The 60948-nt window shown below is 34.1% G+C and overlaps 1 protein-coding gene across 1 annotated transcript; it reads right to left on the bottom strand.

The window, feature by feature from the left end:
- Positions 1-3076: 3076 nt before the first annotated feature.
- On the bottom strand, positions 3077-59240 carry LOC145680243 (prolyl 4-hydroxylase subunit alpha-1-like). The gene is made up of 9 exons (XM_081750572.1): positions 59228-59240; positions 58500-58664; positions 55516-55674; positions 52469-52620; positions 50248-50499; positions 42391-42615; positions 14331-14384; positions 9228-9393; positions 3077-3378 (listed from the first exon to the last, which is right to left on the bottom strand). The coding sequence occupies exons 1-9, from the start codon at positions 59238-59240 to the stop codon at positions 3302-3304; spliced, it is 1263 nt and encodes a 420-aa protein (XP_081606698.1). The 3' UTR covers positions 3077-3301.
- Positions 59241-60948: the final 1708 nt, after the last annotated feature.

The raw sequence follows: 60948 nt of genomic DNA, 5'->3' as shown, positions 1-60948 counted from the left end.
TGATCTCTATGTTCTCCCGCATGCCACAATGACAGCTCAGAGCAATATTGATGATGTTCTGGGTCATCACGTTATACCTTTCGCACGTGCTATAGGTAAGAGATTCATTCCACATGACGATAATGCTAGTTCCCAATAGAGCGGAACTGGTCGATACGTACTTGGAGCAACACCATATTCAACGAATAGAGTAGTCATAGAGGTCTACAAACCTTAACCCGATCGAACACTTGTGGGATGTTCTAGGTCGGAATATTGCAAGCTTTGTATCCCCTCCATGAACTCTCCAACTTGCTCTTCGTCAACAATGAATTCAAATGAACTGGTACGATACAAACAATTATTACCAGCATGAAAAGCCGTTGTGAATCCTGCATTGATATCCGCGGTGTTCATATCCTTATTAGTGTCAGGAAACCATACTTTTGCGTCTTCAGTGTTTCCCAGTTTCAGTGCCACCTACGTCCACCATATTTTTTCCCACGAGTGTACTTCCATTTGGTAGATTTCCTTGCTGTGTGGTGTAAGATGTTTCTTTAATTTCAATAACAGTTTGTTCACCAGCATGCGTTTACTTTCCTTATACATCTGAGTATCCATTTGTTGCTTAATTTATGACGGCCAGTATATGAAATTGCTGAAACGTATTATTCAAATAGTATCATTGTACCTTTACAAATTTAAAAATGGATGGTGAATGATAAATTTTAGAGTGGATAACACTGCATTAACGAAAATCTCTGTAATTTAACTATTCGTGCAAACACACCCACAAATACACGAGGTATGACACACACACAAACTGTACTGAAGTCATAATTTCTGGTACTTACTTCATTACTACTTGTTGAGGTAGCCTCCGTCTGTATTTACAGAGAGACATTTCTGCATTCCTTACTGAAAGTGAGTTTTCTCGTAATTATAAGGTTAGCGTACGTGCCTTTGGCACTGGAGACTCCGGTTCCATTCTCGTCCAGTGCTTATGGAACGGATTCCATTAAGCTGTACGTCTCGTATAACCTCGCTGATAAAAGGTGCGTTAAACTTGAATCCTCAATCATCTTACTGAAAATGTTGATAACTATACTGGAAGTAAGTAAGTTCACGTAGGTCTGCGGTTTGAACTTGACTTCTTACACTAAGACAAGGCATGTTCCCTTGAGGCCATACTTAAGTCTCAAAAAGAGATTTTTAATAAAAAGCCATTGTGCCAGATTCTGTAAAAAATTGAGTTGAGTTGATTTGTCGTTAACGTCCCGTCCAGCAGCAAGTCTACATGAGACGTAGATCTACTGATTAATGTGGAATCCGAAACACATGAGGTCCACCGGGAATCGAACCCGGAATATCCTGTGAAGAGGGGGATGGTAAACGAATATAATGTTATTTTTCTAAAAAAAAAAATGTATCATATACAGAGCTTTATAAACAAGTGCGTTGTACTGGTGTAGAATATATCCATTTTTTCACAATTGAGGCAGCTTTTTTCTCACTTGGTTGGTCAAAACCTCAATGTAATTATGATAATTCACTGCCCCCCTTCTAGTAGAAATCCTCTTAAACATTAAAATTATTTCAATGCCAAGGAACACAATCAGTGTGCTTGTTTTCGGTCTGGGGAAACTGTTGAACATCATTGTGTGGTTTGGGGACTGATCTCTGGGTTGTAGGTAAAGATCATTTCACTGAAGGTGAATCCAGATTTCAAGTCAGGGTTGTTTTAGATGTGTTGTAACATGTTCACATACAATTCTTGACGCCACTCTTTTTATTCCTAATGAGGATGGCGCAACCTTGATAGAGACATCTTTCATGCTTTTAATTCTTCTTTGACATTCCGTTGAACAAATTCCTTGTCCAAGTTGAATAGTTCACATTCCTTATTAATATACAGCCATTCATATGAAATAAATTTTCAGCGGCAATAATATATTTCAGCAGGATAAGGTTTTTTGCCACAATATCAATGTTATGCTTCAGTGGTTCAAGGAGTACACTGATCAATTTTAATTGCTGCTGTAGCCCCCAAAATCACCCGATCTTAACGCAATTATAAACCTTTGGAATTCAATGAATGTCCGATCAGAGACCATCGATTCTCCCTGAGGAATTTACAGAAATTAAGTGATTTGTGTGTACAAATGTGGTGCACCCTGCCTCGAGCGACCTACAAAGATCTTATTGCTTCCATGCAAAACCGTATTTCTTCTGTCCTGCAAGCCAAAAAATGGACATACCTGATGATAGAAACATGGTCATAATGTTTCGGCTGGTCAGTGTATACATTATGAGTATTTGAAGATTTGTTTGAAACTTACTGCATTTGAAAACTTTAAGCGATGACCACCCTGTGTAACATTTCAATGAGGTAGAATTATAGGATGTGGTGGACTACACTATGTTGTTCATGAGCTGTTTAGTATGAGTTTCACTCACAAGTCAATGTATTTATAGGGGTCTAAAATGTTTTTCTACGAAATTGATGGATACTTTCTTTGTTACGTCTTGAATTGATGAACAAGAATGTTTTCTATTGTTATGCCTAAAAATATAACCACTGAGTAGTAAATAAAATAATTTTATGTAGATTCACATATTAACATGGTTACCTAATAATAGTAATTTACAGAGAGTATGACATGAATTTAGATTGTGTCAGAGTAAATTTTTATTAAAGAACCTACTATATCTTACATCTTTTTAGGAAGATGATATGTCATTTTCATCTTATTTAAGTAAATGTTAGATTCTTAAGTTGAATGGAGTTTCAGGATTAATTTAAAGTAATCTCCGATTACTATTCAAAATTGTGATAAAAATTCGATTTGATGATTTCACAAATCTTATAGATCAATATATGTCTATAGAATTAAAATGAATGTTTTTATTTCAAATCATATCGTTTTATCTTAAACTAAAACATCTTGTAAATTTAGCATAGTACCACACAAAATAAATTAAACTGTATATTTATATATTTCTTATAAATATTATAGTACTATTAACTTTATTCAGTTTAAAGTTACAAATAGTAATTCCAATTATAGTTAATAACAAGTATACAAATAGTCGAAAAAAACATATGATTCTAATTTAGTAGAGAATCAAAATCCTATCACTAATGGGTTGTTTGTTTCACTGTATATTTCAAATGTGTAGACTTTATCTAGTATTCACACAGATGGGAAGAAGTACAGAAGTGCCAAATTGAGAGTATCAAATTTAGTCTTATTAGCTGAGTCGTTTGATTTTCTTTTTCGATCATGTCCTTTTCCATATCTGGTCACTTGTCTTCTTATCTTTAATCCTGATTCTCATACATGACTTCGCAAGGTCTTCTGAATTCTTGTCCTCGTTCACGAATCCATTTATTACAAACTGAAACATATATTATTATTGACGTAAATTTTATAAGCAAAATTAATTGGCAATTAAATTCAAAACAATAATCACAAATGTTCATATTAAAAACTTCTTTATTTTAAGACAATTGTCGTGAATGGGGAGATGGTAACTTATTTTTTTTAACTGAAATCTGTCAACTATGATAATTTAGCCAAATATGAAGAAAATAAATGAATTTCAGAATGAATTTTTCATATGTGTGTTTTAGGATTAACTAATTCATATCGGACTCCCGAACAGAAACATCAAAGCAATTTAGTGACCATGTCTGTAGCGAAAACTCCCAGTCACGAACACTCTTCAGTTTTATTAGAAAGAAGAAAAGAAGGGGTCAGAAAGAAGAGAAGGAGGTAGGAGAAAGGAGGAAAAGAGGAAGAGGAAAGGGAGAAAGGAAGAAGGAACTAGAGATAAAGGATTACTGGATAATTATAGAAATGTGGTAAAGAAACTTGATTAGTTATTAAAAAGGTGATTCATATTCCACGGTTATTACTAGAAGGTTCAATTCTGAAGTGATCCCGAAGACACATGGTCCCTCATACTATCCCGACCTGGATCCAGGCAACTGCACAAGTGGGAGTTGCCCTAACCCAGCCCTGGTGAGAGAAGTTTTGATTTAATTGTTTGTCTATTATTTCGAAATGCTAAATGACCTTTATCCAGTATTCGAAATTTTGTAATGAAGATCGAACACACATTTGAATCAGATAAGAAAAAAATAGTTAAAGAAACGTATATATTCGTCGCCAATAGAACTTTCGAGAAGACTGCCGTTATTCAGGCTCATCCTGTTATTTTGGCTTTTCTTCCAGAGCCGATTTCGACTACTTTAAAATTGGTTATCTTTCATGACCTCCATCATACACTAATACATATAACATGTTATTCCACACATATTATAAACACTATCTTAGTAAGTCAATATTAAATGCTACCACTTAAAACTAAATTTATCATTCATTCACACACACTCACATACATACACGACAGCGTAACGACATGGGTGAAACTACTTTAAAGAAATCATCTAACTACAATTTGGTGAAGATTTATTACATCTATTAGGAAATTAAACACAGAATGTATGAACATGCAATACACATACATTTAAACATATCAATCCACACACGAGTTTAAACAATAGTAATGCAACGATATATATATATATATATATATACACAGACAGATTAAAAGGAAAGAAAAATATATTTTATTTAACTTTTGGTAAATATGATAGAAGTTCGTGAATAAGCACAGTTTACAATATGATGAGAAAAAACTTGAAAATGAGTGTTAGAAATTACTATTTATCTCATTTATGAACATTTTGAAAGTAATTAAACGAATCCTCTGTCCTACTTTCAGACGAGCTATAATATCATACGTATTGTGGAAGCAGCCTTTCTGGTGTCCATGCATTTCACTTTATTGCATTTCTTATACACACATAAGATTACGTTCATTAATCGTAACTAACACATATCCTGTTCGTCGAAGTATCTATCAAATACATTTCTCCCATTTCTGGGATTAAGAGATCCAAGTCTTTTCACTGATATCACGATGACTAATTTTACTTATTCTGTCATTCGCTTACTATCACATTCACTAACTATATTACACTTTGTACTACTAAGTACACACATTTATGGTTAGATTCACAGACTATATATATATATATATATATATATATATATATATATATATATATATATATATATATATATATATATGAACGAGAATTTTTGAAGTTCAGAAGGACTTTCGTTGGTATTGCGAGCACAACTACTGAGGTGGAAACAATGGTCAAGTTTGAGGATCCGTATGAGGGGGATGGAAGTCGAAATGTAGTTCATAGTTTACTGACTTGAGGGTTGATTTAAGGATACATTAGGGTTACGATGACCTGCCTAAATCCCATGCTACATGCAGTTGGTGTATCACAGACGATGTTAGTCGTTACATATACTACTTAATAATATTACGAAGTTTGAAGAAAATATTTATAACATGCGGCGGTATCTACTAACATTGACATTTTATATTTGTTGGATATTTCGAAACTATAGCAACCAAGGACCGTTCGGGGTAGGTACTAAGACCCTTTGAACATATTTATCTATTCAATTCTCCATTATACATTTTACTTCAATATCATATTTATATTCCATACATATTTATATCTTAATACACATATACTCAATAATCATTTAAACTTTCAAAACAATAACCCCGACAAATTAAATTTTTAGGTTGAAACACTTCACATAAAGAATCCGAAATATATCGGAAATTTAATTAACTGACCACACATAATGATAAAATTAGTATTCTCAAGTATTTTGTCAATATTAGTAGATATTTAATTCGCATGGCCGGCACATAAACACAGAATATGTATAAATATATGGTTCTAAAAGGTTTCGGACACTACTTTTGGGCCCAAATTACCATGATAACATTCACATTTATGGTAACCAATGGTGACCAAAGTAGAAATGACTGTTGGTCCAACGGAGAATTTTGAAGGGATAATGATAAAGAAGCGAAATTAAAATTAAATTGTGTACTGAACCATCGTTCGCTATTGCAGTAGATCAAAAATATGATAGAAAACGTTTCCTTAATATTCAACATCAACGAATACCTCCACGAATCGTGTCTCGCGACATCTCAGTTGGTAATTCCTTTAAATGATATATGTTAAATTGATATATGTTAAATTGTATATATATATCCTTGGTTCAAATGATATATGTTAAATTGTTGATACATGTCAAGTTCAAAACTTGGGGGAGGTTGAAAATTTTTTAAATCTTGAAGGAGAGAATAGAGGGATAGATAGAGATAAGAAACAAAAAGCAAAAGAGGCGCCAAAGGAATAAGCTAGGACACTAAAACTACAAAGATAAGTGGTCGAATTTAGACATATGACAATCTACAGCCAAATATACTTTCATATGCCGAAAAAGAGGTGGCCTACTAAATAGGTAGCCTAAGATAAATACCTCCAAGTTCGTGACCAGTCCGTATCCTCAATGAGATTTTCATAAAGACAAAGGCTTTAGGGAAAGCCCACTCCTCACTTTATCTGGCCAACCGCCATTGGAGACCCCGGCCCTACCGGAAGTGTCAGTATGGTTTCTTAATTTAGAATTTTTAAATAAAAAAAAATATCAGACCCCTCAGAAACTGAGAAGATTTTCGAGTAAAGTATGGAAACTAGAACAAAGTCAATAACTAGAAAAATCTACAGGGATTTGCCAAAATTTTAAAAAAGAAATAAACTAAATTTTGCACTAGTAAGTTGTCTGCCAAATATTACTAGTAGCTCCCAAATCCTCAAGGGTGCCAACCTTGAGGCGTCAGGTAATTTCAAAACACTATATATACTAGAAGTAGAAGAAATGAAAATTCATGGACATTGGGGATTTTAAACGGCATGGTACGGTAATAACGAGATTTTACTATAATAAATTTTCTATATTATTCGATCCTATGCATTTCTTCCCCTCTGAGGGCAGTAGTGAATTTAGCTTAATGAGGTGACGTGAAAAATATTCAAAGTTTCAGAGTAGTATCGCAAAAGTAAACTGAACGAGTATTTTAAATTGTATCAATTCTGTAAACGGTTATTCTGTTCTATGATTAACTGGAAAATATCCGGGATTCTATACTATGTGACTATTATTCGTATCATGAGGCGGTTGATCTGTTAGTATGTATGTTTACTATCAAATGTCAAGCCACAAAGTGAGAATACAATCCATCACTTTTGCACATCACACTATCCTCACACAAATATTCTGACGCGACGTAATGATTAACGCCCTACTGTATTTATCATTATATAAATACAATCAATACCTCGTAATAAACTTCACAACTGGGCACATATATATACACGGGTGTCCTATTATTTGTTTATACTCTCTACCATACGCACACACGCACACGCACACACACACACACACACACACACATATATATATATATATATATATATATATATATATATATATATATATGCTCCACAACGTCTGATAGGTGAACAGTTATTATATGAGTTCGAACTCGGGCATAACGCTGCAGCAGCAACCCAAAATATTTGTCATGTAAGAAGAGAAAATGCAGTGAACAACAGCACAGCAACTCATTGGTGTCAGAAATTTGGTGCAGGTTGTAAAAATATCACAGATCAGCCAAACTCCAGCCGCCCCAGGATAACAGACTTTTAAATCATACGACGCGCTACTGAGGAAAATTCATCCACCAACACTTGACGATTGTCAAACCAACTCATAATCAAACCAACCCCAGTCCAGTTTAGTGCGTCGTCTTTACAAACTCGGGAAAACCACTAGGAACTGTCGCGTTGTGCCACATGAATTGACCCCAGCTTAAGCCCAAAAAATCCATTGCAAAATCCATTTGATGTGTGTTTTCTGAAAACGACTGTCAAATGAGACAAAAACTGGATATTTTTCTGAAATCCAAATGAGCAAAAACAGTAATTGATCAAGGGGCAGCTTCCAAAACTGATCATCAACCAGAGTCATTTCAAGCATAAATTCATTCTCTATGTGTGGTGAAACTATAGCGGAGCAATTCAGTTTGAGTTAGTTCCTAACGGTCGTGCCATCAGTGCCAATTTTTATTTCGAACAGTTGAAGCGTATGTATGTTGCACTATTCCAAAATATCCTGCATTGGCGAACCGAAAGGCACTCTGCTGCAACAGAATAATGCAAAACTACGCTTGGTTCGAGAAAGGGAACAAAACGTTCAGGAACTTGATGACATCGAACTCATGCCACACTCGGCATATAGTCCTGCCCTTGTCCCTTCGGAATAATACCTGTTTCGGTTCATAGCGCATTTCATGCAATCATAGTACTTTACCAACCAGGAGGTGGAAGTAATAGTGCTAATTTCTTTGTCTCTAAGGACGAGTCAAGTGTCGATGTGAAATTGAGGAACTGGCAGGAAGTTGGCTATAGACAATCCAACAAAGTGGCTGTACTATAAATGTTAACTTACTTTCATTATACTGTATCAGAATATTGCAAGACTTTCCCTTGCACTATATTGACTGGTAATGTATTTATATATTTCATGTAATATTATTCTACATATGATTGGATGTAGTAATTGTTTTTAAATCATGTGTTGATTGGCGAGCGCAACAGATTTTGCTACTGGCACGGTGGCTCAGTGGTGCACGAATTACCTCTGGTCCGTGGGATACCTAGTTCGATCCCTGACCAAGTAAATTTGTGGTGGACAATGTCGTGTCCCTAGGTTTTCTCGGGTATCCCGTTTCCTTCCACATTCTTATTTAACCAATTCTATCATTAGCATTTAATTGTATTAAACATTCGCCTTCCTTAGCCTGAAAAACATAACCGTGGGACGTTAAACTGAAAGAAAGGCAGATTGTGGTAGGCATTGGAAACTCAAGTTTTATATGATGTCATGTAATTAACTAGACACTATGTAACTGACATCATGTAGTACGTCCCTCATGATCCAATTTCTTCTCTGCCAATGTTCCAACCTGTTTATCTTCGTCTTTTCAATTACATCCATAATTGCCATTTTGTCCCCCATTATTTCCAAAACCTTGTTATGTGTTTTCCGTTCAACCTAACTAATTCCCTCAATACTTCTCCACACCGATATTTCAAAGGCTTCTAGTCTTTTTAAATCGCTTTTGCATAGTGTCCATGTTTCTGGCCCATATAGTATATAGTATTAAAGTTTAATAGAGATTCAAAAGTAAATAAGTAAAGCAAAAAAGAAAAATTGAACTTTACAACTTACTCCACTTGTGCCCCATAAGTACAGGACATGCAGCGTGAAGACTTAATGGTTCGAATTTACCATTTGTCTTGAGGTTGTACCAGAACAGGGCAGATCCCTTCTTTGGTTGTACAGCTACTTTAATTAGTGGGAACACAGTAGCACCACCTTGTTCCACATCAGACATCTGAAATTTTAAAACAAAATCAAAAATTTTTCGTATAATTCCAGCAAGGATACACGTTTCTGTAAGCCTGAATTTGCTTTAACATGAAATGGACTTGTATATAATATTTTTCAAGTGTAAGCCTCAATTACAAATGAGACACGGAGAAAGTCTCTAATCTGAAACTTCGCGGTCCAAATCCCGAGGGTCAAACTCCTCTGTGTCCAAAACATCTGAGGCCAAAAAGTCGTCTGTACAAATCCTCACCATAACAATTTATTCAGTGCAGAATGACAGAATGTTCAATATAATGTAATGTGTTATACCATTTTTAAAGCTCGATTCTAAAGAGAGCCTTACAATATACAGGGTAGGCCGTTTATTATGAAACCCACTTGTAACTTTGAAATTAATACCTAAAGGAAATGAAATTTTGTACAATGAAAAATAAAAAGGGGGACATTGTTTGATATACTCTGCACTACAAAGGGATAAATAGTATTAACATCCTAACCTAAAGTTGTACGAGGGGCTACTATAATGATCTACTTTCTTTCCTTGTTTCAGATGTAGTGGACCACTGAAGTTGGAAAGGCAACCACAGACACCTAGGACCTTCATCTACCAATTGGGAGCATCACTGGTAATGCAGACGACAACACCACTTTGTACATCGTGGTCCGGAAGTGGGCGTACCCTTAATTGTTTTTTTCTGACGGTTTTAGGTTTTATCCACATCTCTTTGGTAACATTGCTTGGCATTGTCTGGTAATATTGCTTGGCATTGTCTGTCAACAATGCTATCCATGTTCATTTGTCTTCTGCTGTTTTCTGCTTGGTAACAGTTATTTGCAGTGAAGTTGGAGTAATCAACAATGTGTGATCAAAATCCATAAAACATTGAACAAAGATTAGTTGTTGCGGTTTGGCTTCACGAAAGGCGTTACACAGGTGACACCATGAAAAGTGTTAAAGCGAAATTTACAGACCGCTTTGCTACGGGCAGTGTGAAAGACCTTCCCAGACGCAGTCGACCGTTAAACTGGAGGGAAACATGTGAAGTGGAAGCATCAGTGCAGCAGTTGCCTTCAAAATGAACACATAAAAGGTCTTTGGAGCTTGGTATTCCTCGGACCGCCATGATGAGGCACATGAAAGAAGATCTAAAATTGAGGGTTTACAGTCCAATGCATGTGAATGAACTGAGTGACGCCGACGCCGGAAAGAGGCATGCAGAACTTTCCTTAAGGCGTTAACTTCCAAAGGATCCCGTGCAGCAGTCCTCTTCACAGACAAGTGTGCTATCTACCAGAGTATGCATTCTCGGAACGTTGTAATGTGGTGTTAAGAAAACCGTCGGTTTTACAAAGAGATAAAAAAAAACACCACACGTGATGGTGTGGGCTGGAATACAACACATATTTCTGGGCATTACTTCTTCGATGCAATGTTAATGGACATTCTTACCTGGAGATGTTTAATGAGTGGTTGGTGCTTCAACTGAAAGAAAATAGTATCAAAGACACGGTTGTGATACAGCAGGATGGAGCATCAGCGCACTTCGCGATTCACGTGCACAATTACCTGAATCAGATGTTTCCTGTCCGTTGGTTTGGAAGAGGTTTTGAATCTTTACCAGCTCCCTTTGCTTGGCCTCCAAGATGTCCCGATCTGACGACACCAGACAATGCTCTCTGGAATTCATAAAGCAACAAATAAGAAACACTAAATATCACACAACGCAGGAGTTACGAACAGCTGTGAAACACGCTTTCATCCTCGTGACTCCGAAGTACCTCCGGAAAACATCTGCGAGAACTTGGCACAGAATTCAGCTGTGTTACGATATGGATGGTGACCATACCGATGTTTATGACTCTAAAGACTCATTAAGACTTCTACCATAACTAACACTATACTCTTGAGACTAAAGGGGGTACGTCCACTTCCGGACCACCCTGTATATCCCATTTCTTGAACCCCTGTCAATGTTACAAATGGACAACATGGAAAGTGACTATGATGCACAGAGCTAAACATCGTGGTTCCTGTGCTAAGAGAGCTTGGCTGCTGCTGAAATCCATTGGCAATGTATGGAAAACATGTGTAGTCGAGGAAATGAGTATACAACTGGGTAGAAGGTTGGAAACTGAGTAGCACATCGACGGTAAAGAGGAACAGTTCTAGAAGGAAAGTGATAGTAACAACTCCAGCTATCATCGCCGTGGCAGAGAAGATCATTCAAGAGAACGAATACATCATCTTCTCTGAAATGGGGACTGCTACAGTACTAACCACAAACACCTTGTAGCGCATCCTACACAACCATTTACAGTTGGGGAAGGTCAGTGTAAGGTGGGTTCCAAAACTCTTATCTGCAGATCAGAAACAATGCCATGTGGCGTGTACCGGGAACTTTTGCAACACCATAATCATGATCCCGAAGATTTCGTGTCTAGGCTCGTGACTGGTGATGAAACCTGGCTTCACCATGATCCGACAATGAAGTAGCAACCAATGCAGTGGAAACACAATGACAGACCCGCCAAAGCAATTTCGATCAACACCTTCAGTTGGGAAGCGTATGGTTATAGTGTTCTGAAACAGAAAAGGCATTATCCTGATCGACTGACTGGAACGTAGAGCCACGATTAGCAACGCAGCGTATGTGGAGACCCTCAGACGCTTACATCGTGTCATTCAAAGAAAGCGGACAGGAAAATGGATGCAATTAGCCTTCTACAACATGATAATGAACGCCTCACCTCAGTCGGGAAATCACTGGTACAATTGACCAACTAGGCTTTACAGCGCTGCCATACACTCTCTATTCTCTGAACTTAGATCCCGGCAATTACCATCTACCATCTGTTCGGGACAATGAAAAAACCTCTGGTGGTCGTCGATTTGCAAATGCTCATGAACTTGAACAAACTGACCAATAAGTGGAACTCCAAACTATTGGTTCCAGAAGAGTCTTCTGAAGATGACACACCTCTGGTAAAATGCTTAAAGATAAAGAAAGATTGTATTGAGAAGATTGACACATCAGTAGCTGTATAACCTGCGTGGATATGTGTACTATAAGTGTAAATTCTTCATTCTCGGATTTTTAATATTATTTTATGTATACCTACATAGAAAATCATAGGAACTCAAATGGTCAAATTGAGTACACAGGAATGCTTCAAGTAATGTGGTTTATTGGTTCACTAAATGTCAGTACACACAAGTGTTAATCTCAGTTTCCTTTTGTTCCAATGACAGGATCCTTGGCAGCAATTTTAAACACATGTTGAAACTTGCATGTAAATTTGATAAACAACCTCTTTGTGATTTCAGCAACAGCTCGAATACTCAAGCGACAATCTTTTCGAATCAATGCACAAACTTTGAATGTTTGAGTCCATTTTCGACGTAGAAGTTTGCCTATTGCGCCAATCTGCTTTGATCACATCTCACCCTACTTTAACCCGTTTAAACAACTTCAAAATCTTTGTGCGTGATAAACAGTCCCTTCTATAGGCTACCTTTAACAAATCACAAATACTGTCGCGGATATTCATAGTTTAAAATGAAACTTGACACGCTGTTCCATTATAACACTAACCATCTTTTCAACGGAGCACAGACGTCCGGTCCGTTACGTTTGAAGACCATAGCTGATCTGAGCAGCTTGCACCCTGGACAAACACTCATTCGATGTGCAGCAAATCGCTCTATACACTCCTGCATGGATTGACCTTCACATGTTCGCTGTACGTCAATAGCAAAATCAATCCGTTTTTTGTTACACCTTATATATATATATATATATATATATATATATATATATATATATATATATATATATATATATATATATATATATATATATATATATATATGCTGTGATATCCTGAACAATATGCACTAAAGAAATGCTTTGGTCTGGTGAGGTTCTGTGCTACGTGAGATTTTGTCCAGTGAGGTTTTGGCCAGGCGATAATGTAGCCCTAGAGATTTTGACTGCAAAATTTGTACCCATACCTTCCCTTGACTTCACAACCTCAGCTGTAGTCACTAGATATTTTTGATTTACAAGCAAAGAAACATCCTTTCGTATAAGAATTGAACTATGAACTCATTTATTACTACTCCTAGTCGCATTCTGCTTTACGTGGTCATCCTAGCTTACATTATTTACAAGTATTAGATCAAAGTTACAATACAGAGAGAAATAATACTACAGTAGGTATGAGAGTTCCTCCCGTAGAGACTCGATTCCTGGCGTAAGCTCATATAGTTCACGCAATAAGTTATAGGTTTGCGTCACATAGAGTCTCGGTGCTGAAAAGCGACGTTAAACTAAATTAACCAACGAAATTAACCAACTAAATACAACAAAGGGATTGAGGTCTAGAGCAGTCGAAAGCAGGTCTGTACCACTGGAAAATTTGCTCAATTTTATGTAACGTTGTTATGAACATGGAATTGACTTTGGATAAATAATCACATAATACTCTCGATAATGTTTTGAGTTAGTTAGAAATTAAATGGCTTAATATGGAAAAAGAGGAAAGCGAGTATTTGTGCTCGAAGTTGATTGCAATCTCATGCACATTAAAAATAGAACGTGATTATTGCCTGAACATAAAAATGAATTTTAATAGTAAGACTTAAATACCATTTTATCTAGTGTAATATTGAAATTAGCGTAGCAAATTCTGATCCCCGATCATCCTCTCCGAATAGGTCTACAGCGTTGTTAAGAGTATTTATCTGAATTTCCCACTGCTGATTGTAAACCAATTCTTGATTTCAGCAGAAAAGAAAGGCACTAATTAATTTGTTAACAGTTCAGTAATATTTTATCTTGTTTTAGTGTTTATAGCACGCTACACTAATTAACATTAAACCATTAAAATGATAAATAATGCAATAGTTTAGAAAAGTTAAAAATACTGGAAATAACTTACGTAAAACAACACGGTTGCTATTCTGTTTCCATCGTCACCAATATTTCTTGAATGCTGTCAAAATAATATTAGACACAGCTATAATTATTATTACATAACTTTCTATTGTGTTTAAAGTTAATACAATTCCTTGTATGAAAGCAAGCAGTAAAAATATTTGAGTGTTAGATGAAATTATCAAAAGAACAAGGAATAGACAAACAATAAGAATATTGCTTATCATTTTTTAAAAAAACAACTTCTCTTCAATCGTGCTGTTTAAAATCTCACTTTTTATGACGAGAATATAGTATTAGTCAGAGCTAGAATTATAACAAGAAAATTAACGCAATGGTTGTTCAGTCAAAGATCTTGCAAGCTTGTTTCTAGTCAGTATTACCTGTAAAACAAACATTGCAATTCTACAAGCACTTACTACTGCCTTCCCCATTATTAATGTTTTCGTATTATTTTTATACATTTTATTTCTGTTTCGTTACAATTCTTTTGCATTGTTGTGTCAGATTGAGGGTGTAAAATTAACATTTCTTGGTTAAACTGGGGCTTTGCGTACCCCCAGCGGCACGGCTGTATCATAGCGTTGCTCCACATGAGTTCCTACGGTGAATTGAACCTGGGTCTCCCGCGTTAAAAACGCGTAGTACGTTAACGATATAGCCATGAGGGAGCTCCTTAACATTTTTTTGAATACGATTAAATCTTTCATGTAATGTGCAATGGTTATTCAGCTGAAGAAGACAACTGATAAACTCACAGCTGATAAACTCATGTGAATTATTCTGCCGCCCAAAGGCAAGACTGCAACTTCAGATTTGACCGAAAATGTGTTATTAACACTCGAACTATTGTTAGTAATTCAAATTATACAAAAATCAAACTCTGAAGAATATTCAACACACACTTGAATTCTTCTATATCTTTATTCTTAATCTGTGCCCTTTTGAAACACAGCTATCTATATCAATCGTACTCCACAAGTACACTAATTCTGTTGCACATCAATCTATATCTTCATCATCGTTACCATTGTATTTTATCTTTCATGATAATGTGACTAGCTTCCATTATATTCTAACTTTATTTGCACATACTTCTATCTTAATTACATAACGGTCTACATCATATTTGTAAGTACTTAGTGCCCTGTTCCCACATCCTACACTTCTTCCTCCTTTACAAAATGGGAACCTTAAAAAAATGAAATATTGCCAAGAATACAATATCCTTCATAAAAATCAATTTTTACCTAATTCCAATTACAAAATCAATAGTACCGGTGATAAATTCAGCATAATAAAACTAATGAGTCAACTTCTATTCCATAAGTAGTATTTTCATCTAACATTCTCCCTAGTCTATATAACACTCATCGAGACTCTTATGAAATGGAAGCCTCTTTTAGTATATTGGCTAAATGCATGTATTGGATGGCTTATTTTCCAGATTCTTGATCTTCAATGCATCTACCTCCAGCTTTTTCTTTTTTTTTTTCATATCAACTCTCAGTTGCTCTAATACCTCCTCACGTTTATTTCGATTCACAAATAATAAACTGCTCAAATATTGCAAATATTTTAACTTGTTCTAAATCATCATCGCTATTATTTTCCTAATTTCTCTACTAAACATTGAAACAATTCGAATGTACATTTACAATTATTCTGTACAATTTCTTCTTGTCCTTTCTCTTCTTCCATATTATCCTCTTCAAACTTCAACTATTTCGTTTGTTTCTTTCACAACCTCTTCTGCAGTATTTTGGTTGTTAATAACCTCTTTTCAGCACTATTAGATGGGTTTTGGTTTTCCAGAACTTTCTTATTTTCTTTCATTCCTTTTTAATCTTCTTCCCATCCTTGTCTTGGATTTCAGCCTCTTCTTTAGACTCACAGTCACCTATTACTTTTGGATTACAATTTATTTATTGATTTTCTTCTTTGTAACTTATTACTGTAATGTCCTCTTCAAAACTTTTAACCTCTTTCTGTACTTGTGTTTGCATTACACTCAAACGATTTGTACACTGTTATATGGTCGGTTGTAAAACTGCACCAGTCTTCTTTGAAAGCAAAAAGCTGTTACAATTGATGTTCCCATTGGGCAATAGGCTGGTAGAATTGATAACCATAATTCTTGCTTTATCAGTACTATGGTTACTACCTTGCACTACTTTTGTTTGAAATTGTTGTATCGGAAGTACACTAATTTAAAAACGTTTTGTGTCTACAGATTTACGTGAAATTCTGTGACATGAAAAACATTATTTTCCATACGCAGGGCAGTTCCGAAACTCATAAAATTTGTTCTACTGCATGGATACTGCAATTTTTGATATTTAGTTACTTGTGAACACCGTTGACAAACAGCTGTTAGTGGCTGCTGACTATTTTGTATTTGGTTAAAAGAAACTTGAGTAGTATTGATTTAGTCTGGTATCCATCAAAGAGATAAGAGAGCCTTGATAAGAGAGCACATATCTACTGTTTAACTATGGATAAAGGCAGATAGTGAGTATAGAAGGAGGTGATGAAATTGGGTCAGTTTTTTTTCCTGGAGATAGATGACGAAATAATGTTAGGAAATGAGAAAGGGTGAATGACCACTACGAAGGTCACAGTGGATGCTCCCTACTACATGGTTCCTGGTTCCCAGGACCACACCGCATGGCCCCTGGAAATGACCCCCAGGACCCAAGATTGACCCCTGTGCAGGACCCATACGAACAGCATGTGAGCATATATAATTTATTAGAAGCTATTTGTTAAAAAGATGTAAGCAGATAAAAGGAAATGGTCCATGGTTCCCAGGACCACAGTGGATGACCCCTGGAAATGACCCCCAGGACCCATGGCCCCATGCAGGACCCGCACGAACAGTATGTGCGAACAATAGAGGCTATCTGTTAAAAAGATGTAAGCAGATAAAAGAAAATGGTCCCTGGTTCCCAGGACCACAGTGGATGACCCATGGAAATGACCCCCAGGGCCCATGGCCCCATGCAGGACCCACACGAACAGTATGTGAGAACAATAGAAGCTACCTGTTAAAAAGGTGTGAGCAAATAAAAGGAAATGGTCCCTTGCAGGACCCATACGAACAGTATGTGAGAAACTTAAAATAAGCCCCTCCCCCTCCTACCCCCTACAACAAGTATAGTATGAAAAGGGTAATATTTATTAAAAACATTTTTCTTACTTCTGAGCTGAAGAGTAACATGCACAGACATCCTTCCTTGAGAGCCGATGAAATTGAAATGAACGAGAGAAAAGCCGTTTGGCTTGGCTTTAGTGACGTCAAGATTAACTTTGTACCGTATCAGAATGATGAAACTGATTAACCTAGACTTTACTTGTTTACAAGAAACACAGATTACTTGCAATCATCTACAAACATTTGTATGATTTGAACTTAATGAGAACTTTGAATAACAATCACGTGCAAGGTTAAAAACCTTTATTATTGACAAGCATGAGTGATATCTAACAGAGTTAATCACAGATGGATCACGAGTTTATGTGTCTAAGTTTAATTGATACTGATGATAGAGAAAAAATAAACCGATAAACACGGGTATTTAGAAAAAAATAGATTAATCAAAATCACGAGAACTGATTGAACGCTAGCCCTATTACAACTGACGTATATAGTTTGAATTATGAGAAACTCATTGATTACATGCAGCTTAATTGGGAAACGAAGAAAGAAAAAACCAATATGTAGCTGAAATATATATATATGCACTTTTCCGCCATTTTTACCCTGAGGTGAACGAAATTTTGTACTTTATATGTAGATTGATTGCTTGACCGTTAGCAGCGAGTCTATTTGAGACGTGATCCTACATGGAATTAAACCCGAACCTTTTACGCCAAAAGGTCTGTACGCTATTCACTTAACCACAGAGGAACTTTTATATGTAAAACGATGAGAAATTATGCGCTTAACAGAATATTTCCTATGCACTTTAACTGTAATAAACTAATTAAAGATAAAATTTGATTATTTTATACATGTTTATATAAATCCATGTACAATAAACGATTTATTATTTTAGTACCATTATACTGTTTTGCATGAGTTGCCACTTGAAAAAAACGATAGTTATCTAACTAAATGCCTGGCATATTCGTTAATTTTAAATTGAATTGTTTTTATTGTATATGTTTCTAATACATTAGTCGGAGCAACTTATTTTATGGATTGATTGCTAAGCAAGCACAGAACACTTACTGTGTGAACCTACAAATATTTAAAAATTGCAATATTGTTTTAAAAAATGTTCCAATTTTGTTAAAATTGCATAGACTTGTTGAAGAATTGCAATAATAAAACAGGACCCCCTGTGGTATAGTTTTTATGCAAGATCCCAATATTACCTATGGTATAGTTCGAATGCAGGAGCCACATTATTTATTCCTACGCTTCATTAGAAGCTATATGTTAAAAAGATGTGAGCATATATAAATTGTTAGAAGCTACCTGTTAAAAAGATGTGAGCATATATAATTTATTAGAAGCTACCTGTTAAAAAGATGTAAGCAGATAAAAGAAAATGGTTCCCTTCCCTGATTGCATGGACAGTGAATGACCCCAGGCCCCATGGCCCCTGGAAATGGTTCCCTGTGCAGGACCACAGTGGATGAGCCCCTATGCAGGACCCACACGAACAGTATGTGAGAAGTGAAAAATATAGCAAGCTATACTCATACACTATGTGTGTGAGCAGATAAAAGGAAATGGACCCCTTCCCTGCTTTGCAGCTTATGTAATGGTTTCTAACTTTTATTTCTTTGTATGGCAAGCCATACTTCTTGTTAAAAAGCTTGTTGGTAAAAACAGGACCCATACGAACAGTATGTAAACATATTTTTATTGTTTTGTATTTGTTAATACCTCGACTTGAACAAAGTGTGACAAGTTAAAAAGCTTCTTGTTAAAATATGACCCCTATGCAGGTATCCTGTAGTATGCAGGACCCCTAGCCTTACGAATAAAATATTTATAATTATATTAAAATGTTGATTGATTGAAATTATATTTATATGAAGACTTTAATAGAAAACAACTTTATTTTAAAGCTGGAACGTTGTTTGGAGCACTGGGTGTAATGATTTTTTCTTGACATGCTTTCAAACGAGACTGACTTTTGCGATAGAGATGCTGACTGGTGATATTATGACGTTATATGAACATTGTTTTACACAATTGCCACGACAGAGTTAATCATAGAATGATCACGAGGTGTACGTACATGAACCAAAGTTGAAATCAACTTTAGAGATTATTTAGACAGATAAGCTAACGTTTCATAGTGAACGAACTCAAGTGCTGTTACCCCTACCCTGTGATATTAGCTTAACTTATGATGACCTTGTTTACGATTTAGCAACAAGAATTTTAATTGGCGTATATAGCTTGACTCATGAGAAACTTATTTGATTCGATACAACTTAACTGGCAAAATGAAGAAAGAAAAAATTCAATATTTACCCGCAATATACATGGACTTTTCCGGCTTCCCCCATGTTTGAGAAATTATGTGCTTAATCACTTTATTTGTAATAAACTATTGTACAAACTTTCCAAAGTTAAAATTTGAACAGACTATCTGTATTTAAATGCTACCCATACGCCATTGGTTTAATGTGATATTTTCTAACCAATTGAAGCTCAATAAACTTTTAAACTCAACCCAAAGTTATAATTGCCCTATAATGTATGTATGTATAAAGTAACGCCCCCTCAATTAATCAAATGCTCATATATATATATATATATATATATATATATATATATATATATATATATATATATATAATTATATATAATTTCTTGTACAACAATTGTTCTATTATTTTTACTTTTAGCTGCATTATACTGATTTCTGTGCTACGTCCATTATGATTGCTGATTGACCTGGTTCTTGGAAAAAAACGTAAGTTTTCCAACTAATTGCTTAGTTAACTTAATGGGTTTTACACATTAAAAATGTATAATAATATATTTACTGTGTTTTTCAGCAGTAAGGCTATGTGAAACATGAACCTACAGCTTAACGTTGAATCTAAATTTTACGCCACTGCACAAGAAAGAATTGTATAATGATATTAATAATAATAATAATACCATATTTACGACGTCTTTTAACAGTAAGGCTATGTGAAACGTAAACTTATAGTTGATGGGTGGGATTCAATTCACACGAGTTTATTACGAGAATGGAAACTAACAGTAAAAACAATAATAAATTTATGAGGCACGTTAACATAGGTTGTCCATGGTTGAACATTTTATACCCTTTTAATAAATTAGTCGGAGCAACTTACGCGGAAATAATTTTTTGTTTTGTTTTGCAAAAGACCAGTGTACCCTTAGTTACTGACGCGCCCAGTTAACACAGGTTGTCCATGGTTCAACATTTTATACTTTTCTAATAAATTAGTCGGAGCAAATTGTATTTGCGAACATATTAAAAAATGTGAACCTACAAATAATTTCGAAAATAATAAAAATTGTGAACCTACATGAGCTTTCCGCTTAGAATTGAGCCCTAACGTTAAAGTTGTGTATGTTATCCGCTTAGCCATGAATGAGCTGTAACTATTTTTGATTAACGTGGATTTACATTAATTTTTTTAGTATTATGAGTGTCATATCTTTGAAAAGCTTCCTTTGAAATATAGAAATGGATATTCCAATTATATGAATTGTTGTTAAAAGAAACTTACGGTAAGAAAGAAATGTTAGTTCGCTAGATTTGTATTAGTAATGATTTTTCCCTAGATAATTTACGCAAAGCGAACGGTTCCACTAACATAGGAAATCTTTATTAGTATTCTTAGGTAGTACACGTATAGTTTTTCCATTAATGAAGATTGTTTTAGATGTTTTTTTAATTCAAAGCAGTTATTTAACCCATACTTGTATTACTTGAATTATAGAACTAACTTTTAATGGTTGAAATAATTTGCAGAACATACGGGCCTATTAAAATGTTTTAATATTATAGGAACAATAGAGAAAATTTGACATGTTTATTCCTTTAATTATTAACTAATGGTTAAGAAAAGAAATATATCATTGATTGAAATAAATAATGGTATACATTACCTTAAAATTAAAGAGAGATTGTTTACTATTGTAGAAGAGTTTGTTGTACACTAAATCCTATTTCAGAATTTTTACCCAAAGGTCTCACGACTAGCACCAATTTATTATAGTAATAGTATTAAAATAATAAGTATTTCTTAAAAGAAATAGATGCATCTATTATTGCATTTAATATATATTGTGTTTGTTCAGTTGAGGGTGGAATTAAAATTGAAGTACAGAGCATAATCATGTGAAGCAAATGCGTTTTTTTACTTATTTAATAATTGATTTGTGTGAATAGTGTTAGGAAAATAATTTAAGTTGTTTGACTTTTGCAATAGTATTGAAAATTGTTTAACGTATTATTTTTTGAGGGTGAGAAGGAAGTGAATGTATCCTATACTAATTTTAGTTTATTTACACTGACGTTAGATAGTAAAACACGTAAGGGAATTGCTAGTTTTACCGCGAGCGTTTATTTATACTAAGCTTTAGCTATTATTAAAAGCGATGTGAGCGCTAGTTTATGTATTGGAAATTGAATTTGAGCATGCTTGCACCGGCTTTAATGAATACGTTATGTGTAAGCAATTGGGAATCGAAGTACGACACCGTTTATATCAAATGAAAAACATGACATACGAGCTGTGGGCAATAAATAATTGTTGTTGTATTACACTATAAACTACCACTGGTTGGAAAATAAAATAATGTTTCAGATATTAGGAATTAAATTATTATTTTTAATGCACTTTTTGACCGTAAATGCATGCGTTAGAAATTAGATTCGCGTTTGCTGCTACCGGAAATTAAATTTGCGCACGGCTGCGCTGGGAATTAAACACGAGGGCGTTTGATTGTACCAGTTTGCATTTGGAAAGCGTGAATTAAACCTGCAAGTGTTTGAATTAATGTGCCATTTATTAGCGTGGTTATTATTATTATTTTAAAATAGTCAATGATGCATAATTGATATAAATAATTAAATACAGTGTGTGTGTGTTCAAAAGAATTTGAGATTAAAAAACTACATGACAATTTAGAATTTCCCGCTAAATAGAAACGTTTGTTTGTTTGTTTGGAGATTATTTTACCCTACTTTTGAATTTTGGATTTTTTGGAGGTTTAACATAGTCCTTATACTGATTTTGATTAGTCATAATTCATTGTCATTGACCATAAGAAGTTATAGCCATATATATATAGAGATTTTTTTGGTTAAGGATTTCCAAAGACGGATTTACTTTTGAGTTTTAGGAGTGTTTTAAAATTTGCAAATTGAGCTTAAACAAGTTTTTTAGCGTTAATTATTCGTATTTCCTTAAGTTTCTTTTCTTGGATTTTGGTTATTAAATGATTTCTAAAACCGACTTGGAACCGTTGCACTAAAGGCGGGAATGTTAAGTAAAAGCATTAGAAATTGAGCCCAAAAGGCGGGACCCACCACGATTTCATTTTGGATATGTTTGGAAAAAAAGTGGATACGTTAGGAGATTTCCCTAGAATTTCAAGATAGAACCGTTCTAACAAAAGTAAGAGCTTTAATGACTATTCTAGGGTACGAATTGAGTACAGGGATTGCTTGCATTAATTATGGAAATATTATTCATTGAGTTTTTTATACGTGACGATAAAGATTACAGTTTTTTATTTAAAAGCATGGAAGCTTAATTTAAGCAAGCGTTTAGAATATTTATTTATTTTTAGTGAGAAATTACATGTATGCTTATTGGCAAGTGATTTCCCAGGTGTTTCACGGAAAGGACAAAACAAAAGAATTTTTGTACAATGTTAGCTTCGTTCAGCACCGTTGCTATACGTAACTAATACTTTACCACAACCGGAAATTGAACATGGGTTTGCTAGCACCAAACATTAAAATATTAACGCCTGAATCTTTTTACATGCTAGATTTTATTCATGAATATATTACTGGCAGCTTAATTTCAGTTAACCAAAACGTTTAGCAGCAATCCTATATGACACATGAACCTGTACAAAGTTTAACTTTATGAGAGTTTAGATAGACATATAAAGAATTTTTAGGTACAATAAATTAAATTAGATTGATAGTACAAGCTAGAAATATATTTTTTATATATTAAGAAAAAAAATAATTATAATTGATACTAATTACAGTTTTTTATTTTTTATTTTAGAAAAATGGAAGCAAAGCCGTCCACATCATTTGCCCCCTCCTCATCATCGAGTCAGACCCAATGGCTGAACAAAATGGATGAACTATTGGATGTGGCCGAGGGACGGAAAAGGAGAAAAGAGGGGGAAAATAAGTTAAAAAGAGAAAAATAAACGAAAATGTTACTTTCCGGTAGTAACAGTAACACGAAAACCAACGTTGGAAGAGGAAAAAGCGGAAAGAGTGAAACCGGCAGTACTAGAACCACCAATGGAACCTGCAGTAGCAGAACCACCGATGGAACCCGCAGTAGAACCAACGATGGACCCAGAAGTGCCAATAGCATTGGGGGTGGAGGGGAATGATGATTTACGGTTTTTAAATGACGGGGAGGATGAAGTGTTAATAGAGGCATATGAAAAATATATGACTTGAAAATCAAAAAACTTAAAGAGAAACTGCGGGAAAACATTTCAAAATATTTGAAATAAAAAAAATGTAAATAAAACTGGAAATAAATGTGTATTTTGGGTAAAATGGGAAAATTTGAGTTTTCTTTCCTCTGAATTTTTAAACCTACCTAACAAAGGTTATAAATGTCTAAGTTTTTCTTTCCTGGTTATATTGAACTTATATTGCAATATATTGTCTAATGATCCATATAAATATCTTATTAACAGCAACGTTTTAAAAAAACGCTTTTGAATGTTCATGGTTTTTCAGCACGAGGCACTATTTAGTTAACACCCACCAATAAAAAGTTTTTTTTTTAATTTTGATGCAATGTCTGTCATAACTAATTTGGTTTATCTCTAGGTTTTAAACTACACTTGAGTTTTGATGATATCTACTTTGTTTTCTTCTTATTTTTTGACCAATATACATAGTTGTAGGGTGAAACAAACTCATTGAGATAATTGCTTGTTCGCATAGATAAGAATTAAAACAAGGTTGACGTTTACTATTTAGTCTGTTCTTAAAAATGACCGAACCTAAGAATTTTTAGAAATTTTATACAGACAAGTTAAAAGAATTTGAAAACTTTTTTCTGTTAATAGTAAAATTTACTTGGTAGCAGGGAACACGCATTGAGTGCCTTAAATAATTAATTAGGCATTTTTTGGCCCAAGCTATTTTATATGAAATCTTGTGTAAAAAACACAAAATTATTTAGCTATTTAAGGTAAAATACCAAACTCTAACCTCTATATTAATTCAGATACCGTATGGATTAAAAAAATGAAACGGAAATTCCCTACAGTTAGGCTATAATGAATTAATGTATAGCTTTTATAAAAGCTCTTTAAAATTTATAGAAAGCAACCCTGAAAAAACACAGGCACCCAAGACAAAATCCAAATCTTAATGATTGTTATAAAAATGTAATTCCAACCATCAGAGGTGCCCAGACACAATTGCCAAAGAAAACTTCAGTTCACTTGAAATACTTATTGTTGCCACAGCAGTTTTTAAACTCTCAATATTTGAATTAAACTTTTAATATTTGTGAAAATTAAATAGAATAATATTTTAGCATTAATGTCGCGCATTTGTTTGATATGCTATCAGTGTTGCGCGTTTAGACGAAAATTTATTTTTATTATAGCAAGCATTTACGAAAATAATTTTAAAATGGGATTACCGTGTAACATATCCTGGTTACACTTTTTTACAATTGCATTTACGCGAAAGCGAAATAAAATTACTGTGTGCACCTAACGCGAACGCAAAATAAAAAATACTGTGTTCACCTAGCACAAGCTGTTTGTACTTTTAAAATTGCACGTACGTTAATACGAATATTTAACCCAAGGTGGCCACCAACTTACATTTGAGAACGCGTTATAATATATTTTTAGTATTAATATTGCGCGCTGGGAATTATTTATATATTTATTGATTATTACTTTTCGCGGACAAATTAGTTGCCTAACAAAAATTAAATTGCCTATATACTATAATATTTATTTGAAAAGTTTGTTATTAAGCTAACCTAAGATGCCAATAGTCGCTAACGCGCCTTTACTTGAAAAACACATGGTTCCTTAATAAACTAATCTAAGCTGGGTATACTTGCTAACGACCCCTTTACTAACCTATCGTAACGTGACCATCGCTAACGCGCCTTTATTTTAACGCAGCATTATTTACTTTTGAGAATAATGTATAAATTAATTATTATTATTATTATTATTTTGTTTTAACTTGTTGTTACGCGTTTGCTGATACTGAATAATTGCTTGGTTGCTTGGGAACAACTTAAATGCACACCGGCTTTGCCCTGCCCTGCCCACTTGTTTGCGCGTTGGCTTTACCCTGCCCTGCGTACATGTTGGCGCGTATGCTTTTTTATAAAGACCGAGATTAACTGCTATGTATATACTCTAATGTTATTTGTGGAAACAATTTAAATGCACACCAGCTTTGCCCCGCCCTGGCTACATGTTGGCGCGTATGTTTTTATATAGATTGACACATGTATATACCCTGATCTTATTTGTGGAAACAACTTAAATGTATACTGGCTTTGCACTGCCCTGTCCTCTTATTTGCGCGTTGGCTTTGCCCTGCCCTGCACACTTGCTGCTGAGTATGCTTTTTTATACAGATTAAGCGCAACTGCTATGTATATACTCTAATTTTATTTGTGGAAATAACTTAAATGTATATTGTCTTTGCACTGCCCTGCCCACTTGTTTGCGCGTATGGATTTTATAGACCGAACCCTAAATTTAATTTGCACATGGACACCAACTGGTAAAAATTTGCCACGCCTTGAAAACTATTTATTATTGTACGCATGCTTCCGTATAAATGGAAGCACGTTTTTTCACATGGACACCGACTGCTACGCCTTAAAATTAATAAATGTACGCATGCTTCCGTATAAATGGAAGCACGTTTTTCCACATGGACACTATCTGCTAAACATTTGTTATGAATTTAGATTTTACTCACTGCTACATTTTAAGCACCTACATTAACAAATACGAAATATAATTTGATTTTTAAAATAAAAAGAACAACAACACCAACTTGCATGTATTTATCGGCTGATGGCGGAAATACCTTTAAATAGTGTAACCTAGCATCATTTGATTAACGCACATAGCGACGTTTATATTTTAATAATAAATTAAGCATTGATAAAAAATAAATACATAAAATAAACTTATGTAGAAAAAAAGGTTTACCTTTTAAAGAAACTTTAATTCATTCACGACGTGGACTCATTATAAAGCACGTGCACTGAGACAAGATAATAAGAACTTACGATTACACCCACTAGGAGGCACCAGTAATGAGGCGTTGCGATACCGTATGTAACTTTTGCAAATTGTAAGTGACTTTAATAATTGAAATAACTTATTAATAATTGTGTTTTTACTAAGAAATGGTAATTTTTAGTGCTATAGTTTAATTACAAGTGCAGAAAAAGTATATGTTTTGCCTAGTTTGTAAAATAAAAAATAAAGTGAATATTGCGTTAACGCAAACCAAAATGGAAAGTGCAATACTGCATTGTGAATAGTTATTGCCTTTAAAATTGCGAATGGACCCTTTCAGTTAACTTTATAGATTATTACAATACTTATTTTATACAGAAAATAAAAGACCATGGCTGTTATTATGGACCATTTGCCTTTGAGTCTACCATTTTATGGAATGATGCCCCCTAATAATTTTTGTATATTGTATTGCAATCCTTATAATATTTATTGAAACAGTATGTAAGACACAATGTGTTAGTAACAAACAAGATAGGGGCAAACTAAGCATAGTCAAAGGGGCAAACTAAGAATAGTTAAGGGGTAGTTACGGGATACTAAAGATGTTTAGGGACTATTTAGGGCATAATCAAAGGGTAATTAAAGTATACTAAAGATAGTCAAGGGCTAGTTACGGGATACTAAAGATGTTTAGGGACTATTTAGGGGATAATCCAAGGGTAATTAGAGTATACTAAAGATAGTCAGGGGGTAGTTACGAGATACTAAAGATGGTCAGGGACTATTTAGTGGATAATTAAAGGGTAATTAGGGCAAACTAAGGATTTTCAAGGACTATTTAGTGGATAATTAAAGGGTAATTAGGGGATACTAAAGGTAGTCAAGGGGTAGTTACGGGATACTAACAATGGTCAAGGACTATTTAGGGGATAATCAAAGGGTAATTAGGTAATACTAAAGATAGTCAAGGGGGTATACTAAGAATAGTCAAGGACTATTTAGAGAATATTGAAAGGATATTCGGGGAATATTCAGGGGATATTCAAAGGATATTCAAGGGATATTGAAGGAATATTCAGAGGATATTGAAGGAATATTTAGGGGATATTCAGGGAATATTAAGGGGAAATTTAAGGGGGAAGCTTAATTACAGAGTGCAGAATGAGGGCATTTTCTTTTGCTATATTTAGTTTCAGAATAAATATTGCGGTGGGGCGCAGTAGAGAATGAGTGCCTTTTCTTTTGGTATATTTAGTTTGAGAATAAATATTGCTGTGGGGCGCAGTACAGAATAAGGACCTTTTCTTTTGGTATATTTAGTTTAAGTATAAATTTTGCGGTGGGCAGAATGGGTCTTAGGATATTTTAAAATTGGAATAAGGTCACATAGATGTGTACTGTTAATGGAATCGTGTATAGAATGTATCTTATGATATTTCAGAATTGGAATAAGGCCACATAGATGTATACTGTTAACGCAAATGCTATAAAATGGGTTTTAGGGTATTTTACAATTAGAATAAAATCACATAGATGTGTACTGTTAACGCAAATACGTATAGAATGGGCTTTAGGATATTTTAAAATTGCAATAAGGCTACATAGATGTGTACTGTTAACGCAAATACGTATAGAATGGGCTTTAGGATATTTTAAAATTGGAATAAGGCTATATAGATGTGTACTGTTAATGGAAACGTGTATAGAATGGGAATTGAAAAAGAATGCGCAGAGACCTGTTGTTTTACGAAACCGTTTGCAGACGATTTAATACTATACTGATTGCTTTTGAATAAGGCCGCTAAGTGGCAATACTTAACATATGATTACGTGAAAACATGCGTAAAATTGTTGAATATAATGATATATAATATCATAATATTCCGTTTTAACATTATTTTATTGTACTCGTCCTTGACGTATTTTAAAATAAATATTACTAGTGCTAATAGTAGTACTAAATTAAAAATATAACATTTAGTGAAAAATATTATTACTGTTTACAGTGTGTGGACCCTGCAGTTGCAGAATAAACATTAGCGAGGTCATCTTTACCAAGAACAACTAAGAATCAGAAGGTGAGTGTATTTCATAATTATTAATATATTTATTGAAAACAGTTAGTAAACAAAACTTTTTAAAACCAATTTAATAAACATTTCTTTAGGTGAGCTTGTTTTTTTAACCAGTAATTAATAAACAAGTTTCTTTTATTGTTTTTTTTCAAAGCAAGTTATTGAATATTGTCTGTTTTGCTAGATTTTTGTTTTAGATGGATTTCCTGTGTTCCACTGGTGAGTTCAATATGAATGATGAACTTTTCCTTCATAAAGTTTTGTGCGGTCTTCAGCACGTGGAAGGTAATATTAGAGTTACAAAGAATAGGACATTGAGCCAGTTAGTAATAGTAATATTGTAAACTTAAAAACTACATAGAATAAAGTTTTCGTAAACTGATACTGCACAAAGAGAATGAAAAAAATTGGTTGCTTAAAATTAGGTGGGCGTTTCCACTAAGATTGATCAATGACATTACAGCAATGTATATAAATACAGCGTTAAAATGAAACGATCTACTCAATACCTTAGTTTTGGGTATATATGTAAAAGACTTATTTGACAATTTTCTTTCTACGTACTGGTAAATCATATCCGATAACATGTGCCAATGCATAAATAATGAAATTAACATTCAGTGTTTAATAAAAACCTTTCAATTGTGGGAGCCCAAGAGAAGAACTTTGTTAGTGTGTGTTCTGTGTTCAGACAAATATAAGCAAAGTATTAACCGTGAATGTCTGGTCATACACAAGGGTCTTATGGTTAATTACTAATATGGACATCCAAGATCAGATTTTACTAGTTTCAGAAATCCCATGCAAAAACATTTACAACATTACAACAATTTTTAATATATATGAAAAAGCAATTGAAAATGAGGAATTTACTAATGAACTAATAAAAATATTCCTAGAAAAGGACTTTAAAAGGCATATGCTTGAAAATGTTGTATGTGTGTAATTAAAACATGAAATAATGTGAAACTGTTATCAATGCATCACAAAAAATCTAATGTGCAATGCTGTGAACTATTATTAAACATATTTTTTGAGTATGTATACGTTTCAAAGAAGTGACTTTTTATAGTGCTAATGATAACAAGTAATTCTGTGCAAATGTTAACAGTTTTTCTTAAAATAAAATATGATGGAAAAACTATAAATAAATCAGAAGACAAAATTGTATTCTTCCAACTATTTTGCATGAAATTAACTTTGTATAAGAAATATATAAAAGATAGTAATCATTGTCATGTGTTACATAAAGTATGTATCATTAAATAGTGTAATTATACTAAGCAGTAAGCGTTAATAGATATACTTGTTTATATTTATTATTATTATTTTTGACATCCCAAAAATAGTGTTCCACGGTGTTGTTTACCCAGTTTTAGTACTACATCAATTGTATAATTATTACTAATATTATAATTTCGTGATGAATACCTTTGAGTTTAATTCTTAAATAAAAACTAAATCTTTAAATATTGCTGTGTTTATGCTTTTAATAGTAGTAGTAGTCACCATGTACATATTTAAACTTGTATATGATATTTATGAACTAATGTCTTAGAAAAAACATACTTATATAAATCTTATAATTTAACAAATACTTTCGCTAAAACTTTCATCATATAATTCAATTGTTTGTTATACTTATACTTTTTTACAACTATATGTTTTTATTCTTTTACCTTATAAAATGTTTTTTTTCTTTTGTGTCTCACTCCTTTGCATGTACTAAATTATAAAATGTTTTTTTCATTTGTGTCTCACTCCTTCGCATGTACTAAATTATAAAAAATGTTCAAAATTAATTTTCCCCCTGATTTTGTATACATATTCTAGTTTTCACTCTTCCAAAACTTTATTGGTTAGCTTACCCATGTAGGACCCATTTACAATCTTAAACTTATCATTTTATTTGTGCACAAACATTATGCTGTACGTGTCACATTACAAAACATTTTTAGATCATAAATCCAAAGCATTGCCCATGACGTGGTAAACACGGTCTGTTTTCATTTTTAATGTCTTTGTATATAACAATTAGGTGTTCGTTAGCAGTATGTGGTATTGATTAATCATCATATTACGCCAATATGTAAAAACGTTTCCAAATTATTAATAATTTTTGTTTGCGGCAAGTCTGTTCGCTGCTTCCATTTTCCATATAATGAGTTAAGGAATATCTTGAAGATATACCTCAGTTCCGGGTTCTTCCTAATATTGCTAAGATTCAATTAAATGTTTTCATTGGGTAAGATACTTGTTAATATATATATATATATATTTTTCCTCATCTCCTTTACTTGCACATAAAATCCAAATATTTCATTTAAAGGATTCCTCTCACACTCGTTTTATTTTAATTATATATATAATGTATAGCCTTATGCACTGCGAAACGCTCAATAATAAAATAGTTTCAACCTTTAAATGTATGAACATTTTCCTATACATTGTATCCTTTACCTTGTCTTGAAAAGTTCAATAATATATGGATTAATGTTTTATAAGTTCAATATTTATATATTAGGTAATTTATTATAAAATGTCTACTTTCACACTTAAAACAAAATCTTCAATAAAAACCAATGTACGTAGAAAATTAAATATGTTAATGCGCAATTTTCTGCGCACGTTTGTGATTATAAATCAGGTCATGGCTCATACTGATATAAAGCGGATTCTACCGTGATAAGATGTACAGTCAAAGGCCGTCTGTTTCCGCTACTGCGAAACGAAAAAGAAATACATCACTACATATAAAACCATTTTCAACTTCTCATAATAAAAAACAAAAAGGTGAAATTCAAATTAATCGTTTATTATCCAAAAGTAATACTGTAGACTCTAAATATATTTCACCACGTGAAAAACAGTTTAAACTTGAAAAACAAAAGAAAATTATACTTGTTAATCCAAATGATCCTGATATTCCTGAAGAAGATGATACATGTCGCATAATATTTCCAACACAAGAGCCAATACCCAAACAAGTGTATAGAAGAAGTTTCAGAGATTCAAATGAAATACCATTTGAAGAGAAAGTAACAAGTGAAAATACAATTTTTAATGCTAATCTTATATTCAACGAAGTAAAGTGTAATTGTACTCCTAATAACGTAAGTGAAATTTGTGTAAAACAATTACTAGAAAATTATAAACTTTCTGAACTTTTACTTTGTGAAGGTTGTGCGAATCGTAGTGAAAATAAAACTGTACATAAATGTTTAACTGAAACCGATGAGGAATTAAATACTGTTGTGTGGAATTTCCTAATTAAAAATCAACACGTGATCAAATATTAAAACAATATTTGAAAATTCATGTAAAATATATCAATACCAACATTATTCCAAATCTTATAAACAAATTTAACTATACATATCAGGAAATTACATTTAATGATTATCATATTTTTGATTTAAGAGAAACATATGTTGAAAAGGATAAAAATGTGTTTCAAAAATCGTTATTGTAAACCGGTGTATTTTCCTAAATAAATACGACAAATGTGAATATCATTGTTCTTCTTTTTCTATAAAAGAACACTGTGTGTTAATGTGTATTGCCCGTTGGAAACCACATCGAGAACTTTTATGTTACGGATGTTTTCAAAACAGAAGCAAAATAGAAAAACAAGATTGTATTACTTCGGACTATAATATGTTATGTTATAATGCATGGCGTACAATGGTAAGCGCACAAGCTTTTGATGATTTATATGAAGAATTTGCAGCAGTGCATTGCGATACTGAAATTGATTATTGGGAATTTACATGGACATTATATAACATTGTATTAAACAAAGACAACATTCAATTAATTACCAAATTATTTTTACAAAAAGATTTACTATATAATCCGGATTTTAAAAAGTTGTAATGGAAACTCTTCTGTTAATCAATTACATAATAATAGTAAAACAATGTGTATAAATTAGTAGAAAACTGTTCAATATGTAATTGTACACATACTAATATAAATCTTGAATATATTGAACATTATATCAAAGAATGTTAACATTATTAAAAATACAAATGTATCTGTGTGTATATCTTATTGCGAATAAAATTTTATCAGTGTATATTACTTGTTTTCATTTTTTATTATTATTATTTCCTTAAATGTATTTTTCTTTTGTGTAAATGCGTTTTACATTATATTTAAAGTATTCTGTGAAAATTAATTCATGCCACTAAAAACTTTAACATGTGCATATAACAAACAAAATTTACGTCATAAAATTTACTTGTGCATTTTATAATGCATGCATGTGAAAAAAATTTTTAGTTTGCGTTTTTGCATTTTGTTTTTAAACTTGTATTTTTATTTTCATTTTGTTTTAAACTTGTTTTTTCGAATTTTTTATACCATACGTATATGAAAAAGTTTCTACAGTTTTCATATTGCATTTCTAATTAACGTATAACTTTTTATAATTTACAATTTGTGTATTTGAAAAATAAGTTTCTTTGAATTAAAGCTCATTGGAAATACCAATTCTTATACCCAATAATAGTATATTACTTATTTTTATTATTCAGGAAAAGTTTTTTAATAATAAATAAAAATCAAAAATAAAATTTTGGCTAAATATTTATTTCACTATCAGAAAAATATATACAAGCAAAATAATAATAATACAAAAAATAATATATGTACAAAAAATATATACAAAAATCAAGCATTAAATGTTACATTTCTGTCTTTCTCCAAAAGTATGTTTGGTAAATCCTCAATATATTTCGGATTTTGTAATAATTCATTATAATGTTTGTTAAACAAATGTTCATTTACATACATATTAGCATGTGAAATCAAATAAATAAGATAAACATCATTTCTTACATTTTCACTTGACATAATAAGCCAAGGTTCTGCCTCCAATGATAGCTGGTTTGCCATCAAACAATGATGTGCAAGCTGATTGTAATAATAAAGTTGCAGCCTTCACACAATAATACACTTTCAGGTTCCCAATTTAAAATACTTTCATGAACACAGTTTTTGTCCACAATATCAAAACCGCACTCACACTTTTCTTTTCGTCGCACTGATAAATCCACTGGTTCCTTTTGTGGTGATGGTGTAACACTTGCATCTGGTGTGTCAGGTTTAAAATCGTCCAACTCCTGAAATAAACGAAGAATTTCCTCTTCCTCCACATCACTAAATAAGTCTGGCGATGGGGGCCTTACTTCTTCTTCCTCCTTTACATATGACAGTGGTGTTTTTTCTTCTTCCTCGTTTTCAATAAATAAATCTGGCGATGGGGGTCCTGCTTCCTCCTCATCCACATATATTGATGGAAACCTTGCTTCTTCCTCCTCTTCAATAAATAAATCTGTCGATGGGGGTCTTGCTTCCTCTTCATCCTCCACAAATATCAATGGTGGTTGTGCTGGCGGTCTTGCTTTACCCTCCTCCACATATATCGATGGGAACCTTGCTTCTTCATCCTCCACATATATCGATGATGGTCTTGCTTCTTCTTCTTCTTCAGCATCTGGCGTTAAGGTCCATTTCGTTGCTGGTACTTTTAATGTTGTACTAAACAATGGTCCAGTATTTGATGCTCCCAATATTGAAGGTGATCCCACTGGAGATGTGGGAATTAAAACCGGTTCATCCCTAAGATCAATAATCTCCTCCTCAATAATTATATCTGGAGATTCCGGAGCGTCTATGGAAATTTCAGAAAAATAATCTGAAGACTTAAACTTCTTCTTTGCCGGTTCAATGTTAGAATGTAATGAATTACAATCCATCTCAAATCTGCCTCTCTACTTAATTTTTAATCGACTCTACAGCGTTGATGACTCTATGAACAACTCTTCAAAACCCAGTATAAAAGGAAACATTTTATCACCAACGTCATATCACATGATCATTATATTTTTCAAATATAATTTCAAAAACAACCCGTAATCATAAGCACATGATATGCGGAAAACATGTAAACAATATGTTATCATGTTGTAGTCAAACCACATGATATTTTAAACCGACCTATTAAAACAATATAATTTCCAAAACAACAAGTTTTCAAAGTTCAAAACATCTATAATGTTAAATTCAGTTTTATTTATCATCGGTAATCTCTTGCTTGTGTATTCAACGTTCTGCCAATCTTAATTAATAACAAGTTTCTTTAATCATATAAGTTCAATACCCTATCTATCTTATTTCGTAGTACGTTAACAGATTCTTTTATAATATCTTATCATAGCGTTCCCATCACGTGTTCACAATATGTAAAATCATGATTACTTATGGCAATGTCATATAATGCTTATTCATGTGTTGGTAAACATCCCATCACGTGTTCACAATATGCATAATCAAACGTGGTTAGTTATCAATCACGTGTTACTTAATCATACGGTTGTAGTCCCAAATTACTTATCACATAATGTTTAATCATATATCAAGGTTCAAAATTACTCATCATCACATGATGTTTAGTCATGTATCAATGTTCAAAATTACTCATCGTCACATGATGTTTCGTCGTTCAACAAGTTTATCTAATCGTACAAAGTTCAGTTCATCCGGATTTCCAAAGCGCGCGAAAACCTCAGTTCATGTCTTAAGTTCTTCGGTGATGGATGTGCAAGAACAAGACTCCGTCTTTAGTACAAGCACCAAGTATGGCTGAATAATGCAATAAAATAAAATAATTTCCTATTAAAGGGTTTTCCGAGTTCAATTCCTGTGTCCACATAAATATAATTTCATATTTTTTTAAATTCATTAAAAAGGAAAAGGGGGAGGGGGTCTTGCCATTGAGTATGGCTTGCCAAACGAACCATTAAAATATGCTCACATTCTGTTCGTGTGGGTACTGCACTGGGGTCAATCTTGGGTCCTGGGGGTCATTTCCAGGGGCCATGCAATACGGAGCATTCACTGTGACCTTCGTAGTGGTCATTCACCCTTTCTCATTTCCTAACATTATTTCGTCATCTATCATTGTGAAACACATCACGTGTTCTTTATCAATCAATTGACCTTTCCCCTTTCCTATCCCAATTTCATCACCCTATTGCATCACCTCCTTCTATACTCACTATCTGCCTTTATCCATAGTTAAACAGTAGATATGTGCTATCTCTTATCAAGGCGCGGCATCTCTTTGATGGATATCAGAATAAATCAATACTACTAACTTGGACATTAGAACCCGCCATATCACAAGCCAGTTGTACTGCTTTCTTAAACGTTCAACTGTCTTTAGAAAGTAACAAATTTCGGATTCTGTTGTTGGATAATACAAAAATTAATTGATTACATGAAGAAAGTTCTTGATGTTTGTAAATGCACAAACGGAAACTGTGTTCTGAAGCTCTGCTATAAATTGCACGACACTTTGATTGTCTTGTTTCATCGAATGAAATTTAAAATGATGTGTCCATTTGCAGAACTTGATGTCAAAGTTGGTCATGAACACATTATGTCGTTGATCTTGCTCCAAACTCAAAAAATTCGCCATAATATCTGTATTAGGAGTCGAATGCACCAATAGTAGTAACTCAAATTATACAAAAATCAAACTCTAAAGATATATATACACTTGAATTCTTCTATATCTTTATTCTTAATCTGAGCCCTTCTGAAACATAGCTATCTCTATCAATCGTACTCCACAAGTACACTAACCTTGTTACACATCAATCTATATTTTCATAATCACTAACATTATAATCTAACTTACTTTCATTGTATTCTAACTTTATTTGCACATGCTATATCTCTTAACTACATAATGGTCTATATCATATTTGCAAGCACTTAGCGCTGTGTTTACATATCCTACAACTATACAACATGGAGCCATGAATGCCCGGCGGGGTCGATTGCCCCCACTAAATTCTCGAAGGGCCTTTGTTTCCTCGAAATACAAGTGAAAGCATGTTAGATTTATTTACTTAGCCAGTACAGAATTTTAAATTTATTGTTGTTAATATAGTTATGCAATGTGCACCAATAAAACATGTTTCATATAAAGCATTATGCCCATCAAGATGTTTATATTCGCTACTTCACTTGTGTTTCTATGTTTTGTCTCCCCCTCCCTAGTAAAGATCCTGCAGGTATCTCTACATTGGACATTAATTGAAAACAAAATGGAAACCCGTATCTAAAATATTGGTGATATTATCATAACGTTATCATAGATATAAGTCTAACCATATTCATAAGTTTCCGGCTTCCAACTAAAAAGATCATTTTCTCAAAATAAGTTTATTAGCAGATACGATCTTATGCCTTTGGAGGGCAGAATTCGAGAAAAATTGTGTAGTAATAAGGTGTGAGGGAATAGAAAAACGAGGAAAGAAAACAAGATATACCCAACTCATATTGCTTGAGATGAAATCAAAGAAACACGTACAAAAGATGAATGCTCCAACATTGATTCAACGTGTTCCGAAAATTTGCATCAATATTGATTCACCGTGTTCCGACGTTCCGACCATTTGTTGAAGCATATAATCAAGAACCTCATCATATTTTTAAGAAAAGCAGCACAATATTTTAGTATGGAAAGCGAGAAGATGGACAAGATGATCAAATGTCAAGTAGTGATAGTATTAAATACCACATACTCTTGTATCCCCCTGCATCATACCCCAACTCAAGCACTTAGCGCCCTGTCCCTGCACATAACTATTTTGAATCTCTCATATAATCGCAGTACAGATTTATATCCAGTAAGAGTGATTTCATTATACTAAGAAGAATTTATGAGTCTCACGCTGGCTAATTTCTTCATTCTTCTTCGCACTCATATTTTGAATATTTGGTAATCGGCTTGAGGTATGTTGCTCCCACTCCTGGTCAACTAGGTCCTGGTCAGCCTTGTTTTACATTTTTACCTAATATGATAATGGACCAGATAGTATCTCTAGGATGGGTTAAACAATGTACAAATGATATTCTTCTGACCAAGTTTACACCTTTTCTACAATAAATGTTGGAAGAAGACTTGTTATTCTCTGAAAATATAGTAAGAGTATGTACTACTCTTGAAATCATTACTATTTTAAATACCTCTTGAGAGAGGTTCTGCCTTTCTTCAATTTTACCACCTTTCTGAATTTTTAATACTTATTTCAAATTGGGACCGTATTTTTTTTGTGTGTGTGTGTGTGAGTGTGTGTGAGAACTGTTATGGTTCTGTTCAACCACGTTTTGGGAGTGAACCTCTTAAGGTCAAGGTCTTATTTTTTAATGGTTTATAGCATGGCTTTCGTTTCAATGTTGACTGTGGTCTTGTAGAGAGTAGCCCTTCTTACATCCCTCTTAAATTTGGAAGTTTTGTTCATAAGGTAAAACTTCTGATGCTATTTTTTTTCAATAACAGTTATCTGAAACTTAATTAAGTCCCACCTTGATCTTCCATCTGCTTTTTGACGTTTCAGCTTTTGGAATTGATTTTAAAGTTGATAGCACCAAGATTTGAACTCTTGATCCTCTCACACCTTAATATTTTTACTTTACCTTTGTCTCTTTTTTTTTTAAGTATACCCCACAATTTTAAACTTGATTCCACCAAGATTTGGACACTTTCATCCTCAGAAATTGCCCTTTTTATCGTATATTTTGCGTTCTTTTAAAGTATACTCCATTGATTTTAAACTCGATTGCACCAAGATTAGGACCTTTGATTCCTTCCACTTTAATTTCTTTTAAATCTCACGTTTAACCTTTCTTCCTCAACGGAAATTACTTATATGTAAACTTGGTAGTGCCGAAATTTGGATACTTGTTCGTCCTACTTTAATCTTTTTTTCTGATACGAATCTGGCGTTGAACTGTCATGCTTCCAGTCTCCCTCATCCATAATCGGCGCCTTGAAGTAAAATTATTTTAACATCCACAAATCTCGAATTAATACTGTTATGAAACGGAATGTATCACTTTCAATTTTTTTTCTTTAATTATTATACAGTGGTGAAATCAATGGTAATACTGTTCATACTAGATAATGAATGGGCTGTAATACCCAGTAATAAAATTACAACTTATTATTCAATGGAGTTTGCTATTGGCATGCACATTCACACGTTCAAAAGCTATGTAGGTGTCCCGATACGTTGGCAATACCGTATTACGTATGTGTAAATATTATACTATATCTTATAAGCTCCTGAAATCTGGTTCTGGGTAGCGTAGTCGCTAACACTCTGGCTTTCCGTGTGAGCGGTTCCGGGTTCGATTCCCGGTGGGAACACCCGGTCGAAGAAGTGTAAAAAGCTTCATCCCTCAAACGTGACGGGCTAGATGGCCATATGATGCCGAGAGCCCTGATATCTAAATCCTAACTTCTGGTTTCAATTGTTCGTCTTGTTTGTCCAGTGTGTGTTTGGTTATTTTCAAATTGGATCGAATAAATATCTAGGGTGTCTAATCTGTCTTGATCTTTCACGGAGCGAACAATTTCTTTGATCTTTAAAGGTGGCGTCGCTTCAATAAACGGCTTATTTTGTAAGAGGTACGAGTATTGCAAATGAAGAGTATGAATGCTAATTATTCTTTTCTTTTTTAGTTTGTATGAATTTTGCCTCTTGTTACGTTTTAGGCTTTTTTTTGTCTTCTTGAATGCTCCTTTATTTTAACCATTTTCTAGAAAAACATATTTCCAATTACGTATTTCTTCTTGAAGATTGTTTTTTTTTTTTTTTTTTTTTTTTTTTTTTTTTTAAGCAGATATTACTAATACCCTGTGCAACAATGATTGTAATAATATACTTTTCTGAGATAGATTTTGATGTGAATCTGCTCTTAAGTAACGATCAGTAAGAGTTGGTTTATTGTATACGCTGTAATTTAACTGTTGCAAACTTTCCTTCACAATTAATAAATCCAAAACTGATATTTTTCCTTCATTTTCGATCTCATTTGTTAATTTAATGTTGGGATATATGCTATCCAGGTGATTTTAAGAACTGTTAATGTGTCCCTTCCATGTTGCCAAACAACAAACTTATCAGCTGCATGTCGAAACCAAAATTTTGATTTTAGTTTGGCTGTTTCTTTTGTTTCTTTTTCCAACACTGTACAGAAGTTCACAATAACTTATGATAACGATGATTCCATAGCTGCACAATCTATATAGAGGGAAGTTTTGTGAATAAGTAGGTGTTGTAGCTATGGCAAGCGAGGAGCGCATGTGTGGATAAATAGCGGTGGTCAACACACATACTATAAACGCCATTTACGTTGTTTTTAAGACACCAGTTTGGTGCTTTATGTAGCTCCTAATTGTCTTAGAATTTTGGATACATTGGGAATCGAACCTGAGACTTCCAACACCATAGGCTATTTTTTGAGCCACTTTCTCCTTAGAAAATTACAGAAATATATAGTTGTAGACAAACTAGTTTTTAAAAATTATTTCATTGATGTATAGGAGAATGTGTTTGGAAAGATACAAAAAATCAGATCTATGGTCAAGGGATAAATAAAGCCATGATTATTCACTTATTATTATATGATCTATTATTAATAAGCTAACGCAATAATTTATTTTGATGTATTTATTCTTCGAACCTAAATAAACAAAAGCTTCCCACAAAACTGAATCTCTCTTCCCTATAGATATTTCAGTTAACGAATTTTCTTGTGTACATACAAATGTCTCACACAACAATAGTTGAGAAATTTCAGTTTTTAGTATTTTTCTTTGTATCTTCCGAGCAATTGAGCTATTGGAGTATAAGCTGAATTATTGAGCACTAGCCAGTAGGAAATCGATAGCCCACTACTAGTTATATGAAGTGCATTTATAGTTTGTTTTCCTTCATTACAAGTGTATATAAAAAGAATGGTAACACTTCTAATTTGTCCTTCATTAGGCCTATCGGTGTAAGGTTGCGATCATACGGTAGTACTAAAAGCTCCATACATTAACTGCTAGAGGTGAGTACTTCAGACTCCCATAGCCCCTTTTCCTAAAAATATTTTCAATGTTTGGTCTCCTTGGAATTAAGTCGACTATTAGCTTATCCTAACTTCTGGGTCTAAATGGATGTTCCACAGAAAAATAGAGGATTCACATTTATTCTACCAGGCAAGCAAGAAAGTTCGTGCGGTTTTTACACCTGCCGCTATTTTTCTTGGGGTAGTAATCATTTCTGCCGCCAGAGATACCTGTATGTGACAGTTTCTGAGAGCTGAGTCATTGGCACGTCGGCTAACGTAGATAACAGGACGCATTCGACAGTTCGAGATCAAGTACTCGCATTGAACATTGTATGTGTCAAACGCAGCAATCAGGGCTTGTTTACTGTATGAGTTCAAGTCGGACACAGTGTGGAAGACGCAAGAAAAATATGTACAGCGTTTGGAGAAGATATAATTAGTGAACGGACAGCTTAAAAGTGAATTCAGACCTTTTCGACCGGCGATGAGACACTTGAAAACGAACCTCGATCGGACAGACCAAAATCTCTCGATTTGGACCAGCTCAAGGCAGCAATTGAAGAGGATTCAAGTCTAACGTGTCAAGAACTCCTCAACGATTTGGGGTAAGCGATGAAACCATTTATGTGCACTTACATGAGCTTGGAAAATCGTGGAAACTGAGTAAGTGGGTCCCTCACGTGCTGACTGCTGCGAACCGTCTCCAACGACTGAGCATTTGTTCTTCCTTGCTGACTAGGAACAACAACTGTCCAATTTTTGACCGCATTTTGACGTGTGATGAAAAGTGGGTATTGTACGATAACAAAAAAGGCTCGTAAAATTGGCTATCGTCAAATGACTCCATGCCATTAAGTGCAAAATCTGCTCTCCATCAGCGGAAGGTGATGCTGTGTGTATGGTGGACTACTGCTGGGATTGTGCATTATGAGTTGGAAAATGGTAAAACCATAACCAAAGAGGTGTATTCAGTAAAATTGCAAAGAGTAGCCGAAAAGCTTGCAAAAAAAAAAAACTGCACTAGTGAATAGGAAGGGTGTTCTTGTCCACCAAGACAACGCTAGACTTCATACAGCAAAGATGACTCTGGAGGTGACTTCTTCTCTCGGCTGGGAACTTCTGCCACATGAAGCGTATTCACCAGACTACCATCTTTATTTGTCTATGGACAACCATATGTGCAATCGACAAGTCAAAACTCAAGAAGAAGTTGAAAACGCGGTGGCGCAGTTTTTTTAGTCCCAACACAAAGATTTCTTCAAAAATGGCATCTACAGGCTTGTAAAACGATGGGAGAAGGTTGTAGAAGCTGGTGGTGGATATTTTGCAGAATAAGCATAAGGTAAACGCATTTTTCGGAACTTTTATTTTTTGTACTGAAACCACACGAACTTTCTTGGTTAACTGGTATTTTCGCTGTTTCTATACTAAATCCGAATTCTTACACTAGACAGGAATGCTTCCTTAAGTGTAGTAAGTGGAATGTCATCTCTCTCTGAACTTTGGAACATATTCTTATCATACTGAACAAAATGAATTTGTTAATTCTTAATTTATGGAAGAAAATATAACGTAATAATTATGGTAATTTAGTCATCTAAACTCACGTCGAGATAGTCCCAGTGAGGTTCATAGAAACCTCCTATTCCATACTTAGCCACCTGAAGATGTTCAGCTGATTCCTTTTGTAAACCAGTTAAGTCTTCAACTCTTTGACTGATAGTGACCACATGAGGGTGATCCTTGTCCTCCAGCCATGCCATTTTTGTGACGCGATATTCGGATAGTTGTGAGTATCCTGTCTCGGGATCAACAACTTTTGCATCTTCAAGCTAGAAAGTAAGTGCATTATCATCACAAATGGTTTCTAAGTTCAAGTATTGTGTTTACAATCAGCTAAATATAAACTAAAATGAGTAAAAGATTACTTATATACAAGCTTCATATACATATATCTACGCTACTTTTCACGCAGCATACATTCATTTGAAAGCAGCATTAAGTTTTGTATTCCCACCTAAAGGACCTTTGTAGCTAGAACTTTGTAGCTAACTTTGTACTCAGATTCTAGTAGACTTCATTAAAAAATCGTTACATAACAATACGTTACTTACTTACTTTGTTTCATCGTAAAATATCCTCATAAATTAGTGCTTTGGATATTTTCGTACTTCTCTCCAAAAGCATGTATGAACTTCACAAAAAGTGATGAGTTAGTTATTTCACTTGTGATAGATACCAAATAAAATGTAGAATAGTTATGTCTTTTATATCTCGAACTTTTTCGACCGATTTTCAGCTGGTTATAGCGTCGAAAAGAAGCACTTTTATATCGTTTGTTCTATACTTTTTGCAGGCCTTCCAGCAGGATATTGAAAAAATATAGAACAGTTTGGTCTATAAAATAGGACAGTTTCGTTTATACAATAGAATATTATGGTCTGAAGCATAGAAACAAATACAAATGTATTGTAAGAAAAGGCCACATTTCCCCCAATGGGGAACAGGAAACAAAATTAAGATGAATACAGAATAAGAGTATATAATATAATCTTTTACTTCTTAAACTTCTAGCTCTGGAAATTATATATACACTTCTAACAACTGTTATACAACATAAATTTCAGGACATTTTCAGTTCATAAATAATTTCCGGGACATTTCCTGGATTTTCACCATTTTTCTGCTTTCTATGACTTTTCCAGAGCGTTTCCACGACACACTTATGTATAGCAATATTGGAAAGCGTTGAGATATATTGATGAATACCAACACACCACAATGCCTAGCCAATATTGCTGCATTACTGCTGAAAGAAAATGCTAACACAGCTTGCGTTATAAGAAACTGGAGCATGGCCAGGTTCCTCGTCTAAGCTTCATTGAGGAATAATAAGCAGATAGGAAACAAAGAAAAAAGAGCGGACATGGGAGGATAGGAAAAAGCAAATTTAAAAAATAATAGTGAGGATTAGTGACTATCCCACAGAAAAAGAAATGCTAAGACATATTTAGTATATTGCTAATATGTAGCTGTTTAAATCATTACTGGAACTGTCCTTGGCTTGTACTTGTAATAATTCAATCACTGGAAAACATAGGAAAACATGACAAGATTAAATCACTGAAAAAACATAGGAAAAAAGGACAAGATTAAAGTATAGGACAAATATACACAAATTTCCAAAATATAGGATAAATAGGAAAACAGGACAGCTGGGAGCCCTGTTTTTATCTTACCTCGCTGTCCGAATCAAACGTTGTCGGTGTTACTTACCAACACCCTATATATAAAAAAAATTGTCAAAAGTCTGAACGCTACTGGTTTGCAGAACTTTCAAAAAAGGAAAAGAAAAAGACATGAAAAGAAAAATTCAACTTGTTTGACTTGTTATGTAAAATAAACATCATTGCTCATATAAAGAAATTAAAGCATATAATCCTGTTTTAGTTCGAGACAAATTTATGCTTGCGTTCAATAAAATGCCGATTCTAAGCTTTGATAAGAGCTTTACAAATTCCAGACATTTGTTTGTCTGCCCAACTTACCCAACTTTTGCAAAGCTATGCGACTCCAGTAGCTTTGAAGATAATTCTCAAAACCTTCAGCATTCGTTAGTATCTGTCCTCTCAAGTTCATCTTAAAAGAGCTTAATGGGTAACAAATATGGTAACTGTGACAACTATTCCATTTGCTGGCGATGTTAGTGTCTTCTTTGTATTGTAGATTACTGTATAACTTGCAAGAATGTTTGGGATGGTAATCCCGTTGTAACTCAAGGTTGATACCCAAAATCCGCGTTTCTGGTGGAATCATGGTCTCACTTAAACATTGCGAAACACGTTTTGGGTCACTATTCCATCAATTCGAAATATATTATCAACGTGGTAGTTTGTAACGCGTTCCCAAACAGTGACGCTACTTTTCTGTGCCGTGCTGTCGGTGTTACACGGCCAGAATGAAAGCGATCTCAGGACGACCACACACAAGCTTATAACCCTGCTGTAGGTCCGGGCTGTATGATGTCCCACCAAAACTGCCTCAAGAGCGTGGTGGTCTTCTGGGCTGTATGCGGGCTTGTGTTGACGTGAAGAAAGATGACGTCCTCGGTGAGCAGTCCTGGCCTTTTCCTACTGATTTTTCCTCAATCGTTTCAACGTCTCATAGTATCGGTCCGCGGTCACTGTGTGTCCTCTTTCCAAAAACTCCACGAGTATGACAACGGTGCTGTCCCAAAACATTGTGCCCATCAACTTTCCGGCAGGTGGCGTCACTTTAAACTTATTTGTCTTTGAAGAGGAAGGGGTATTTCCACTTCTTTGATGACCGCTTACTGCTGAGGATGTAATGGTGGATCTAAGTTTCGTCACCCATGGCAATGCGATGAAGAAAACAGTTCCGTTCCGTGGAGAACCGTTCCGAAAGTTACAAACTGGTCCCCATGCACTTCTTGTGTTGTTTCGACAGATCGCGTGCAACCCATCGGGACAAACTTTTCCGTACTGCAGAATAATGTGCACAGTGTATGGAATGCTTCCGAATGACATTTCCAATTCTGCCATCAGGAGCCGTAACCTGTCCCGCCTGTTGTCCTGAATCAGCTCCTCCACGCGAGCTGTGTTCAAATTTTTTGATGCAGTGCTCGGTTGGCCTAGTGTGTTCCTCATTGGTGACGTTTTCTTTACCAGCCGCAAATTTTCGATGCCATTCTGCAACATGTTGACAAGGTATTACAGCCTCTCCGTAAACCTCTATCAGCTGCCGGTGAATTTCAACCTCGGTAACATGTTTCGCTCACAGAAATCGAATAACTGAGTGGACTTCTTCGCGAGACTAGTTTTCCAAACGAGTCGCCATTTGTGTTTACCTACAACTATCACCGTAGATGGTGGGTGACTGAAACTTGGCATAGTTGCCAACTCCATATATTAAAATTACCGCACACTCCTCATTCCTCTATAACAGACAAAACTCGAGAAATATCGCTCTTGTGACCTTCGTTTCTGATCCTCCCTCGTATTTAGATTTAAACATTAATATTTTTGTAACGGCATGTTCAGCAACCTATAACCTAATTGCATGTATTTGGTACAGATGTGATTTACATACTACAACCACTCTCATTTTGCTCACGGATGCAAAGTCAAAGTAATATTTAATCTGTTCAACAGACTCGCACCTACGTATTTAGTTATATCAATCTTGGATGATTCATTATTTGAGAACAATATTATTGTGACGACTTGATTGCAACTCTACGATTTTAATTAAATTATTTGAAAATCGATAGTGATGTTTGCTGTGTACTATTAGAACAAAAACTGTACTCATATTTATATTTTAGCATTAACGATTTTGACCTATAGTGCACAGTGAGCCTAAGCCTCAAGTGGGGCAAACAATAAACTTTAAAATAAGTTATTGTTAATACATATCTGTGTTTCGACTTGGCTAGTACTTGGATTAATTCTTTCCCCATACAAATTTGATATCAATAACGACGAAACATCATCAGATTCCTAATACCTGCTTTTCTCGGCAAATCTAGTTTATTTTTACATTCCTCTGATAATCTTTTGGTGAAACGTGAGAAGAATATACGTGATCATTATTCTTATTAAAAGTGTTCTTTCGCTTACAGAGAGAAACCCATTTTCCTCAAAGTTCTTCCTTTTCGTTTCTTTGTTTTCGGAAGTCGACGGAATTCTATTTCATTAGGTACTAAAATTATGATCGTAAAACATACTTAAAAGCGTGACTTTAAAGATGTGTTCTTCCTAGGAAAGGTAGGGTGTCAAGTGATGTTATTATATGGGGCAGCAAATTTCCTAGGACCGGCCCTGACCAAAGAAAAAACCGGAAAAATTGTTACAGTACAGCAACTAGGCTAACACGTCCTTCCTTTAAAGCAGCCTTGACGATCATAAAACTTCACAGACTACAGGGCCTGAAGATCAACAACGATACTTTTCATATAATAACTACCATCGATTACTCGCCTCACTGGGTTAAAATAAAAATTTTAAAATGCACAACTCCTTATCACATATGTTTTGTACCCGTAAAATATGCTGTTTTTGCTTTTAGTGGCATTGATTTAAACTGCATCGGAAGTATCACTGTTTATCTCAGAGACACCAAAAACTAATATCGGTAACTTTCGATCATTTTTATAACACCCCTCCTCCAAATCTCGTGGCTGAGTTTGGATGTAAACGGAATCAGAAGTGTCACTGTTCAACTCATCGACCCAGAAAACTATGGATTCGACTAATATCTGTCATTTTCGATCATTTTTATATATCTCTGCCTCTCCCAAGTTGTGGGGCTGAATTTGAATTTAAACAGCATCGGAAGTGTCACTGTTGTTCTCAGTGATCCCAAAAAGTATAGAGTCGACACTAATATCGATCATTTTTGATCATTTTTAAATACTTTCCCCTCCCCCTTCCCTAACTTGCACCATCAAAATTGTGTGATAAAAAACCACCAGGTCCTAACCTCATCTATGTTGAAAATTTTATCAAGATCGGTTGGGTTGTTCAAGAGATTAAGAGTCACAAACATGGTGAGTTTCACTTTTATAATATAGATTGATTCTCTGCAAGTTTGAAAAAAAAATATTTATGGTTAATTTGAAGGAAAACCCCTAAGTGTTTAATAAATGTATAAAAGAAATCCATCTTTCCTCGTAAGCTTGCACATTCGGGATTACATGTGGCTGAGAATTGCTCTACTGCAGCCTTTTCCAACCTTTTCCACACTGCGGTCCCCTTTAGAGTTTACAATATATGCGTAGAACCCCTTGTAATATATACGATATATATGGGTGTGGATGTGAGTGTTTTGCTTTTCTTTGCAGTGGTATAATCATGTTAGAGTGGTACGATGCCTATTTCCTAATCGGGTGATCCTGGGGCCGAACATCTTGACTAAGATGTTGCAAATATATAAATAAATCCAGTACGTAAACAAAACTAAACCACAAAGCCTACCCTTCAGGTATAGAAAAAAAGTACTTTTCGGAAAAAAATAAAATGTATCAACTTCAACAAGTTAACATGATAATAAGTGTATGACTCAATGAGGTACACAACTTCAGTTAATGTTATGGTTGGGGTCTTTGAGCTGCTTACTCAAAAATGTCAGGATGAAACGAAAAAAACTTTTAAGCGAAGATCTGCCTCAGCATCAAGTCTATTCCTGTAGTTATTCTTCAGACAAGAAATTTGATCATTTAACTTAAAATGGTGTATTTCTCATCACTGTATATGCCTTTCTCTGATTAGCTTGTGGATCCCCTGAGATCGTCTTGCGGATCCAGTTTGGGAAAGGCTGCTCTACTGGAATGTGTTGTCTAGAGTTATCTAAAGGAAACTCTACCTAGACCTCTAGAACTTCCTTGATTCAGTGATCACTGGTAAGGTTGTATACAGCGCCTTTCAGCTGAGATTGTGTGTTGTACGTAATGTCTACACTATCACGTCTACCCTCAGACAACGCACTCTGCGAGAGCGGTCCCTACAATAGCGTCTAACGCGTATGCGATGATCACTGTAGGACAGGTTAATCGTCCGAAAACATGATTTCCTGCACTCATCATACCAGCCAGACGCTTGTGGTGTTTGGTCGAAGAAAGTAGATACAAAGATACATACTAGGCAGACACCGCCATACTATAGAGTCTAATAAAAATGAAAATAATTGAAATTGTTCACTTTAACGTACCACAATTGTTACCTTTAGGGTAAAGGAAGTGGATGATTACTGAAAGTTAATGATTGTTGAATTTATTTTTGTTGCAGAATCGAACCCTCCGCGTTAGTAACGACACAGATTTAGTTCATATCTGTTGCGTGCTCCAGCATAGAACTAACGCTCCTTACGACGCTGTACGATCCACCACGGTCATGAGAATAAGATGTCTCATCATCACGTAATGCAGTCACGTTGTGCCCTGCATTGCCTGATCATCGCGTGTATACGATTATTTTTCGCTCATTGTTTCCATATACGCATCACTGCCGTGGCGAGATGCCCTGTACACTAAACAATTTATTAGTAATAAGCCACGTTCCCTTAAGTGAAACATATGGCCCGTTCGAACGTGGATCCACGCATGGGTTATTTCATTGAAATTACAACTGTTCATACATCATACTACTCTGCCATAGAAATTCTGTGTGTTTGCACGTATCCGTTATTATTAATGTTGCAATGCTCATGAGTGGGTATATATTATACAAGTAATTTACGTTTCTATCAAATTTGTAGTAAATCAATAATCACACAAAGTATGTGTACTTGTAAAGTTTCCGGTACTAGCCTATGAATGTCTATTATCGCCGAAAGAAGACCTTTCAAGGTGAGTACATGTCAAACTTGTATTTTCTGAACTATCGTTCTGGGATTTTTTTTTTTTTTTTTTAATTCGAAGTTAGCAATGAAAATTTGAGAAGTGTACTTAGCATGCAACTACTTCATAATAAGTTCATACGATATTTTTCTACTTCATGAAATGTTTTACAGCCATTTTGTATTTACTATATATATATATATATATATATATATATATATATATATATATATATATATATATATATATATATATATATATATATATATACAATCTGTTACAAAATAACTGCACCACATGCTAAAATTTCAAGGTTTTAATTTCCCTTAGAAAATTGTTAATTAATTTTATCTCTAAAGAGGCTTAACGTATCACACAATTGTTCGCCATTGCATTTTGATACGTTTTTTTTTAATGCTGCTCATAGATTGTGTGTGATTTTTGCTCAACAGGTGGCAGCGTATTCACTATGCAAATGGCTGCCTGATGTATGCACAAGTGAATGGTGATCCGCTGATCGTTGTTGATGAAATTTTGTGAATGGCTATTTATAGCTTATTATTCTGTAATATATTGTATTTGAATCTTTTGTCTCTATATATGTAGTAGATAAAACTCCAAACGATGTATGAGAAATAATTTGAAACCATTGCAATTAATATCTGTCTTAATATATATAACAATTCGCGAAATGTATCGATTTTTCTTAGGTGGTGCAATTATTTTGTAACAGACTATATATATATTCATTCCTTTTCTTATTTAATTTGATACGTTTGCTTAATTTGATAAAGCTTTTTAAAGCTTAAAAGCAGAAAACGTTCACTTCGTGCATGAAAATGCCTTTAGAGAAGTACATAATCTAATAGTGACACAAATACATTTTCATTAATTTCATAAATTTCAGACATTGACTTAGTTACCATAACATTTACTAAGTTTTTGATTACAGTTACTTACTCAGAGGGTTTAAACCTTGATAAATTAATCCATCAAATGTTAATTCTTCATCATCAAAGGTATTCAGTATTAAAATTCTGTAATAACAATAACAATAATAGTAATACATTGGCTAGTTTTCTTTACTTACAATATTTAGGTGCCTTACCTTTGGCTGGACTAAGTTTATTATGGTATCTATTTCTGAATCGTATATTACATCATGATAGATTACGATTTCTGGATCAATATATATCACTTCTTGTTTCACTTGGGCCAACTTGAGGAAATCATTACCTAGATCATTGTAGCGACAATAAAGCTTTGACTTAACTTCAATTGGAGGTGATATTTCATAACGACAGAGCTTGTCGTACTCTTCTTTATTCCATGTAATATTTTTATCATCAATGCTCAATATCTGGAAAACAATGTTTATATTAGGTGATTTTTCATATTTTCAAGTCAAGAATCATTATTAGTGCCCCGTTTCGCAAACGTTAATTTGATAGAAATATGGCTACAATTAAAGTAGTGAAGAATAGGGATGCGCACGAGACAAAATTTGTGACTATCTCCTCTCGAAAATGTGCTGTAAAAGTGATGTCACGACTCGAAAAATGTATATTTCTCTAATGGTAGAGCCGTGTCTCGAATCGAATTTTATCAGGAAAATCCTGTCTCGACTCGTCTCATGCGCATCCCTAGTGAAGAAAAAGATTCCTTTTCAACACTTTATTAGTTTTTGACATATGTAATGAAGAAAATATATGCTCCATCACTTGGGATATGGTTTATAATGTAAATAACTGAAACCATTCCTTTTATTTTCTGTTGCACAGTACAGTAGAGTTATTTTTTGCACCAAGCAAGAGGGTTAACTTTCTTGCATCATATCCATATAGTAATCAGAGAATATCGGCGTCGAAAGTTTGCAATATGCGCCGCATGGTGTCGCTGCTGTCGATGCAACCACAGTTGAATTTTGACAGCAATAGAAAGGTTCCTACAAATCATTATCATGGTTTTTGTCAATATTTTATGCATCGTAATCGTTACTATCGTTGATGTTTAATGTGAATAAATTTCGTATGAGTATCTAAATAAAATATTTCTAAAACTATACTTTTAAGTATCAAACAAAATAAATCCTGTATAGAAGAAACAAAAGGTAAAAATTAATTCTGCTTTCAAGGAGATTACTTTTGGAAAATTTGTCTATTTATACATGACTAAAAATAAAAGCATGGGGAGCGTCCTCGTACACAATCACTGGTTACAATCTTCAAATCTGACGCAACATTATTATATAATGTTATAGTTCAGGGGTATAGAAGCAAAACCTGTTAAATCCATTTTCCAATTTTGTCAGAAAACGTAGAAAAAGTGACGCCCTTATGTTTCAGAATTGCTAAACAACCTTTTTTTGTTTAGTGGTCACTACCTAATGCAGATAGTGAAATCTATCGCTAATCAAAAACAGTTGTTCAACAAATCTGAAACATAATATCATCACTTTTTCTTCGTTCCTTGACAAAATTGAAAACTGGATTTAGCAGGTTTTGCTTTTACACCCCTGAATTATGATATAATATTCGTTTTTATTATTGATTTGAATTAAAGTGTACTTACGTACAATATTACACACGAAAATTGAAGGATTTATAAATAGATTGTATACGAGAGCGCTTCGCATGTTTTCCTTCTTTTATCTCTGCTCTGCGACATTCCCTATCTTGCGCAAATTCTGCAACCATTAAAGCATCCACAGCTGGGATACATATGAATCCAACTTTTTGAAATCCGTCTTCTGCATATAATTTATTCTGCATATAATATACGCATTCTGCATATATCTGCGTTTAATAGTAGCCCTTCTTTGCAGTATTTCACACTATACCTGTATATAGGAACTTGCCATCTTTGACGTGGACGAATAAAATTATGTTTGCTAGCAGAAAATTCCCACTTTTTCTGATATATCAATATGTTAAAAAGTGTTTGAATTTATCAATTTTAAATTTATTTTTGGATTTAAATCGTAAATCTATATTTCAGTGGAAATCACCATTACACAGTTTATTGTTACTAGATTCACAAATGTTCTGTATGTAGTAAATCACGTAAGAATTAGTGCTCACCACGCCAGCCACTAATAAAATTACGAATCTGCGTTTCCTTTCCACACAACCTCATAATACTCATAAGAAACGTTAATACGTTTTGAATATTGTAACTCTTATAATTTGTAAAACTCATGAAAATCGTTAATTCAGTGGTAGTGAAGGTTTTCTACGTTACTAGATAATTAGATAATAGTACGATTTTGCACCACATACAGATATTTTTTATCAATTTAATATAACCATTTACATAAAAAGTGTCCTTACATTCTGGTATTTTGTTTCCTCCTCGTTTTCATTAGTTTCTGTAAGTTCATCAAGATAGTATTGAAAATATTTCTTATTTTGTAGAGCTCTCTCATGGTAAGGATCAAGTGACAATAGCTCGTTGGTTAAGTTTAACGCAACAGCAAGATCACCTAAAAGAGAGTCATCAAGCAAAAAAAATTTAAATATATTTTGTTAGCTTACAGAAGTATTTCCTACTAGGACAAATAAGTATTTAGGTTTCGCCTCGACCAACTGTATATGCCAACATTATTTGAAGAAGCCTAGTTAAAGTAAGTAAGAAAATAATACGAAATAAAAAAGTACGGATCACGCAGTAAGTTTTCTAGCTACAATTCCTTATTTAAATAATGGTATGCTGCAGTTACTAACGAAACATTTTCTTGTGAAATACGAACAAAATTTTAAGGAGTTTCCGGGAAATTTCACCGAAAAACCCATCCCCGAAAGTTAACTACTATTGTAGATTTTTCCATAAGAACTGACTTATGCCATATGTTGCTTTATTCGTTAAAATAATTGTTTATAAAATAATAGCAAAATCGCATGAGTAATATTTGACAAAACTGTCGAAAAGAAACTCATTCCAAGAGTAAAGTATCCCTTCTGGATATTCTCATGAAAGTTATTTGAGCAGCATAATAAGAACAATAATGAAATATGACCAAACTCGCCCTTGTAGTTTTGGGGAAAATAGTCTGATAAGAAACTCATCGCAAAGAGGAAACTACTTCTTGTGATTTTTTAAAGGAATAATTTACACAGTGTTATAGTGCTATTAGTTAAACATTTATTTATGAAATATGAATGAAGTTATATTACTATTGAGAAAATTGTTCGAAAAACATCATCCCCAAGAATAAACTAAACTGAACTACAATTTTTTTTCAGCACAAACAAGTTATGCCATATTGTTATATTATTAATGAAACACTTATGTATGAAGTTCTAAGTGTTAGCACAAACAATTTTTTTCAGCACAAACAAGTTATGCCATATTGTTATATTATTAATGAAACACTTATGTATGTATGTATGATGTTCTCACCTGAGTCGTTTTTGAGAAAAATCTTCCGAAAAAAAAACACTGCAAAAATAAACTACTCCTTCTCGATTTTCCCAGAGAAGTGGCTTATACTACATAATGTTTCTTTTTTATTTGGTTTATGAAATATAAACAAAATCTTTACAATAAACAAAGCCATTTTTGAGAAAATCGCATTTTTTACTTTTACCCTTAGAGTGGGTGGGGGGAAGATGCCACAATTTTTAATCATAAGACAATAAGAAACCGAAAAATAGGAGTTGAAGACTGAAACTTACAGGATAAGTAGTTTAGTCCTTCCGCTAGACCCTGTGTGACGATCGTGAAAGAACTAGATAAGGGAAGTGATAGAGGGGCGGATAAGTAAACATCTCCAAATAGGCATCTTTTCCTCACTGTCGGTGTAAGAAGCCTATTTCTTGTGGGTAAAATGCCACATCTTTTTTGGGATGGCTGTTATCGTAAGATTGAGGAATAGAACGATTTTTGTTTATTGTAATGTATAATAAATTATGTACTGATACAATACTGACAGCGACTTAGTCTAATATACACAAATAAACTATATAGAATGCGTGTAAATAATACAACAGTCAACATTGTAAGAAAAACCATTGAACATAAAGAAAATCGTACCTTTACTACGAAAACAAAATAATTTTGATACAGTTATAATAGGTTAAGTAAACATTAATTGGTCCCCGCGTGTCCTGTAGGAGACATAACAATAGTAGAGATGTTTCTGACTCACTGAGTCCCAATGTCGTCTGCAGGAAACATAGACTCCCGACACTCACAACACTGTCACCCATTTCTGCCTATCACATGCAAGCTTGCCAAAGCTATAGATGGGAATAAATACAGTAATACATGCAATTCTCTCCAAAAATATGCTCAGGACCGAAGAGGTTAAGGAAAAACCAGAAAATACAACAAACATTTGCACAATGAACATAACATCAGGAATGTTAACTGTTAGTCACTAGAAATGTTCAGAAGACTATGACATAAACAGGCACTTGTAAACGTAATGTGCTGTATTATTTTGGAACATAGTGTGACATGAGCACAATTCCATCTGCTCGTTAACCTGTAAGCAAAAACAAGTAGGGTCTAAGATTTCCTTAGCCTGTACGATTACAAATAACTAGAGCACTTAGCAGGATCTCCAGAACATGTAGCATGAAACCATTTCTGACAGTCAAATCATCTTATCCAATCCACTTTATGACTATCTGGATCAAAATAATACAACTCACAAACACTGCAATAGTTATCCGATTGTGCAGTGTAAGTACTTTTCCTTCTTTCCCTGGTGCTGGTGGAAAATTGTTTCGCAGTCGTGTTTGGAACATCCAAGTTCAATACAGACGCCTGTCATTAACATCGGACTTTTCTTGGTACGAGAACTGATACAGGACAAATATCATTGAAAGATACTTGTAGAGACGTTTTAATTGCAGCGGTCAACTCTACATTGGTCGAAGACCGGACAGAAGAAGCAGAACTTGTTTTCGTATCTTCACGTGATAGCTGGTCAGGTGATGTCTTCGTAGACCTAAGTGTGTTTTTAGTTCTTCTTCCGTGTTGAAGAAGGCGAGAAAATCCCGGCTGCGGCTCCAATTCATATCAGTAAAAGGGAGTTTTTTAAATCATATCTGGGTTTGTACAGTAGGAAGCGTGGCCGTCAAGAATGAGTAATACCTTCCCGGTCTGCGTATACGTTGATGAAGTGCTGCTGTAACCAGATCATGAAAATGTCAGAATTGACGTACGCAGATTTCTGATTCGTTATTATGGTTGCACCATTGGGCATAGAGTCTGCTCACTCGTACTTTTTATTCTTATTTTGAAAAATGCATTACGAGGCAAAAAGACATCTTCTTTTCTGTAATGTATGATGATCGAAATGGTTTTGCCAGAAGTAACTTGGTTCGTTGGAGACCCTTCAACACCAATAACGTGTTCTACACGTGCGTACATCTGGAGACGGTTTCATCGACATCGGCGGAATTTGGTAGAATTATGATGCCTAGAATGCATTCACCCCTCCTGTTCGTAGTTGTTCTACTGCGAATTGCAAGCTTTCTTCCGACCACTCCACTCGTTGAGACATTCGTTGATATATCCTTGGAATTATCTGCAAAGACAAAAAGGGGCATATTTAGTCACTATGACAGCAGCACAATCGTGTATATCGAATGAGAAAAGCAACTGTTATCTTAGCTTTTACATTTGTATCAATCTGCAGGTGTCTACATATTTCTCTTGTATTTTCTGCTGCCATGGGCATCTTGTACTACAGCATGCAACTCAAATATTATAGGTATCTTACACCGCACTTTTTAGGCATCTATCCTATTCAGCGATTCAAGATGCTTAATCTCTTATCTACACGCCATGTGCCTTCAACTGCATTTGACTCATATCAGTTCATGGAATAACCTGTCTTCATGTTCCCTGCCCAGTTTCAGAATAATAACTTTGATAGCTACTTATTAACCACGATTCATGTGCACTTCACTAACTATTTTTAGCTACAGCAAAGGATACTTACCGCACTTTTTTCTTCTCTTCATTCACACACTACTTCAATCACCTTATGGTTTTGGCAAAGTAACAGACATACAATCCTCTCTCTGCTGAGGGAATTCCCTGCCATCTCGTTGCGTAAGTTCGAAGCAGTGCATTTATAGGCATCTTCGACGTATAGGCATCTCACCCTCACCCACTCTATTTTTAGAGGTAGGAAGAAAATTTTAAAAACCTCTCGTGGATCATATAACAACCGTAAGTTTAAAATTTGGTAGTGATACCTTGAAAGATATAGTTTCTAAGTAAATGTACAGGAGGACGAACAGTCTATGGGCCATGATATGTGTAAATCCTTTGAAATCTCGAATGTAACTTTTTTTTTCATGACCACCACACTTTGTTCTGTTCTTACGTCGTTCGAAGTAAAAGTGTGAAGAGTTGCATTCAGGAATAATTTTAAATGCAAGTTGAACAAATTATTTAAAACTCACCTTGTGTAAAGTAATTAATTTATTGCCTGACTGTGTTGGTCTGATGTAGTAAATTCTTGTATATAAATTTTTAAAAAATATTGCTTTAAAGATAAATCATCGATTGTTTTTTAATGTTATATATTGTCTCTAACTAATTTAAAGCTTCTCTAATTAAAATTAAAATTTTCGTATAATAGAATTAGGAGCAATACGTGCCATTTAAGGAGTAAATATTTTTCATTTGATTAACATTTGTGTCGTGAACAGTATTTTTACAAGCAATTTGCACACAAGCTAATAACAACTATAAAATTTAAAATAAAGCAAAATAAACCAAATTTTAACCGCAATATTTGTAAATCATAATAACTATATCGTCGACTTTGTATATGACCGTATTTATTTCAAATACAAAAGATATATTTACTGTAACGTAACGTCATGAAGTGTCATCTAGCCTACAGTTTCACAGTATTTGCTTTTGCAATCATTCCAATTCCTTATTCCATTCCTATTCTTAATTTCGTTTGTTTCTGTTTCATTTTTTAATTAAAGGGAGTATTTAATCGCCAAAACTTAGCTATGTTCTATGTTTTCCTTTGCAACTTCATGGCTGACAGTTCAACTTGTTGTACCACACTCAAATGAAAACTCAGTTTAATTAATAGACTTTTTGTCATCATATTGATAATGAAGTGTTTTCGTTGCTAAGACAAAAGTATTTTGTCAATTTAATATTTAAAAAGAGAAAATAGAAAACTAAGAAGAAAAAGAAGAAAAAGATAACTGTAAAGTGTGTACCGAGAAAGGATGTTGTAAGGAGAGGATCTGTCCATATGTATCTTCATCCTACTAAATCGATGAAGCCAAAAAAAAAAAAAACGAGCATCGGCACGTCTGATTGGCTACTCTTGTTTCTGCCATTGTCTGATTGGATACTTTCGTTTCCGCCATGATTGTTGGATCAAAACATTGCGATCCTATTGGGCGGAGTGGGCAGATAGGGGTGGCGAAACTGTGACTTATGGCTTCAAGATTTTGTTGTATGGGCAGATCCTCTATTTTATAAGATCCTTGGTACCGAGATACAATTAGTATTTAGGTAAATATCACTAAGTTCTTTATCAATTTTGAAAACAATTTTATATCTGGAAATATTCTAGTTTTTTGATAAATTTTATTTTGATGTGAATTTATTTCCTAAATATTTTATAGACAACTCATCCAGCGCTACAACAAATATATATTTTAACGTTATGTAGTGTTGATATTTTTCGTATAGAATTCAACAATACGGTCCCCCATTCCATTTTGGTTGCAGTATGTTCTTTAACTATTGGACTCGTATATGAAACAATTTCTACACATGTCAATTTAGTGGTATGGTCGAAATAAGCTTTAAATTAGTAAACGTAGTTAGTACAATCAGTTGTTGGTATTACAGAGGAGGTACAATCACGAAATTTAAATAGTAAACAGTGGTAATATTCACTGAATCTCTGATATAATCTTTCAGCTGACTTCGTATATTTTAACCTTTTCCCGCTGATCTAGCGGCTACTGCATGTGACTTTGGGAAACGTGGTCCTGGGTTACATTTCCGATGGGAGAGTTCAAGAAATAATATCAAAATCATTCACTTTCATCTTCTTTAGCCTAAAGAGCTTAGCTGTGGGACGTTAATTTAAAATTTAAATCATTCATTCCTAGTGAACTGAAGTGTTACCATATAACCTGTTAGTTACCCAACGTAAACTACTGCCTTGTACTCAGCTATCACAGTGCGTACAAAGTAATCTTGAGGTAAGTCCTTTAAATAACAAATATTAATAGTATTAGTCTTCATATAATACTCGTATTTCTATTTTAAGATTACTCTAAACGTATATTTCTATTCACAGATCAATTTTGAAGATAACTTTACTTATTCCTTCAAAGTCTATATGTTGAAACCTACCTTCCTGGTAATAGCAAAATGCTAATAAATCTAATATGGTGATTTTATATGCTTCTTCCTTGTTATTTTCCTCTAGTAACTCCAAAGCTTCGTGGAACCAGAAAATTGCATCACGATAGTTATTCATTTGATATTGAGATACGCCAATCTGAAAAATACCTGGGCCTGAAATTTGCAAGAAAACTTACTGTTTCAACAATTAAAGTATTCCACCGAATAACGCTGCATGGTACATTTCAGCAAATTAGAGAAGAACGGAAAGAACCTGTGATATGTTCCTTGGTTACAGCATTTTACACTCAGAGATCAGTTACTTGGGCAATAGAGAACAGTATATGTCAGCTATATTTCGTATAGCACTTAATTCGTTGGTAACTCGGTACATTCCAAAATGTGCCATATAGCGTTAATCGGTGGAATTGCTTCAATTATATATAATGGAGAGAGGTAAGAACCAATGACCACAACATAAACTTTTATATTATGCAGTGAGTTCAAAAAGTAATTATATAACTGTCATACACTACTATGACTAAACATAACATTGTATATACTTGTTGGAACTAAATTGCATAGCAGTTGATATGTCTTGTAGTTTTTTCATCAATTACTTCAGTCATAGTTCCTTAAGAATCCAGTCTCTGTAGATTTCTCGATTAGCGCTATCACATTATGTTGATTAGTAACCTAACGAAAAACGATAGATCTTTCACCATCTGTGTACTCACCTGGGGAAGACATGTTTAACTAAAAATATTAACTGTTCTAAAGTAAACATTATACATAGAAAGATGCAATCTCAATCGCTCTAAAACAATGGACGAGTAATAACAAAGAACTAGACACATCTTTTCGTCTCAAAGTCACCATCCTGAATGGCTCGCAGAAGCAAACTGCGGACAACACAAGATAACCAACCTTTGCAGAAAACATCTCACAGCACATGGAACACAATCATTCAATTGTGTATAAATTGACACTTAGTTGCTTCTTGAACGCACTGCAATACATATTTTATGAAACTGGAAAATGTTATCTAAGTATGTATGTATTTCAGCATTTATTTAGTACAGTGAAACCTCCCTTAACGGACACCTCTCAATAACGGACACCTCTATAATCCGGACACATTTTTTGTACCGGCAAAAATATATGTTACCTTATGGAACAAAACCCTCCGTTTTACGGATACTCTCAGATACGGACGCGGACAGTCCTTTTTCCCCCCAGACGTTTCAATAACCTCTTCATAACGGACAGGAATTATCCTCGGTTCTGCGATATATTATTCATCACAAGCGTATCTATCACGAGTCTAGACCTGGCGAACCATCAAACAGAACAGCTTCAAGCTGAACTTGAAGTTCTTCTTTCTTTCTGCCCGCAATAAACTGCTTTCTGGTGGAAATCCTAGAAAACCTTCAATACGCGATAACACTCATGCAGGATCAGTCGTATGGCCAAGAATTCTATGTGAGCTATCTTCCCTTCCCTAACAAATTTAATCCTCTTGCCTCTGAGCCTTGCAACTTACCTGACAATTTCATAGGTAACATAAACAAACATTGTTTATTTTACAATAACATTTCAACGAGCAATGTTTTCTCTCTTACTTTTTTTTTTTTTTTTTTTTTTTTTTGTTGTTGAAAAGCAACATTTTTCTTTTACTTATGATACTGGAACAATTCGATTAGAATTTTCCCGGCTTGTCTTTTCACTTTCTTTAAGAGGATATTCTTTGTGATTGGGGCTGGGTCAATAAACATATGTACTCCCATATGCCTTTTCATACATTCCGCCAACGAAGATACCGCACAAGTACACAAACGCGCGCGCGCACACAAACAAGTTTCTTCCGCAACCGTACTGAGGATTCTCAGAGGACATTTGCTAATGAGTTTTATTATCCTTGCAGAGGAAAAAGTATGCCTTTTTCGCTAAACAAAAGAGTTTAGCCAATTAGTTGATTCCTAACGCATCTTTTGAGTAGGTTCTGATAATATGAAGTAAATGAGAAACGCTTACTGGATGATGACATGTACTTAAGAAAATTAACATACACGCATTATCTTTTGCAGTACCGGTATACGAATATATTAACAAATCCCCCAGCAATAACATTAACAGAAATGAATTTTTCCTTCATCCCTCCCAGTAATTCAAATACGTACTAAATAGAGTATTTTCATATTGAATTTTACGTACTTACGTTCATACACAATGTATTACTGTATATTACAGCACACAATTACCATAGTGAGAAATTACATTTCTGTAACCTCTCTGTAACGGACACCTCTCAATAACGGACAAACATTTATGTCCCATCGGTGTCCGTTATCCAGAGGTTTCACTGTACAAGAAAACAACTTAACATATTTCAGTGTCTTCAGATTTCACTAATGCCTTCACTGGAGTTTCAGAATGGTTGTATCATTACGATAAGATA

The sequence above is a fragment of the Thermobia domestica genome, chromosome 1, assembly GCF_964235325.1.
Source record: "Thermobia domestica chromosome 1, izTheDome1.hap1.1, whole genome shotgun sequence".
In the NCBI taxonomy this organism is placed as follows: Eukaryota; Metazoa; Arthropoda; class Insecta; order Zygentoma; family Lepismatidae; genus Thermobia; species Thermobia domestica.
This window is presented reverse-complemented; position numbering and strand designations above follow the sequence as displayed.

Excerpts from the sequence above, each read along its gene's own strand:
- LOC145680243 (XM_081750572.1), bottom strand. Across the intron at positions 52,621-55,515 it reads CGATGAAACCGTCTCCAGAT|GTGATCTTGCTGTTGCGTTA; the intron begins GTACGCACGTGT and ends ACTCTCTTTTAG. Across the intron at positions 14,385-42,390 it reads CTCACTGGGACTATCTCGAC|CATTCAAGAAATATTGGTGA; the intron begins GTGAGTTTAGAT and ends TTATTTTGACAG.